At 41.1% G+C, this 62,915-nt stretch overlaps 2 protein-coding genes across 2 annotated transcripts; one reads left to right on the top strand and one right to left on the bottom strand.

Moving 5' to 3' along the window:
- The first annotated feature begins 3,852 nt into the window (after positions 1 to 3,852).
- KRBOX4 (KRAB box domain containing 4) lies at positions 3,853 to 7,288 on the top strand. Its single transcript, XM_060001795.2, has 4 exons — positions 3,853 to 3,942; positions 5,453 to 5,579; positions 5,897 to 5,995; positions 7,187 to 7,288. Exons 1-4 carry the CDS (start codon positions 3,853 to 3,855, stop codon positions 7,252 to 7,254), a joined length of 384 nt encoding a protein of 127 aa, XP_059857778.2. The 3' UTR covers positions 7,255 to 7,288.
- A 1,272-nt stretch (positions 7,289 to 8,560) lies between these two features.
- ZNF674 (zinc finger protein 674) lies at positions 8,561 to 43,030 on the bottom strand. Its single transcript, XM_060002980.1, has 4 exons — positions 42,950 to 43,030; positions 41,309 to 41,435; positions 40,878 to 40,991; positions 8,561 to 10,897 (listed from the first exon to the last, which is right to left on the bottom strand). Exons 1-4 carry the CDS (start codon positions 42,962 to 42,964, stop codon positions 9,405 to 9,407), a joined length of 1,749 nt encoding a protein of 582 aa, XP_059858963.1. The 5' UTR covers positions 42,965 to 43,030; the 3' UTR covers positions 8,561 to 9,404.
- Positions 43,031 to 62,915: the final 19,885 nt, after the last annotated feature.

Raw genomic sequence — 62,915 nt, 5'->3', positions numbered from 1 at the left:
ATTGCTGATAGGAAGCCACCGATTTGGGTTTTCCTGAGTCCAGTGTAACTCTCATAACTGGGCATGTCCTTTGCCAGGACCTTGGAAGATGTGCTCAGGGGCCTGTTACAAGAGATACTGGTACATGGAGCAGCTTCTGGCTTCCAAGCCAGATACTGCCTGCACTTGCCAGTGTGGCCCTGTTCCCGGGCGCCTCAGGTGGGCAGGGGCAGGTTGAGCTACTGGATTGTACTGAGAACTCCTCTTGCTGGCGTCACTGCCCTTTGGCCCACTGTTTCCTGTCTCCCTCTGCAAAGCTGAGTAAACTGGTGCCACATATGGCCCATGGGGTCCTTGTGGGTGCAAAATGTCTCCTTGAATTTAAGGCCACCAAGTGTGGGTGGGACAGGATGGAATCCAGAATGTAAATAGGTGGATTATTGCTCTCTGATAGGAATCCAGGCACTTAGAGAAGTAAATTCTTATTTGGTGGTGATAAGATCAAGTACAGACCTTTCCTTTTTTACCTCAATCTGCTGACCAGGCCAGATATAGTCCTGTTCTTTGACTCATGATTGATTGGATAATCAGCACTGTTGGTCATGATTGAGTAGCTGTGTTTCGAACTGTTTCTTCTAGATCTACATCCCCTTCAAAGCCTTCTCTGTCAGCCCTAAGCAGAACTGACTTCTTCCTCTTCTGGGTTCCCTGCCCTACCTCTGCCATTGCCTCCTTCCTTTCCTCCCACCCTTTCATGTATGAGTTTGTAAGTGTTGTTTTTCTCCCTCTACTAGACTGTATGTAGCTCCTTCAGTTCAGGAGGTGTTTGCTTTTATTAACCTTTACATCCTTAGAACTTACCAGCTTGCTCTCCAGTCAATAAATATGTGTTGGAAGAATGAATTTCCAGGGTAAAATATTTCTAACACTCGATCTCTTTCCCCATAGAGTTTAAAATAATTTTAGTTACATAAGCACCCTATATACTATACTGTGTCAAATTGTGGATGGTGAATAGCATAAGAACAATTACGTAGAGAAAGGCAATGCAGTGTCTAAAAAGTGCATGCGGAAACCAGACTGAATGGACTTTAATCCTTAATTCCTACCTGTGTGATCCTGAGCAGGTGACCTCACACTCTGTGAGCCTTCCTGTCCTCATCTGTCAGGGTTCTCCTGGGTGGTGGGGAGGACTGAAATCTTTCTACGTGTGAAGGACATAGGATGGGCACACAGTGGGCACTTGATGTAACATACTGTCTCCGTCTGCAAGCCCATCATTAGGCTAAAGAAGAGTGTGCTGTTGCAGGAAACGTTGACCTTCAGGGATGTGTTTGTGGACTTCACCCTGGAGGAGTGGCAGCAGCTGGACGCCACTCAGAAGAACCTCTGCAAGGATGTCATGCTGGAGAACTACAGCCACCTTGTCTCCGTGGGTGAGGGACCCTTCACAGGGTGACTGGAACGCACCCCCCGGGGCTCCCTCTCTGTCGGCTGCTGCAGCTCAGGGGCGTCTGGGCCCTGAATGAATCGGGCCTCAGGCTCAGGGTCAAGAATCCATAATGGCGTTTGCACCCTGCACGGGATGTCTGTGCTCTCACCTTCTCTGTGGATGGTCTTCACTGAGGGCCCACTAGCTGGGCTCACGGGGCAGTCACTGAGGCCAGACCATCTCTGCCCTGCAAGGATGGGCCTCGGTTCCGGAATGCCTCATGTGTCAATTAGAAAGTCCTCTGTCATTTCCCCTTAACAGGATTCCTCGTGGCCCAACCAGGTAGGACCTTCAGGTTGGGACAAGGAGAAGAGGAGGCCAGGATGGCAGCTGGAGAAAGCCCAACACAGAGGTGTCCAGGTGAGCCCGTGCCGGGCCAGTTGGGCCAGGGCAAGGGGACCTGGTGGGTCAGGGAGAGCTTGGCCTCGGGGGCGCGCCCAGGAGTTCTTCTCAGAAACCCCAGACTTGGGGACACAATTCGGGTCTGATGGAACGAGCTGCTGTGATAGCCACACGATGCCCCACCTGCTGCCCCTCTGCAGCCCCTTGTTCTTGGGGTTCAGACAGAGGCAGCCACTGCTGTTCTGTAGATCCCGTCTCCACCGTCCAGCATCTGGGTGGCTAGGGAGACGTGCCCAGCCTTGTCTCCTTCCTCCTCCCTCTCCTTTCTGGAAGCTGTTGGGACTTTCCCATCTCTTGGGCATTTGTGTGTTCATCAGAAGACAAGCAGATGGAGGGGTGATGTTTCCTCTTTACTTGGCATACTGTGGGCCCTCGAAGTCTGAAACGCAGAGTCTTTAACCTCAGGGAAATTATCCTACCTGGTTTACTGGAGTTGGGATGGAGAAAAAAAAAAGGCTTTGCTAGTGGCCTTCAGCTCCACCAGGCTAAGTACCACCATGCCCTTGTCTGCCCTCACTTTGTGGTTAAACAGTGTCCATTTCACACAGGTTTCTGTTTTCTTATTTCTCTGAGGCTCTTCCAAATCTGACTTTTTCCGCCTGTTGTTAGATTCCTCCTCTTGTCAATACTTCCCGCCCACTCAATTATTTTGTCTTTTGTGTTATCTCTATGTATTAAAAAAATAAATAAACTTCAGAGCATATTACTCGCACGATGGCATGTTCTGGATAGAGCTGCTTCTTTCCTTTTCTGTTGAATCTCCTCTACCCTGACTAGATGACCCAAGAGGTGTCTTTGGTTTCTGTGTGTCTGTGACCTTTCAGCGTGGTCTCTAGGTAGGCCATCACCTAGCTCTGCTGCCTCTCATTTTGATGCTAGTAACTGGGTCTGGGAAGTGACTCATTAAGCTGCATCTTGCTGAGCCCTGTTGTCCTGATCCTAAGGCAAGGATTGCTACAGTAGCAATGGTTAACAAAAGCTCCTTGCTGAAACTGTGTTTTGAACACCGCCAAATAAGGGAGAGCATGGCGATCAAATGGACATAATGGGAAATAAGGAAGTATTGGGGCGGGAACAGGGTGGCGGTGGCCCACTGTAGGTCCGAAGGAGCCTGGCGCAAGGTCAGTGGTTTCCAGCTCCATGTGGAAGTGACCAATGCCTGGCCCTTAACCTCCCTCTACCCCCCGCCTCTCCTCCCTCCTCGCCCCTCCCTTCTGCCCTGCGCTCAGCTCTGGTTTGTCTCCTTCCTCCAAACCACAGCAAGCTGTCCCTGTCCTCCAGACTTTGCTCAGGGTCTATCACCTCCAGGGCTCAGTGTGATAAGAGGTGATTTGTAATAATTTCTCCTTTCTATTTTACTAGTAAATGATATTGTGAAAAATGAAAAAATGCAAGTAAATAAAAGAGGAAAGGTGGAATTACCACTGGAATGTAAGCACTCTCAACGTTTTCATAAATGCTCTTCTGGACTGCTCTTCCTCAATAAATACATATTGCTTAACAAAGGGGATCGCACTACACTTGCTTTCTGGTAACCTACTTTTAAATATGTTAAGAAATGAGAACAGGATTGCATTGCATTTTTAAAGCCCATGCGGTATTTCCCATGTTGTGTGTCTAATTTTTGATCTGAGTCCCCTTTGCTGGAGGTTTAGTTGCTTCCAAATTGTTGAATGGTGGAAACACCTACAGTTAACATCCTTGTAGCCTGTGCTTATTTATGATTGCCTTTTTACGATAAATTTCCAGGCATAGAATTCCTGAGAGAAAGGAGATGTCAGGTTGTTAATGGCTTCCGAGGAGATGTCTTTAAACACAAGTCATAAATCTGTCCAGGAAGAGAAAATAAATTCACGTGGAAAACCCACAGGATCTTAGCCGTGTCCCAGGGGAACAGGCTGGAGCTACCAGGCCACGTGTCCAGATCATCCCCGCTATGGGGCAAGAGTGATTGTTATTAAGCTGGTGATGGTGGTCTCATGGCTGTATGCACTGATCTCGACCCTCCTAATTCTGCCTTCCTAGATCTCCATCCTTTGTCAGGGCAGAGCCAGATGGCCGTGTCCCAGGTGAGTTCCTAATTTACCCCCTACTTTGTTTCCAGTGAATTTGAGGCAGCAATTAGGAAATTATATTGCAGCCTTGAAAAATCTATTAGTCCTCTTAGCTCTGGCTGTTTTCTGTTCAACCTGTCATCCACCTCAGATTCTCCAATCCTTCCCCTCCCCAGCAAAAAAAAAAGAGAAAAAAAAAAAGGAACAAGATAGAAAGGAAAAGACTTTTAAAATCTACTTCTTACTCTTGGGACTGCTCTTCTTTTTTTTCTTTTCCTTCTCAGAGAAGATTGTTTAAATACATAGACTCATCTTGCTTTTTCTATTTCTTCACTTTCAGTTCACTTTTTGCTTTTTCATTATGTTTGAAATAATGAAAGTAAATCCATGTCTCATGTTCCAATATGCATAAAAACAGTATCCAAAAGATCCCTACTTCTCTCCCCAGTACCACATCTTCCTCGCAGATGCCCACTGTTAACAATTTGGTGATAAGGTGCTGTAGATGCATTTACGTCAATTTAACTAAAAATAGACATATGTGTAACATGTGTTTTTGCACAAGTGCCATCACACTCCCATACCCATCTTGCTTTTCCCACCTGATTATATTCTGGGTTTTGTCCCTCATCAGTACATAAAGATTATTTCAGTTCCTATTTCGTGGTATAGAAGTATCATTTAACTATTTCTCTACAAATGGACACTTAGATTTTTAATTTTCTTTTCTATTATATACAGTGCCTCATGAACAACTTTCTATGTATCTCTTGGCCCATTAGTACAGGTATTTATGGAGAATACACCTGGAAGTAGGATTTTTGAATCAAAGGTGTTCACACTTTAAATTTGCTCTTCCAAATCCTGGACTAATTGCTGCTTTCACAAAATTTTAAAGAGCAGATAATTTCTGTGTTCAACTTTTCCAGGCTGTTAAAAGGTGAAAAGGAATCCAGTACATGTTATGATGCCAGTTAACTTAAATTCAAGGAAGGTACTACAAGAAAGCAAAAAGTGAAAGACCACTTTCACTTAAGAATATGGATGCCAAAATTCTAAAAGCATGTTCTGAATAGAGCATTAATAAATTGAATTGAGTCTTTTAAAAAGTACTCTGTGCATATGGCAAAAAATTCAAACAAAACTTTGTTCATCAAAAGGTGAAAAATAATTTTCCCTCTCACCCTGTCTTTGTGTCTCCTTCATTTTTTCATGCATTCTTCCGAAAATCATGTGTGCCTATTTATCTATCTTGATATGAATCCCTTTTTCTTTTCTTCTTTTCGCATATTACAGCACATTCTAGTCCTTTTCATGATCATTCCATTTCATTGCTCAACCCCGGGTTTTCTCACCCCTGCCCTCTTGACCTTTGGGCAAGATAATGCTGTGTTGTGGAGGGCTGCCATGTGCATTGGAGGATATTTAGCAACATCGATGGCCTCTACCCTCTAGATGCCAGTGCCCCCCCCCCCACTGCCCACCTTGTTTTGACAGTGGGCTAAGGAGGAGTGTGCTGTTGCAGGAAATGTTGACCTTCAGGGATGTGTTTGTGGACTTCACCCTGGAGGAGTGGCAGCAGCTGGACGCCACTCAGAAGAACCTCTGCAAGGATGTCATGCTGGAGAACTACAGCCACCTTGTCTCCGTGGGTGAGGGACCCTTCACAGGGTGACTGGAACGCACCCCCCGGGGCTCCCTCTCTGTCGGCTGCTGCAGCTCAGGGGTGTCTGGGCCCTGAATGAATCGGGCCTCAGGCTCAGGGTCAAGAATCCATAATGGCGTTTGCACCCTGCACGGGATGTCTGTGCTCTCACCTTCTTTGTGGATGGTCTGCACTGAGGGCCCACTAGCTGGGCTCACGGGGCAGTCACCGAGGCAAGACCATCTCTGCCCTGCAAGGATGGGCCTCAGTTCCGGAATGCCTCATGTGTCAATTAGAAAGTCCTCTGTCATTTCCCCTTAACAGGATTCCTCGTGGCCCAACCAGGTAGGACCTTCAGGTTGGGACAAGGAGAAGAGGAGGCCAGGATGGCAGCTGGAGAAAGCCCAACACGGAGGTGTCCAGGTGAGCCCGTGCCGGGCCAGTTGGGCCAGGGCAAGGGGACCTGGTGGGTCAGGGAGAGCTTGGCCTCGGGGGCGCACCCAGGAGTTCTTCTCAGAAACCCCAGACTTGGGGACACAATTCGGGTCTGATGGAACGAGCTGCTGTGATAGCCACACGATGCCCCACCTGCTGCCCCTCTGCAGCCCCTTGTTCTTGGGGTTCAGACAGAGGCAGCCACTGCTGTTCTGTAGATCCCGTCTCCACCGTCCGGCATCTGGGTGGCTAGGGAGACGTGCCCAGCCTTGTCTCCTTCCTCCTCCCTCTCCTTTCTGGAAGCTGTTGGGACTTTCCCCATCTCTTGGGCATTTGTGTGTTCATCAGAAGACAAGCAGATGGAGGGGTGATGTTTCCTCTTTACTTGGCATACTGTGGGCCCTCGAAGTCTGAAACGCAGAGTCTTTAACCTCAGGGAAATTATCCTACCTGGTTTACTGGAGTTGGGATGGACAAAAAAAAAAGCTTTGCTAGTGGCCTGCAGCTCTACCAGGCAAGTGAGAATGGTCTCATGGAGATTGTCCTCCAATATTTATAATGATATAATATCAATCCTATACAAACCCTTTAGGAAAATAAGGAGGAAATAATTCCCAGCAAGTTTTTTAGACCAGCATTACCCTGACACCTGACCAAGAAATTAAAGGGAAAGAAAAGTACAGACCAATAAATCTCATGAATATTGATGTACAAACCCTTGACAAAATATTTAGCAAATGGAATCCAATAATATTTGAAAATGAATGCAAGGTTAACATTCAGAATTCAATTTAATTAAATATATTAACAGAATAAAGGCAAAAGCATATGATCATCTCAATGGTTACAGGAAAATAATATGGCAAAATTAATATATGTTCATGATTTTAAAAAATCCCTTAATAAACTAGGAATAGAAAGGAACTTCCTCAGTCTGTTAAAGGGCATTTATAAAACGCCAACACCATATTGAATGGTACAAGCCTAAACACTTTCTCTCAAGCTCATTAATTCTTTCCTTGGTTGTAATGAATCTATGATGAGCCTGGCATCCCTAGGAGTAAGACTGATGGGCACCAACAGAATTGCAGTTTAATATTACAATCAGAAAAGGGCAAGATTTGGGAATTCCCTGGCCTAACCAGGGACTAACCACTGGACTCCGCGTTTCCATTGCAGGGGGCTCGAGTTCGATCCCTGGTCAGAGAACTAAGATCCTGCAAGCCAGCTGGTACGGCGAAAAATAAAAAAAAAAAAAAGGCAAGATTCAAAGAGAGAAGTCTGAGGGCAAATGCTTCATTAAAAAGTGAGGGTCCCTTGCTGAGTTCCCAGACCTGAGCCAAATTTTAGATCTGGAACCAATTGTCTAGAGAGGTGCCCATGTCCCTTATAGGAAGAACCCTACAACATTGTAGCAAACATAAAATACTTACCTTAGTCCCTTTCCGAGGGAACCTATGGCCATTTATCTGGGTGACTATGGTCATTGGGGAAAAGGGAATATTTTTAGGACTATTGGACACAGCTTTCTGAGTTGACATTAATACCCAGATATGCAAAGCATCACCATGGCCCTCCTGTTAAGAGTGGGGGCTTACTGGGTACAGGTGTTACACTGAGTCCTCGCTTAAACCTGATTCACAGTGGCCCACTGCACATGCAGACCCATCCAGTGGTGATTTCCTCAGTCTTCTAGTGTATAATTGGAATTCATATACTTATCAGTTGGACCATTTACTACCTCTCTCCTCACCTGTAATGTTTGTTAGCTGATAATTTATGTAACAGTATTCAGTGGTTACAGTGTAAAGAACTATGGAGATAACTTATTTTTACCCAAAAAAATCACACACAGATATTACAATCACAGGATACCCATTTTTAAGATGCAAAACCTATACTCAAAACCATACACTCAGACAACCACATGGAAAAGGAATAGGGAATATATAGACATATGTGAAAATGGGGTCATTTTAAGAAGAGAATTGTGTCACATATTAAAGACAAAGCTGAATGGGAAAATGGATTGGAAAACAGAATCTACTATGCACAAGATCATTTTATGGGTAGTTTCTGCAGACGACATTTAAAAAATTAAAAACTCAATAATCCTACCACCCAAACGATAATCTGGATAATCTGCTTAATAATTTGTTGTATTTCCTTCCGAGCTTTTTGTTCTGTGTCTACCTATACACACACACCTACAACAGATACAAATATAAAACAAATATATTTGTATACATATATATGTGCAAATAATTTTACTCAGCATAAAACTGCTACTTTTCTGCCATCCAGAGTCACTGATATAATGGTGCATTATCCATCCTTGATGTATTTTTTTATAATGTAAACTATGTGGTACATTGTTTTATGTTTTTTCACTTAGCCAATTACCATGAACATTTCCCCAAATCCTCAAACATGAAAAAATTTTTCATTAGTGTATACTATTCTATCTTATTGATATGTCAGTTTTTAATCAATTGACTATTGGATATTCAATTTATTTTTTTTCTATTTTAAATAGTATTATGTTAAGGTAGATAAGCTGAAAATTAAAGAACTTTTACTGACTAATAAAATGAGGCATAAATGTAACCATAAAATGATTACCCTTAAATATTAAGTTATAAGCACTGTTCCTAAGTGAGGTGTGTCAAAGCTTAATATATGCCTTTTCTGTAAGGGGTTTGCATTTCTGCACTGAAAGTGTTGATGAATATGTGTGAGATCTCCTGTTTGAGCTCCTTTGTTTCAGGGATCATGATGACTCATCCTCCGTCACACCACTTAAGGAAGCAATTTTTCTATTTTGTTTAAGAAGTAAACTGGGAGTTTGCCCTAGCTAGGATTAACAATTTTTGCTTTATATTTTTCTTTCAAAAATGTCATCCTCTACTCCACAGTGAACATATCTTAATTATTGAGTGCTTGTTTGCAACCTCTGCACCTTTCACACAAAATGTGTGGTATAGACTATGGAACATATTTCTCTCATAATTTCTAACACAGTTTTCTAAACTCATTAAATTCTTTGTTTTTCCTCAGCATAAATACTCTGATAGGTCAGCATAAATACTCTGATAGGCAAGGATATTTAAATTCTTTCTAAAGTCTTTTCCACATCAATATATTCACAGTTTTGCCACTTTTGAATTCTCTGGTATACAGTTCTCCACTTGTGTAAGAATTCTGCATGAAAAATTGATCACATTTATTATATCCTTCTGGAATTATACTTTTGTGCCTTTTATTAAGTTAAATGAACATTAAATAATATATGAAGAGTTTTTGACATTTTTTGATATTTATAAGGTTACTCCCCAGGATGAATTGATATATAATATAATGAGGTGTAACTAGTGAAATTATCTCACAGTAAAGTATCTTAATAGGTTTTCTCTCCTGTATGACTTTTCTGATGTTTAATGAGTGTTGACTTCCCACTGAAGGCTTTGCCACATTCTCTGCATTCATAAGGTTTCTCTCCTGTATGAGTTCTGTGATGTACAATGAGAGTTGATTTCACACTGAAGGCTTTGCCACATTCACTACATTCATAGGGTTTTTCTCCTGTATGAATTCTCTGATATTTAATGAGAGTTGATTTCCTACTGAATGCTTTCCTACAGTCACTGCATTCATAGGGTCTCTCTCCTGTATGAATTCTCTGATGTTTAGTCAGTGGTGACTTTTCACTGAAGGCTTTCCCACATTCGTTGCATTTATAGGGTTTTTCTCCTGTATGAGTTCTCTGATGTACAATAAGGGTTGACTTCTCACCAAATGCTTTCCCACATCTTCTGCATTCATAAGGTTTCTCTCCTGTATGAGTTCTCTGATGGACAGAGAGGTGTGATTTTCCACTGAAAGTCTTCCCACATATGCTGCATTCATAGGGTTTCTCTCCTGTATGAACTCTCTGATGAACAGAAAGGTGTGACTTTCCCCTGAAGACTTTTCCGCATTTACTGCACTCATAAGGTTTCTCTTTTGTATGAGTTCCTTGATGTTTAATGGGGGTGGGCGTCTCATCAAAGGCTTTCCCATGTTTATTGCACTCAGGTTTCTCACCTGTATGAGTCCTTTGGTGTGTAAGGCTGGACTTCCCACATTTGATAGCTTCATAAAATGCTTGTCTAATGTGTGTTTTTTCATGTCTAATAAGGTGATATGAACTCTTAAAAGCTTTTGCACATTCACCACATACAAATGGTTTCTCTCCTGTATGAGTTCGCTGATGTTTAATCAGAGTTGACTTCTGGATAAATGTTTTCCCACATTCACTGCATTCATACGGCTTCTCCCCTGTATGAGTTCTCTGGTGTGCAATGAGGGTTGACTTTTGGCTGAAGGTTTTTGCACATTCACAGCATTCGTAAGGTTTCTCTCTGGTGTGAGTTCTCTGATGTACAACAAGGTTTGCTTTCTGGATAAATACTTTTCCACATTCAGAACATTTATAGAGTTTCTCCCCAGTTTGAATTCTTGGACTTTTATTAAGGGATTGCTTATGGTGGAAGGCTTTTCCATGTTCATTAAGCTCAAAGAATTTCTCTCCAGGTTGAGCTTTATCAAGATTAGAATGGAAGCATAATTTCCAATATGCCTTACATTCATCATCTTTCTTTCTTACATAGCTTCTACTTTGACTAAGAAAATTTAAATTATGTTTTGAACACTTTCCCCATGAATCATATTTAGGGAGTCTTTGTCTTATAGAAACAAAGTTTGTGCTTGGATAAATGATTTTTCTGTATGTTCTGAATTTTGGGCCACTTCCATCCTTCAGTGTTTCCTTATCAACGGATGCAGCTTGCCACAGAGGTTTGTCTTGGCTTTCCTTATGATTATCTGTTGGGTCACCAACTTGCCAGAATTCTAGGGAAAAAAATGCAATGAATCATCAAACTTGTAAATATTTCTTCTATAATGTTATGGCATAAAATTCATTCATAAATGCCCTGCTGTGAACTCCTATTAATGGACCTGAGCTGACGTGGATGAAACCTCCCTATGCTCCACCACCACCACCTCCCTCAACTGTAAATACAAACAAATGCTGGCCCACATTTAACAGAAAATAATTTAATACCCAGTCAAGCTCAAAACCAAGAAAAGAAAGTTTTTAGGTGTCAAAACTGAAGTGAGAGTTTAAAGGGATGGGGTGAACAGAAACTGAAGGTTGAAGATTTGCAGGGGAATCCAGACCACAGGGCACAAATGTTCAGGAAACTAGAATATAATTTGCACTAAAAGTAGGAGCCACAAAGGGCATCCATGTGTGTTAAACAGGAACTAGAAAGATTCCCCACTGGTCAAGGAAACTGGAAAGAAGGATGTTATATATAAGAAATCAAAAGCCTGATATGATACTATATATAGAAATCCCTAAAGACTCCACACAAAAACTACTAGAACTGATAAATTCAGCATGGTAGCAGGATACAAGATTAACATCCAGAAATCAGTTACATTTCTTTACACTAACAGTGAAATATCAGAAAGGGAAAGTAAATAAACAACCCCTCTTAAAATCACATCAAAGGGGAAGGCGGAAGATGGCGGAAGAGTAAGACGCGGAGATCACCTTCCTCCCCACAGATACACCAGAAATACATCTACACGTGGAACAACTCCTACAGAACACCTACTGAAGGCTGGCAGAAGACCTCAGACCTCCCAAAAGGCAAGAAACTCCCCACGTACCTGGGTAGGGCAAAAGTAAAAAAGAAAAAACAGAGACAAAAGAATAGGGACGGCACCTGCACCAGTGGGAGGGAGCTGTGAAGGAGGAAAAGTTTCCACACACTAGGAAGCCCCTTCGCGGGCGGAGACTGCGGGAGGCGGAGGGGGGAGCTTCGAAGCCGCGGAGGAGTGCACAGCAACGGGTGCGGAGGGCAAAGCGGGGAGATTCCCGCACAGAGGATCGGTGCCGACCGGCACTCACCAGCCCGAGAGGCTTGTCTGCTCACCCGCCGGCGTGGGCGGGGCTGCGAGCTGAGGCTCTGAGGCTCGGGTTCCGGTTTCGGACGGAGCGCAGGGAGAGGACTGGGGTTGGCGGCTTGAACATAGCCTGAAGGGGTTAGTGCACCACGGCTAGCCGGGAGGGAGTCCGGGGAAAAGTCTGCACCTGCCGAAGAGGCAGGAGACTTTTCCTTCCCTCTTTGTTTCCTGGGGCGTGAGGAGAGGGGTTTAAGAACGCTGCTTAAAGGAACTCCAGAGACGGGAGTGAGCCGCGGCTAAAAGCGCGAACCCCAGAGACGGGCGCGAGCCGCAGCTAAAAGCGCGGACCCCAGAGACGGGCGGGAGACGTTAAGGCTGCTGCTGCCGCCACCAAGGGGCCTGTGTGCGAGCACAGGTCACCCTCCACACCCCTCTTCTGCGGAGCCTGTGCAGCCCGCCACTGCCAGGTTCCCGGGATCCAGGGACAACTTCCCCGGGAGAACGCACAGCGCGCCTCAGGCTGGTGCAAAGTCACGCCGGCCTTTGCCACCGCAGGCCCGCCCCGCACTCCGTGCCCCTCCCTACCCGCCGGCCTGAGTGCGCCAGAGCCCCCGAATCAGCGGCTCTTTTAACCCCATCCTGTCTGAGCAAAAAACAGATGCCCTCCAGCGACCTACACGCAGTGGCAGGGCCAAATCCAAAGCTGAGCCCTGGGAGCTGTGAGAACAAAGAAGAGAAAGGGAAATCTCTCCCAGCAGCCTCAGAAGCAGCGGATTAAAGCTCCACAATCAACTTGATATACCCTGCATCTGTGGAATACCTGAATAGACAACCAAACATCCCAAATTAAGGAAGTGGACTTTAGGAGCAAGATCTATGATTTTTTCCCTTTTCCTCTTCTTGTGAATGTGTATGTGTATGCTTCTGTGTGAGATCTTGTCTGTATAGTCTTGCTTCCACCATTTGTCCTAGGGTTCTATCCGTCCATGTTTTTTTTTTAAATTTTTTTTCTTAATAATTAATTTTAATAACGTAATTATACTTTACCTTCGTTCTTTCTTTCTTTCTTTCTTTCTTTCCTTCCTTCCCTCCTTTAGACAACGAATCATCCCAAATTGAGGAGGTGGTCTCTGACAGCAAGATTTATGATTTTTCCCCATTTACCTCTTTTAGTGAGGGTGTATGTGTATGCTTCTGTGTAAGATTTTGTCTGTATAGCTTTGCTTACAACATTTGTCCTAAGGTTCTATCCGTCCCTTTTTTTTTTCTAAATAAGAATTTTTTAATTCAATAACTTTATTATACTTTATTTTATTTTCACTGTATCTTCTTTCTTTCTGTCTTTTTTCCTTCTTTCCCTCCTTCCTTCCTTCCTCCCTCCCTCCCTCCCTCCTTTCTTTCCTTCTTGCCTTCTTTGCTTCTTTGCTTCTTTCTTTCTTTCTTCCTTCCTTCCTACCCTCCTTTCCTTCTTTCTTTCCTCATACTTCTACTAATTCCCTCTACTTTTTCTCCCTTTTATCCTGAGCCGTGTGGATGAAAAGCTCTTGGTGCTCCAGCCAGGAGGCAGGGCTCTGCCTCTGAGGTAGGAGAGCCAACTTCAGGACACTGGTCCACAAGAGACCTCCCAGCTCCACATAATATCAAACGGCGAAAATCTCCCAGAGACCTCCATCTTAACACCAGCACCCAGCTTCACTCAATGACCAGCAAGCCACAGTGCTGGAAAACCTATGCCAAACAACTAGCAAAATAGGAACACAACCCCACCCATTAGCAGAGAGGCTGCCTAAAATCATAAGGCCACAGACACCCCAAAACACACCACCAGATGTGAACCTGCCCACTAGAGAGACAAGATCCAGCCTCATCCACCACAACACAGGCACTAGTCCCCTCCACCAGGAAGCCTACACAACCCACTGAACCAACCTTAGCCACTGGAGACAGACATCAAAAACAGGAGGAACTACAAACCTGCAGCCTGCAAAAAGGAGACCCCAAACACAGCAAGATAAGCAAAATGAGAAGACAGAAAAACACACAGCAAACAAAGGAGCAAGATAAAAATGCACCAGACCTAACAAATGAAGAGGAAATAGGCAGTCTACCTGAAAAAGAATTCAGAATAATGATAGTAAGCTTGATCCGAAATCTTGGAGATAGAATGGACAATAGAATGGACAAAATGCAAGAATCAGTTAACAAGGACCTAGAAGAACTAAAGATGAAACAAGCAACGATGAACAACACAATAGATGAAATTAAAAGTACTCTAGATGGGATCAATAGCAGAATAACTGAGGCAGAAGAACGGATAAGTGACCTGGAAGATAAAATAGTGGAAATAACTACTGCAGAGCAGAATAAAGAAAAAAGAATGAAAAGAACTGAGGACAGTCTCAGAGACCTCTGGGACAACATTAAATGCACCAACATTCGAATTATAGGGGTTCCAGAAGAAGAAGAGAAAAAGAAAGGGACTGAGAAAATATTTGAAGAGATTATAGTTGAAAACTTCCCTGATATGGGAAAGGAAATAGTTAATCAAGTCCAGGAAGCACGGAGAGTCCCATGCAGGATAAATACAAGGAGAAATACGCCAAGACACATATTAATCAAACTGTCAAAAATTAAATACAAAGAAAGCATATTAAAAGCAGCAAGGGAAAAACAACAAATAACACATAAGGGAATCCACATAAGGTTAACAGCTGATCTCTCAGCAGAAACCCTACAAGCCAGAAGGGAGTGGCAGGACATACTGAAAGTGATGAAGGATAAAAACCTGCAGCCAAGACTACTCTACCCAGCAAGGATCTCATTCAGATTTGATGGAGAAATTAAAACCTTTACAGACAAGCAAAAGCTGAGAGAGTTCAGCACCACCAAACCAGCTTTACAACAAATGCTAAAGGATCTTCTCTAGGCAAGAAACACAAGAGAAGGAAAAGGCCTATAATAACGAACCCAAAACAATTTAGAAAATGGGAATAGGAACATACACATTGATAATTACCTTAAATGTAAATGGACTAAATGCTCCCACCAAAAGACACAGATTAGCTGAATGGATACAAAAACAAGACCCTTATATATGCTGTCTACAAGACACCCACTTCAGACCTAGAGACACATACAGACTGAAAGTAAGGGGATGGAAAAAGATATTCCATGCAAACGGAATCCAAAAGAAAGCTGGAGTAGCAATTCTCATATGCGACAAAATAGACTTTAAAATAAAGAGTATTAGAAGAGACAAAGAAGGACACTACATAATGATCAAGGGATCAATCCAAGAAGAAGATATAACAATTGTAACTATTTATGCACCCAACATAGGAGCACCTCAATACATAAGGCAAATACTAACAGCCATAAAAGGGGAAATCGACAGTAACACATTCATAGTAGGGGACTTAAACACCCCACTTTCACCCATGGACAGATCATCCAAAATGAAAATAAATAAGGAAACACAAACTTTAAATGATACATTAAACAAGATGGACTTAATCGATATTTATAGGACACTCCATCCAAAAACAACAGAATACACATTTTTCTCAAGTGCTCATGGAACATTCTCCAGGATAGATCATATCTTAGGTCACAAATCAAGCCTTGGTAAATTTAAGAAAATTGAAATTGTATCAAGTATCTTTTCTGACCACAACGCCATGAGACTAGATATCAATTACAGGAAAAGATCTGTAAAAAATACAAACACATGGAGGCTAAACAATACACTACTTAATAATGAAGTGATCACTGAAGAAATCAAAGAGGAAATAAAAAAATACCTAGAAACAAATGACAATGGAGACACAACGACCCAAAACCTGTGGGATGCAGCAAAAGCAGTTCTAAGGGGGAAGTTTATAGCAACACAAGCCCACCTTAAGAAGCAGGAAACATCTCGAATAAACAACCTAACCTTGCACCTCAAGCAATTAGAGAAAGAAGAACAAAAAAACCCCAAAGCTAGCAGAAGGAAAGAAATCATAAAAATCATATCAGAAATAAATGAAAAAGAAATGAAGGAAACAATAGCAAAGATCAATAAAACTAAAAGCTGGTTCTTTGAGAAGATAAACAAAATAGATAAACCACTAGCCACACTCATCAAGAAAAAAAGGGAGAAGACTCAAATCAATAGAATTAGAAATGAAAAAGGAGAGGTAACAACTGACACTGCAGAAATAAAAGAGATCATGAGAGATTACTACAAGCAACTCTATGCCAATAAAATGGACAATCTGGAAGAAATGGACAAATGCTTAGAAATGCACAACGTGCCAAGACTGAATCAGGAAGAAATAGAAAATATGAACAGACCAATCACAAGCACTGAAATTGAAACTGTGATTAAAAATCTTCCAACAAACAAAAGCCCAGGACCAGATGGCTTCACAGGCGAATTCTATCAAACATTTAGAGAAGAGCTAACACCTATCCTTCTCAAACTCTTCCAAAATATAGCAGAGGGAGGAACCCTCCCAAACTCCTTCTACGAGGCCACCATCACCTTGATACCAAAACCAGACAAGGATGTCACAAAGAAAGAAAACTACAGGCCAATATCACTGATGAACATAGATGCAAAAATCCTCAACAAATTACTAGCAAACAGAATCCAACAGCACATTAAAAGGATCATACACCATGATCAAGTGGGGTTTATTCCAGGAATGCAAGGATTCTTCAATATACGCAAATCTATCAATGTGATAAACCATATTAACAAACTGAAGGAGAAAAACCATATGATCATCTCAATAGATGCAGAGAAAGCTTTTGACAAAATTCAACACCCATTTATGATAAAAACCCTGCAGAAAGTAGGCATAGAGGGAACTTTCCTCAACATAATAAAGGCCATATATGACAAGCCCACAGCCAACATCATCCTCAATGGTGAAAAACTGAAAGCATTTCCACTAAGATCAGGAACAAGACAAGGTTGCCCACTCTCACCACTCTTATTCAACATAGTTTTGGAAGTTTTAGCCACAGCAATCAGAGAAGAAAAGGAAATAAAAGGAATCCAAATCAGAAAAGAAGAAGTAAAGCTGTCACTTTTTGCAGATGACATGATCCTATACATAGAGAACCCTAAAGATGCTACCAGAAAACTACTAGAGCTAATCAATGAATTTGGTAAACTAGCAGGATACAAAATTAATGCACAGAAATCTCTGGCATTCCTATATACTAATGATGAAAAATCTGAAAGTGAAATCAAGAAAACACCCCCTTTTACCATTGCAACAAAAAGAATAAAATATCTAGGAATAAACCTACACAAGGAGACAAAAGACCTGTATGCAGAAAATTATAAGACACTGATGAAAGAAATTAAAGATGATACAAATAGATGGAGAGATATACCATGTTCTTGGATTGGAAGAATCAACATTGTGAAAATGACTCTACTACCCAAAGCAATCTATAGATTCAATGCAATCCCTATCAAACTACCACTCGCATTTTTACAGAACTAGAACAAAAAATTTTGCAATTTGTATGGAAACACAAAAGACCCCGAATAGCCAAAGCAATCTTGAGAACGAAAGAAGGAACTGGAGGAATCAGGCTCCCTGACTTCAGACTATACTACAAAGCTACAGTTATCAAGACAGTATGGTACTGGCACAAAAACAGAAAGATAGATCAATGGAACAGGATAGAAAGCCCAGAGATAAACCCATGCACATATGGACACCTTATCTTTGATAAAGGTGGCAGTAATGTACAGTGGAGAAAGGACAGCCTCTTCAATAAGTGGTGCTGGGAAAACTGGACAGGTACATGTAAAAGTATGAGATTAGATCACTCCCTAACACCATACACAAAAATAAGCTCAAAATGGATTAAAGACCTAAATGTAAGGCCAGAAACTATCAAACTCTTAGAGGAAAACATAGGCAGAACACTCTATGACATAAATCACAGCAAGATCCTTTCTGACCCACCTCCTAGAGTAATGGAAATAAAAACAAAAATAAACAAATGGGACCTAATGAAACTTCAAAGCTTTTGCACAGCAAAGGAAACCATAAACAAGACCAAAAGACAACCCTCAGAATGGGAGAAAATATTTGCAAATGAAGCAACCGACAAAGGATTAATCTCCAAAATTTACAAGCAGCTCATGCAGCTCAATAACAAGAAAACAAACAACCCAATCCAAAAATGAGCAGAAGACCTAAATAGACATTTCTCCAAAGAAGATATACAGACTGCCAACAAACACATGAAAGAATGCTCAACATCATTAATCATTAGAGAAATGCAAATCAAAACTACAATGAGATATCATCTCACACCAGTCAGAATGGCCATCATCAAAAAATCTAGAATCAATAAATGCTGGAGAGGGTGTGGAGAAAAGGGAACACTCTTCAACTGCTGGTGGGAATGTGAATTGGTTCAGCCACTATGGAGAACAGTATGGAGGTTCCTTAAAAAACTACAAATAGAACTACCATATGACCCAGCAATCCCACTACTGGGCATATACCCTGAGAAAACCAAAATTCAAAAAGAGTCATGTACCAAAATGTTCATTGCAGCTCTATTTACAATAGCCCGGAGATGGAAACAACCTAAGTGCCCATCATCGGATGAATGGATAAAGAAGATGTGGCACATATATACAATGGAATATTACTCAGCCATAAAAAGAAACGAAATTGACCTATTTGTAATGAGGTGGATAGACCCAGAGTCTGTCATACAGAGTGAAGTAAGTCAGAAAGAGAAAGACAAATACCGTATCCTAACACATATATATGGAATTTAAGAAAAAATGTCATGAAGAACCTAGGGGTAAGACAGGAATAAAGACACAGACCTACTGGAGAATGGACTTAAGGATATGGGGAGGGGGAAGGGTGAGCCATGACAAAGCGAGAGAGAGGCATGGACATATATACACTAACAAACGTAAGGTAGATAGCTAGTGGGAAGCAGCCGCATAGCACAGGGATATCAGCTCCGTGCTTTGTGACCGCCTGGAGGGGTGGGATAGGGAGGGTGGGAGGGAGGGAGACGCAAGAGGGAAGAGATATGGGAACATATGTATATGTATAACTGATTCACTTTGTTATAAAGCAGAAACTAACACACCATTGTAAAGCAATTATACCCCAATAAAGATGTTAAAAAAAAAAAGCATGATATTGGCACAAAAACAGATATATGAATCAATGGAACAGAATAGAGAGCCCAGAAATAAACCCACACACCTACAGTCAATTAATATTTGACAAAGCAGCCAAGAATATACAGTGGAGAAAAGACAGTCTCTTCAGCAAGGTGTTTTGGCAAAGTTGGGCAGCTGCATGTAAATCAATGAAGTTAGAACACACCCTCACACCACACACAAAAATAAACTCAAAATAGCTTGAAGACTTAAATATAAAACAGGACACCATAAAACTCCTAGAAGAGAACATTCTCTGACATAAATCCTACCAATGTTTTCTTAGGTCAGTCTACCAAGGCAATAGAAATGAAAGCAGAAATAAACAAATGGAACCTAATCAAACATTAGCTTTTGCACAGCAAAGGAAACCATAAACAAAATGAAAAGACAACCTATGAAATGGGAGAAAATATTTACAAGTGATGTGACCGACAAGGGCTTAATTTCCAAAATATACAAAGAGCTCATACAACTCAATAACAAAAAAACAAACGGCCTAATAAAAAAAATGGGCAGACCTAAATAGACATTTCTCCAAAGAAGACATACAGATGGCCAATAGGCACATGAAAAGATGCTCAACATCGCTAATTATTAGAGAAATGCAAATCAAAACTACAATGAGGTACCACCTCGCACCGGTCAGAATGGCCATCATTAAAAAGTCTACAAATAACAAAAGCTGCATTAGGATGTGGAAAAAAGGGAACCCTTCTATACTGTTGGTGGGAATGTAACTTGGTGCAGCCACTATGGAGAACAGTATGGAGGTTCCTCTAAAAACTAAAAATAGAGTTGCTATATGATCCAGCAATCCCACTCCTGGGCATATATCTGGACAAAACTATAATTCGAAAAGATATATGCACACCTATGTTCATAGCAGCACTATTAATAATAGCTAAGATATGGAAGCAACCTAAATGTCCATTGATAGATGAATGGATAAAGAAGATGTTGCATACACACACACACACACACACACACACACACACACACACACACACACACTGAAATATTACTCAGCCATAAAAAGAATGAAATAATGCCATTTGAAGCAACATGGATGGACCTAGAGATTATCATACTAAGTGAAGTCACAAAGAGAAAGACAAATGCCATATGATATCACTTATATGTGGAATCTAAAATATGACACAAATGAACCTATCTATGAAACAGAAACAGACTCACAGACATAGAGAACAGACTTGTGGTCTGTTCCAGGGTCTCTGTGCCAAGGTGGAGGGGGCACGGGGGAGGGATGGATTGGGAGTTTGGGACTAGCAGATGCAAACTATTATGTATAGAATGGATAAACAACAAGGTCCTACTGTATATCACAGGGAACTATATTCAATATGCTGTCATAAACCATAATGGAAAAGAATATATATGTATAACTGAGTTACTTTGCTGTACAGAAGAAATTAAACACAACATTGTAAATCACCTATACTTAAATAAAATTTAAAAAAATCAAAAGCCTAGTTCTATAACTCAATCCAAATGATTATAAGTGTAGTACAGAGCCCATAAGCTGAAAAATTAAACTAAAAATTGGTCCTGTATTAGTAGGTTCCTAGTAGTGGCAAGCTTTCCAAAAGGTATATTATGTTTTTATAGCTTAGGAATCACAGGATATCTATGGAATACCAATTTTCACTGAAGAGTTCACAGTAAAAAATTAACAACTTCACAAGGAAATGACCCGTCATGAAAGAGAATCAGCAGATACATTTAAAGATACTCACATTCCTAGAACTGTAGCTAGTAGAACCATGTGAACTTCAAAATAAATATATTTCAACTATTCAAAGAAATAAGGTAAGAACTAGACTATGGGGGAAAAAACTAGGAAAATTATATACAGGCATTATTTTAAAAACTCTAAATAAAGAGGTTGAACAGTAGATAGAAGTTGAACTTCTAACTACTACTTCTATCTAGTCACAGATAAAGACAGATTTAACAAATTAGATGACAGATCTTGAGAAATCACCCAAAATGCAGCATGAAGAGCTAACAATGGAAATATGGTAAGAGAAATAGAGAAATGATAAGTTCCAAAATAGGTTTAATACCAAATCCAAATGGAAGACTAGAGAAAAAGGGAGAGGGGGCAATATGCCAAGAAACGGGTTAACAGAGCAACCCTGAGACTGCTATACTTAGACAGGGAAGCTTGCAAGGTTGGCCCTTGGCTGCCATCTGGGAATCTGGAGTTCAGGAATGTCCCCACCACTGCCTAACGGATATGGCTGCTTGTACAAACAATGTGATTTAAGCAGAACATTTCCTTTCCTTCTGGGGGTCTGGAATTTTGGTATGTGCTAGGCAGTCTGTGATGTGAGGACGCTGACCGAGTCTCTAATGGGCTTCCCTGGGCATAAACATCACACACATGTTGCTGCACTTTCACTGCTGGGAGAAGTGTGCCCTGTGTGACCCTAGGTGGGAGGGATAGAGCATAAGGAACCCTGTACATGGAGTCCTCCAGATTCTGCTAATGTCTTTTTCCCTTATGCTCTAGTTGTATATCCTTACTATATCACTGTAATAAATTTTAGCTGTAAATACAACTAGATGCCAAGTCCTGGGAGTCCCTCTCGAGAATCTCTGAATGTGGTAGTGGTCTTGGGGGACCCCCAATCTAGGCAATATTTGAAGAAACAATGACTGGCAGTTTTCTGGTATGGAAGAAAGGCATGTATCCTACTCTTAAATGTCCAGAGTCCTGAGTGTGGTAAATAAAAGCAAATCTGTACCTAGACACAGTTCTGTGTAACTGTAAGACTTTAAGAAAGTACGTATTGAAAGCTACCATGAAGAAATTTTAAAAATCACCTATAAAGAAACAATTAGGTCAGCAATAGATTTCATCAGATAAAAAAGAAGCCAAAAGATTACATATTTTCAAAGTCCTAAGAGAAGATGTCACCTTAGAACTCTATCCCCAGATAAATTATTGCAATGAAAGATGACAAAATAAAGATGTTTTTGGACAAGAAAAGACAGAGAATTTGCCACAAACAAAGCCTGCTAAGAATAATGCTTAATATTGAATTATTCAGGAGGAAAATGACCAAAGGGGAAAAAGGCAGGGGGGAAGGTAAAGAAAATCCAGCAAAGGCAGGAAAAAAGAGGTAAAGGAAAAGCAGGATATCTAGAAAATACAATAAAATAAGAAATACAAATAAAGTAGTAGCACAATAAATATTAATCCCATTAATTATAGGCCAACCATATTAAATTGTACTTTTAAAAATCAGCTATAAGTTTTCAAAAGACAATTAGAGCAAAAAGAAAGAAATGTTGAAAATAAAATCATAGAAATATACTTGGCACTTAACCAAAGGAAAATTGGTAAAACAATGCTTATGTTATACAAAACAGAATGACCTGGATGCCAAAAGCAAGTAAGGACAGAATATGACAATATTATAAAGCAATTTCACTTACATAGATGCAAAACTCTTAAACATACAAGGCAAATTGATTCTATTTATGACAGAAAAAAAGGTTATACATCTAGTAATGTTGAAAATGTATATACCCTACTATGTATTCCACTTATAGTTATACCAGAGAGAAATTCTGCAAATATGTACATGTACAAGAATGGCAACAAGATATTAGAAACAACCAAATGTCCAGCAATAGAGGCTTGGATTGATGGACTGTGATACTCAGATGTTGGAATGCTATGCAGGAGTGAAAAATGAATGAACTAAATCTAACATATCAGCATAGCTAAACTCAAAGGGTAACACTGCATACCGAAAGAAAGCTGTAGAAAGACCCCTATGGTTCTAGAGCACTAATCTGGTAAATTTACAAAAAAGAATGCTATATTGATTACAGATGCAAATTTATGTAGTAAAAGTTTAAAAACATGGGTTAGAAAGATAATGCACCAAATTCACGATATTGTTTGCCTGGGGTGGGAATGAAGGGAGCAGGATTCAGGAGAGGAAAAGGGAGGCTTCACCTTTAACTGTAAACCTCTATTTCTTTTATAAACACAAAACCACCGCCACCAAATGACAAAATCTTAGCACTTGCTAATTCTGGGAGGTAACTACAAGGGTATTTGTTATGACTATGATTTTCTATACTTTTCTGCAGTTTTAAGAGAAATGCCTTAAGGCAGGGCTTCTGGAACAGTGGAGTGAGGACCTTAGTAAATCCTCTTCCCCATAAAAGCAATGAAAATACTGGCAAAATTATCAAAATCTGTCATTTCAGGACTTTGGAAATTAACCAAAGGCACACAACAGATTAAAAATCATTTATTCAAGAAGAACCAGTGAACCTCACTAAGAGCAGCCAAGTGTGTGGTTTTCCACTTGGTGCTACTTTCCCCCACCCCCACCTCCACCCCAAACCCCTGGCTCCTCAGCTCTGTGGTCCGGAAGCAGTGAAAACTGGCATTGTTACAGCAACTGAAGGGAGTTCCACCAAAAGCCTCATCTCCAGAGTGCTGTCATTACTTGACCTAACTTGGAGCTCAGCTCCAAGAAAGAAGGGAGAGTATATGGTAACACCAATCCCCATGAAGAAATAAACAGCACCAGTAAAGGTAATGTGCAGCAAAGTGTTAACAAGTCAGGCCTGGCTCCTGCCTGAAGTTTGGGAATGCAGATTGTGGAATGTTCCCTATGATGATAAGATGATTTTTTGCCTGCCTGGGGCACTGAACACCTGATTTTCTTCTGGGTAACTAGATGCCTGGCGGTGCCTATTTTTAGTGGGTCAATTTGGAATCTCCCACAGACAAAGTGAAAAGGGCTTTCTATAAAGCCTTACTTGCCGCTTGGACTTGAATTGCAGCTGTCTAGCCCTGTAGCATCTTGGCTTTGCACGAGAAAGGAGCAACTATCCCTGCGGGGATTTGTCTCCTCTACCAAGTGCCCAGCAATGCTGGTGAAAATGAACCCCTATTAGGACACATGAAGAAATGCCAGCAAGCATTGAAATAAAGGGGAAAAAATCTTACAAGCTTACAGATAGAAAAAAAATGATACCAAGTATCAATAATCAGAATAGGCTTCAGAGTTCTCAAAAGGAAAATTACAATCAGAAGACAATGGAACAATGCCTTCAAAAGTCTAAGGGAAAGAAATGTCCATCCTAGAACTCTACCCCAACCAAGCTCAACTCTCCATCTTGGATGAGGATTCAACACTTTCAGATATTCAAAAATCTCAAAAAATTTACCTCCCATGGACCTACATTCTTTCTTAGGAAAGTACTGGAAGAATGTGCTCCAGTGAAATGTGGAAAAAGGCATGGCATAAAGCAAACGAAGGAATCCAACAATGCAGAAAGTGGAGGGAATTACCAGAATGATGGTGAAGAGATGTCAGGATGGTAGCTGAGCAAACAGGAATGAGGATAATCCACCCAGAAGGAAGTGATCAGAGGCCTCCAGAGAAACTCAGGGGTATGACATTGATGGGACACTTGAAGCTCTGAAAGCATTCAGAATCACTCTAGACAACTGGTCATGTTTAAGTTAAACTGGTGATAAGTACATAGCGAAAGAAGCAAATGAAAGAAACAAGACAATTTTTAACCAAAGGAAACTAAAAGTTATGCAGAAAAGGTAAATTAATCATAGATGACTACATGGCTAAGCTGTCTATAGTGTTTATATGGTCATTATATTATAAACAGTAGTACTGATGTAAACCAAATTTATGGTATAATCATATTGGGAACATGGGAGAACAAGAAGTTTTTGTGTTCCAAAGAAGACATAGAGATGGCCAACAGGCACGTGAAAAGATATTCAACATCACTAATCATCAGGGAAATGCAAATCAAAATCACAATGAGATACCACCTCACACCTGTCAGAATGGCTACCATCAGAAAGAACACAAATAACAAATGTTGGTGAGGATGTGGAGAAAAGGGGACCCTTGTACACTGTTGGCAGGAATGCAAACTGGTGCAGCCACTATGGAAGACACTATGGAGGTTCCTCAAAAAGTCAAAAATAGAAACTACCATATGATCCAGTAATTCCACTCCTGGGTATACATCTGAAGAAAACGAAAACACTAATTTGAAAAGATACATGCATGTCAATGTTCATAACAGCATTATTTACAATAGCCAAGACATGGAAGCAACCTAAGTGTCCATCAAGAGATGAATGGATAAGGAAGATACACACACACACACATACATACATACACACACACATATACATGCAATGGAATATTACTTAGCTATAAAAAGGAATGAAATTTTGCCATCTGTAAGAACATGGATGGGCCTGGAGGGTATTATGCTTAGTGAAATAAGTCAGACAGGGAAAGACAAATACCGTGTTTTTGCTTAAATGTGGAATCTAAAAACTAAAACAAATGAATATAACAAAACAGAAACAGACTGACAGATACTGAGAACAATTTAGTTGTTACCAATTGGGAGAGGGAATGGGGAGGGGCCAGATAGGAGCAGGGGATTAAGAGATAAAAACTACAAGGTATAAAATAAATACGACACAAGGATGTAATGTACACACAGGGAATATAGTCAATATTTTATAATAACTTTAAATGGAGTATTCTATAAAAATATCAAATCACTGTGTTGTACACCTAAAACTAATATAATATTGTAAATCAACTATACTTCAATAAAAAAGAAAAAAAAACATTCAAAAAAGAAGTCTTTGTGTGTTTGTATGTGTATGAGTGGCAAAAACAATGAAGTGAGCTAAATCTTCATCTTCCATAGCAGAAAATTTTAAATAATTTTTGTAAGATATATGTAAATTATAAAGAACAGAGATACCAAAAAGTATCTGCACATCCACCACTCATTAAAAAACAAATTATTTTTACCTTTGAAGTTCTTCATATGCCCATTTCATTCTCTTCTCAGATAATCACTATTCTGAATTTTTATGTTTGTCATGCCCTGACTGCTTCTCAGCCTTTTGGCTAAGACCAAGTACACTATCATGCCCTTGACATTCATTATAGTTTTAGCACATTTATTTTATTCTTTAAACCTCGGGCATGATTTAATTTGATAAAAATTAAACTTTTTTTTAATCAAAAGAGACTACTGCCTTGGGTCAGTAAATTTGAAATCTCAGATGAAACATAATTGTCTAAAAAAATGACCAGAATTGACAGAAGATACAGAAAACATGAATAAATCAGTAATTATTTTAAATAACTATACAATTCACTAGGTAATCAAAAGTCTTGCCCTAAAATGGGGCCTCTTATCCAGATGTTGTTGTAGATGACTGCTATCAAACTCTTAAGAACAGGTATACTTCAGTCAGTGCAGTTTCAGAAACTAGGAAAAAAAAAAAGGGAAGATTACGCAGTCTCTTTTATGCAGCTAGGATAACCATAGACCAGAGTAAGAGCAGAGTACAAGAAAAGAAAATCTAAGATCTGTCTCACTTCTGAACATTAACGGAAAACTCTGAAATTAAATATGAGTAAACTGAATTCAATTTATTAAAAAAATGTTTTACAACTAAGTAGAGTTTAGTGCAGGAATGCAAGAACAGTTCAACATGAGAAAATCTATTAATATAATCCACCACATTAATAGATTAAAGGACAAAAAAATTATCTTCCCAATAGATGCAGAAAATAAGCATTTGAGAAAATATAACACACACTCATGATTTTTTTCTTATTTATTTTTAATTGTGGTAAAATAAATATAACATTTATCATTTTAATCATTTTTAAGTGTATATAGTTCAGTGGCATTAAATACACTTACATTGTTGTGCAACAATCACCACTATCCATCACCATAGCTTTTTTTATCTTATAAAACCAAAACTCTGTACCCATTAAACAACAACTCTTCATTCCTTGCTTCCCCTAACCCCTGGAAACCACCATTCTACTTTCTGTCTCTATTAACTACTCCAGGTACCTCATATAAGTGGAATCATATAGCATTTACCCTCTCATGACTGTCTTATTTCACTTAGCATAATGTTTTCAAGGTTCACCCATGTTGTAGCTTGTGTCAGAATGTCCTTCCTTTTTAAAGCAGAAACATATTCCACTGTGCATATATGCCACATTTTGTTTATTCATCTGTTGACAAATACATGGTTGTATATCAATTATATCTCAATAAAGCTGAAAAAAAATTAAATAACCAGAAATAAGACAAAATAATTTAGACTTAATATAATTTTCATCTTCTAGATCTTTGGCAAAAACTTTGTGTATATTCATAGACATTCTTTCTCAGGAAAATCAATATTATATTACTCCTTATTTTAAGGTAATAAAATGAAACTCTGAATGAAAACTATTTTCTTACAGGAACTAATGTTTTTGTTTTTTGTTTTTTTACATCTTTATTGGAGTATAATTGCTTTACAATGGTGTGTTAGTTTCTGCTTTATTTTTTTTGTTTGTTTGTTTGTTTTTTTTTTTTATTAACATCTTTATTGGGGTATAATTACTTTACAATGGTGTGTTAGTTTCTGCTTTATAACAAAGTGAATCAGTTATACATATACATATGTTCCCACATCTCTTCCCTCTTGCATCTCCCTCCCTCCCACCCTCCCTATCCCACCCCTCCAGGTGGTCACAAAACACCGAGCTGATCTCCCTGTGCTATGCGGCTGCTTCCCACTAGCTATCTACCTTACGTTTGGTAGTGTATATATGTTCATGCCTCTCTCTTGCTTTGTCACAGCTTACCCTTCCCCCTCCCCACATCCTCAAGTCCATGCTCTAGTAGGTCTGTGTCTTTATTCCCGTCTTACCCCTAGGTACTTTATGACATTTTCTTTTTTCTTAGATTCCATATATATGTGTTAGCATATGGTATTTGTTTTTCTCTTTCTGACTTACTTCACTCTGTATGACAGACTCTAGGTCCATCTACCTCACTACAAATAACTCAATTTCATTTCTTTTTATGGCTGAGTAATATTCCATTGTCTACCAAATGTAAAATAGATAGCTAGTGGGAAGCAGCCGCATAGCACAGGTATATCAGCTCGGTGCTTTGTGACCACCTGGAGGGGTGGGATAGGGAGGGTGGGAGGGAGGGAGACGCAAGAGGGAAGAGATATGGGAACATATGTATATGTATAACTGATTCACTTTGTTATAAAGCAGAAACTAACACACCATTGTAAAGCAATTATACTCCAATAAAGATGTTAAAAAAAAAAGTCTTAGTCAACTAGGGATATAAAAGGAGCTTTTGATGAAAGGTATCTTTCAAAAAACCACAGCAAATATACTTAATGGTGAAAGTTTTAGAAGTTACATTTTCTCTCTGTGCCTCAGTTTCTCATCTATAAAATAAGGATAACAACCAGTCTCCTTTACAGGGTCATTTGGAGGATTAAACTCTGTAATGTGTACAAAGCACACAGAATGCTGCACTTGTGGCACACAGCAAGTGCTCACACATTGACTATCATTACATTTCTAGCATTGTCCTCATCATTATTTCCATTAGAATCAGAAACAAACAAGGAATTCGCTATCACCGTATCTAAAACACTGTAATACAGGCCCTGACTAATAGAATGGGAGAAGAAAAAGAAAATGTATAATTGGACAGGAAAATACAAAATTTTTTTTATGAAGATAATTGTTTACACAGAAGACCCAAGAGAATCTAAAAACTATTAGTATTAATAAAAGCATTCAGAGAGGTTTCTGTACACAAGTTGAATATATAAATATCACTGCATTGTCATACATTAGTATTAACTAATTAGGAACCATAATAGGAAAAAAGATCCCAAACACAATTGCAATCATACCTAAGAGGTATCTAGGAATAAATTTAAGAAAACATGTGCAAGCACTTCCTGAAGACAAGTTCAAACCATTACTAAATGGCAGAAAACACAGGCTGAATAAGAGTTCACTGATGGTAAAATTCAATAGAGTAAAGATACCAAACCCCAACGTACTTCCAACTCATCTCCAAACACAGTGCAATTGCAATTGAAATTCCTACTAGTTTTCCATGGAACTTCACAAACGAATCCTATGATTCCTATTTGAAGACCAAAGAGTCCAAAGAGATAAGGAGAATCATCCTACCAACTATTTACAACATCAGTAACAGTAAGAATGGTGTGTGTAACAGTTGACATTTATATAGCATTCACTCAGTATCAGGCACTTGTAAGTGCTTTACATACTTTAACTCATTAGAATAAAGTTATAAAAACATGCAAATGGAAAAGGGACAAACAGATCAATGGAACAACATAGCCTGGGAACAGACCCACATGGATATGGAATTTGACCTGTAGCTGAAGGGGCATCGCAACTCACTGTTGAAAGGGTTCAGTATGCAGCATGATACAAGTGTATGTCCACGTGGGGAAATAAGGTGATGTAATAGTTTCCTTCCTCACGAGTTATATAAAAATAAATTCCAGGCAGATTTTAAGAAAATAAAAAGCAAAATTTGAAACTTTTAGAAGAAAATTATATGACATCTTTATGAGCTCAGTCAGAAAAAAGTTACATAAAATTATACAAAAAGCACAGAGTAAAAAGTTGATCGATCTAATTACAATGAAAACTTCTATTAAAAAGACACCAGCAAAAAAAAAAAAAGACACCAGCACACCAGCAATAACCAAGATAAAGAAAAGATATTGACTACACACGAACACTCTATGACATAAATCACAGCAAGATCCTTTTTGACCCACCTCCTAGAGAAATGGAAATAAAAATAAACAAATGGGACCTAATGAAACTTCAAAGCTTTTGCACAGCAAAGGAAACCATAAACAAGACCAAAAGACAACCCTCAGAATGAGAGAAAATATTTGCAAATGAAGCAACTGACAAAGGATTACTCTCCAAAATTTGCAAGCAGCTCATGCAGCTCAATAACAAAAGAACAAACAACCCAATCCAAAAATGGGCAGAAGACCTAAATAGACATTTCTCCAAAGAAGATATATAGATTGCCAACAAACACATGAAAGAATGCTCAACATCATTAATCATTAGAGAAATGCAAATCAAAACTACAATGAGATATCATCTCACACCGGTCAGAATGGCCATCATCAAAAAATCTAGAAACAATAAATGCTGGAGAGGGTGTGGAGAAAAGGGAACCCTCTTGCACTGTTGGTGGGAATGTAAATTGATACAGCCACTATGGAGAACAGTATGGAGGTTTCTTAAAAAACTACGAATAGAACTACCATATGACCCAGCAATCCCACTACTGGGCATATACCCTGAGAAAACCATAATTCAAAAAGAGTCATATACCCAAAATGTTCATTGCAGCTCTATTTACCATAGCCAGGACATGGAAGCAACCTAAGTGTCCATCGACAGATGAATGGATAAAGAAGATGTGGCACATATATACAATGGAATATTACTTAGCCATAAAAAGAAACGAAATTGAGTTATTTGTGGTGAGGTGGATGGACCTAGAGTCTGTCATACAGAGCGAAGTAAGTCAGAAAGAGAAAAACAAATACCGTATGCTAACACATATATATGGAATCTAAGAAAGAAAGAATAAAAAAGGTCATGAAGAACCTAGGGGTAAGACGGGAATGAAGACACAGACCTACTAGAGCATGGACTTGAGGATATGGGGAGGGGGAGGGGGAGGCTATGACGAGGTGAGAGAGTGGCATGGACATATATACACTACCAAGCGTGAAGTGGATAGCTGGTGGGAAACAGCCGCGTAGCACAGGGAGATCAGCTAGGTGGTTTGTGACCGCCTAGAGACGTGGGATAGGGAGGGTGGGAGGGAGGGAGATGCAGGAGGGAAGAGATATGGGAACATGTGTTATGTATAACTGATTCACTTTGTTATAAAGCAGAAACTAACACACCATTGTAAAGCAATTATACTCTAATAAAGATGTTAAAAAAAAGAATCTATATAAATCCAAAAAGACAAACACCCCAAGAAAAACACAAATATAGGGTATGCACAGGTTAAGTCACAGAAGAGGAAATCCAAACAGTCAACACCAAATATGAAATGACAAATACTTTTACTCATAATCAGGGAAACGAAAATTATAATAAGATACCAACTCATACTTAGCAGATTACCAAAATGTAAAGAGTGTGCCCATACTACAATTCTAGAGAGAAAGAACAGTGCCATCACTGCAGAATGTTCTATTGGGTAGCACTGGTCTGAGTCATACATTGTCTGTATCATCAGTATGGCTGCATAAGGTTACAGAGCTTTGCATTTTTACATTGACACTTCCTGTTCAAAAGCTGAAGTTTCAGATATTTGAGAAGCTACATCTGCCAACCCAGCTGCAATCCATGCTCTTAGGGAATTGGTTTAACATGATATTTATTAAAACCCATATAACATCACGGTGACTATAGTTAATAATACTGTATTGCATACTTGAAAGTTGCTAAGACAGTGAATCTCAAAAGTTCTCATCACATGGATAAAGAAGTATGTATATTGTACGTACATACAATGGAATACTACTCAGCCATAAAAAAGAATGAAATAATGCCATTTGCAGCAACATGGATGGACCCAGAGATTATCATACTAAGTGAAGTAGGTTCAGAAAGAGAAAGACAAATACCATATGGTACCACATATATGTGGAATCTCAAATATGACACAAATGAACCTATCTACGAAACAGAAGCAGACTCACAGACATAGAGGACAGACCTGTGGTTGCCAAGGGGGAAGCGGGGTGAGGGAGGGATGGAGTGGGAGTTTGGGGTTAGCGGATGCAAACCATTATATATAGAATGGATAAACAACAAGGTCCTACTGTATAGCACAGGGAACTATATTCAATATCCTGTGATAAACCATAATGGAAAAGAATATAAAAGAGGATGCGTATATGTATGTATATATGTACCTCTGAATCACAACATCGTAAATCAACTATACCTCAATTAAAAAATCTATTATGAAATTGTTTTATAAATAATTTTTTAAATGTTCTCATCACAAGAAAATAAAAACATTTTTAAAACCCCACTCTTTTTGTTTCAAAGGCTGGTAATAAAATACTACCAAGTGCTTCCCCAGTCCAGAGGCCTTTGCAGGACTTAAAATGAGTAGGCCAAAACCACTTAATGTCCCTCAGCAGTAACAGACACCTTAAAACTATGAGTATTAAGGTTGAAGAAGCTGAGGAAGAAACTTTCTTCAGAGAGAGCTGTTGGAAAGCTGTGGCGTTTTCTCTAACAATAGGGGCAGGAGGAGTACATTCGCCTCAGCCCTAATCTAGTAAGAAAAACTTCAAGGAGACAACCTGCTTGATATACGCCCAGTAGAGTTTTGGGGATGCAGGGGACTTGGCACCCGATTTGCACCTAGAAAACCTCTACAGGTGACAGGCAGGGTTAGGCAGTCTGTGACCGCAGAAGAGGTTGCATGGGGGGTGAAGAGATCAAGGTGCAGATCCCACCACACACACATACTCCACAAGCCAGATGTGGACCCTCTGGATAGGAACAGGATTGGGTTACTTTGGAGAGAGAGCTTTCTGCTAGTATCAAGGTGACCTCAGCAAAAAGAGATTGGAAGTATACAATGGTGCTGCAGGGTGAGGGTGGGGAGGAGATATATTAAATAACTTGCTGGAAAAGAGGCACTGTCTATATTGAGGAAACTGCAGTCAAGGTTCCTAGCTGGGACGTCTCCAAGGAAACCATAAACATTCCAGGGACAGGAAGAATCAGTCTTTGGAAATCTGCCACATGCAGAGGGCATCGATATCAGATGACATCTGTATCAGTTAGGGCAAACTGTTTTTGTCCTTTGTATGTCCTTCCTTCCTCACTTGCTTCACCCAAGGAGCCAGAGATGGCCTAGTTGTTGCATAGGGGAGTGAGGGGGAGTAAAGAAAGAAAAAGCTGAGCATGCTTCCTTTGCTACTAAAAACTCCAGCTTGAAGCACTGAAGCAGGCATTAGCTGGGGGAGAGATTTCCCTTTCAATGAAGTTCATAGTTTTCACTTCTACATGTGATTAGACTTTTTTTTTAACTAAAATGAGACTACCACACACCCTCAGAAATTAAAAGGATAATAAGGAGATATTGTAAACAAATTTATGCCAATAAATTTGACAACTTAGGTGAAATGGACAAACTCCTTGAAAGACAAGTTACCAAAGTTTTTGTTCATGAAGAAATAATCTGAATAACCCAATATCTATTAAAGAAATTGACCTTGTAGTTTAATGCTTTCCCACAAAGAAAACTCCAGGCCCAGATGAGTTCACTGGGGAATTCTATCAAACTTTTAAGGAAGAAATAACACCAATTCCATACAAATTCTTCCAAAGAACTAAAGAGGGGATGGAATACTTCCTAGCTCACTCTATGACTTCACTGTCTTGATTGTAGTGATGGATTCTTGGGTGTGTGCATGTCAAAACTTATCCAATTATGCACTTTAAATATATGCAGTTTGTTGTATGTCAGTTATACCACAAATACAGAGGCTAAAACAGCTAAATCAGTACTTAGGCAGTCATAGCATTCACAATGCTTACATTAGAAAGGGAAGCTATCAAATCAGTGATCTAAGCTTCTACCTTATGAAACTAGGAAAAGAGAAAATTAAATTCAAACTAGCAGAAGAACAGAAATAATAAAGATAAAAGCAAGAACGAATGAAATCAAGGTTTCCATTTCTAGCCACAGTGGAGTATGTCTACTACAGCCCCTGTCTCCTGCTGATTATTGCAGCTAAAAACTCTGGACAAAATATATAAAGCAGCTACTTAGGACTCTTGACAAGTTAAAAAAAAAAAAGCAGGTAGACTCTGAAGGTGAGTCAAAAAGTGGAGAAGCAGCCCATACACCAGTGAGTTTCTTTTTTGTCCCTGCTCTTTTTTCACAAGACTCTGTCCCAATGGCATACAAAACTCCAGAAGTCCTGAGCTCATCCAAGAGCTGTGTGTACAAGGGAAAGCCAAGCCTCACACCAAAGCTTTAAGAACTGAACAAAACTAAGATTTCAACCACAGCTCAAGTCTAACACCTGAGTGAGAAATGCATGGAGACAACCGTAAAACAGGAGAGCAAAGGCTCTGAAAACTGCACAAAGACTTAAACCACCACACAAGACTAAAGTCTCAAATTAACCCCCAAATGGTGCATACACAACACAGATGCAAACAAGCACAACAAAGGCTTTGAACACCGAACCAACCGGAATCAACACCCACAGAAGGCAAGACAAAACTAGTGGTTTGAATCTAACTAGGTTTATTACATGATAAACAAAGATTAAAAGGAACAAAACAATCACCCCTATCTAAGATAGAATCCAAAATCATTCAACATAACAAACAACTAGCAAAATGTGACCAATTCTCAAGGGAAAAGATAATCAACAGATGCCAGATGCTGGAAATACCAAAGACATTTAAGCAGCTGTTGAAACTAAGCTCTATGAGGCAAACACACTTGAAATGAATGGATAAACAGAAGTTCTCAACAGAGATACAGAAACTGTAAAAAAAAATAAAGAAATGGAAACTTTAGAACTAAAAAAGACAATATCTGAAATTAAAAACAAACAAACAAAAACAACACATGGGATGAACTGAGCAGAACAGAGATGACAGGGGCAAGAGTCAATGAACGTGGAGTTAAACTGACAGAAATGATCCAACCTGCCAAGGTGAGGAGTAGAGACAAAAAAATTGGGAAAAATAAAAGAAAGAACTACAGCATCAAGTATTCCTAGGACAATATCAAAAGGTCCAACATTCATGTCATTGGAGTCCTCAAAGGAAAAGAGACTAGTGCAGAAAAAAATGTCTGAAGAAATAATGGCCAAAAAACTTCCCAAATTTGGAGAAAGACGTAAATTGACAGATTCAAGAAGCTCAGCATACCAGAAACAACGTAAACTCAAAGAAACACCCAGAAATATGACAATCAAATATCTGGAATGCAAAGTTAAAGAAAACATCTTGAATATAGCCAGGAAATAAAAAAAGCACACTGCATATGAGGAAACAATGATTCAAATGACTGTGAGGTTCTCATGAGAAACAATGGAGGCCAGAAGATAATGGAACACCTTAAAAATACTAAAGGAAAAGAAATGTCAACCCAGAATTCTACACTGATGCAAAAATATTCTTCAAGAACGAAGACAAAATTTTAAAATTCTCAGGAGAACAAAAAGTAAGAGATCTTGTCACCAGCAGACCTGTTCTAAGAGAAATGATACAGGATCTTCTTCAGGGTGAAGGGAAATCATATCAGAAGGAAACGTGGAACTTCAGGAATAAATAAAGATCAACAGAAATGGTAAAATATCTGGTAAATATAGAGACTATTTTTCTCCTTTTGAATTCTTTAAGGTATGTATGACAGTTGAAAGCAAACATTATAACATCGTCTGAGGGGTTTAAAATATGAAAACCTATAACATAAAGGAGGGAAGGTAAGAGACCTATATTACTGTAAACCTTCTACATATGACTTGAAAAGTTAAAATATAACTACAGGTGGTGAAAGGGTTAAGTATGTATATCTTAATCCCCAGAGCAACCACTAAAGTAAAAAAAAAAAAAAGGAGATATTGACAAAAAGCAAATAGATACGTTTAAAATGAAATATTTAAATTGCAGTTGCATTCCCTATGCAAGACCTATGCATTCAAAACTACCAAATATTACTGAGATGAATTTTTATAGACCTAAATAAATTGAGAGATACACTATGTTTGTGAATCGGAACACTCAATATTGTTAGTATTTCAATGACCCACAGATTCAAAGTAATCCCAAACAAAATTCCTGTAGGCGTTTGTGCAGAAATTGGCAAGCTGATTCTAAAATTTATATGAAAATATCAAGGACCAAAACATTATGAAAAGGAAGAACAAAGTTGGAAGTCACAGTACCTGATGTGAACACTTAATGTAGGCTACAGTAATTAAGACACTGCGGTATTGGCAGGTAGACCAACGCTTATGTGCTCAACTGTTTTTGACAAGGGTGCCCAGGTAAATCAGTGGAGAAGAGACAGTCTTTCCAAAAATGCTGCTTGAACAATTAAATATGCATATGCCAAAAAAAGAAGAAAAACAATGACCCTTGCCTCATACCAGGTAAAAATATCCATCTCATTATTGGCCATAGGCCTAAATATAAGAGCTAAAATTATAAATCCTCTGAAATAAAACATATGAGAAAATCTTTGTTACCTTGGGTTACAGAATTATTATATAGGGCACAAAAAGCATGAACCATAAAAGAAAAACTTGATAAACTGGACTTTATCAAAATTAAAAATGTCTTTTTATGGAAAGACACTGTTAAGATAAAATCAAGCCACAGCATGGGGGTAAAAACCTGGAAAACACATAGCTGATAGAGGGCTTGCATCCGGAATATATAAAGAACTCTCACAACTTAATAATAACAAAAATGGCAACAGATTACAAGAAACAGTTCACCAAAGATGTAGAGATGGCAAATAAACACATGAAAAGATGCCGAACATCAGTTACTGGAGAAATGCAAATTAATATCACAATGAGATACTCTTATACAGCTACTAGAAAGAAAGACTAACAATATTAATAATACCAAGTGCCGGCAAAGTAGCAAAACACCAGAACTCTCATATGCTGCTGCTGGGCATCCAAAATGGTACAGTTACACTGGAAAGCAGTTTGGTAGCGTCTTGTGAAGTTGAACATACACTTACCACATGACCAAGCAATCCCACTCTAGATATTTACCTAAGAAATAAGAAAATATATGTCCACACAAAGACCTGAACATGAATGTTCATACCAGCTTCTTTCATAATAACCAAAAGTTGGAAAAAATTCAAAAGTGCATACCCTGGTCTATGGATAAGCAAATGGAGTATCGTTCAGCTACAAATAGGAACAAACTGCTGATACATGTCACAACATGGATGAACCTAAAAAGCATTAAGGTAAATGAAAGAAGCAAGTTACATAAGGCTGCATACTATAAGATTCATTTATATGACATTCTAGAAGAAACAAAACTAGAAGAAGAAACAAGATCAGGTGTGGGAGTAGGGGAGAAGTTTAATTGTAAAGGGGAACAAGGGAGTGTTTTAGGGGGAATGAAAATGTCCAATATCTTGATTGTGATGGTGTTTAAATGACTATATATTTGTTAAACCTATAGAACTATACACTTGAGAGGTGAGCTTCATGGTATATAAATTATACCTCAATAAACCTCATTTTAAAGAAAAGAATGCAGTTACATCAGAATAAATATATCATGACAATACATGGAAAATGCATATGGAAATTACGTTAAAACATTACCATATAGGGGCTTCCCTGGTGGCGCAGTGGTTGAGAGTCCACCTGCCGATGCAGGGGACATGGGTTCGTGCCCCAGTCCGGGAAGATCCCACATGCCGCGGAGTGGCTAGGCCCGTGAGCCAGGGACGCTGAGCCTGCGCGTCCGGAGCCTGTGCTCCGCAATGGGAGAGGCCACAGCAGTGAGAGGCCTGCGTACCACAAAAAAAAAAAAATTACCATATACAACCCACTATCATATTGTGCTATTTATGCATTTCCTTTTATTAAACTACATGTTAAGTATTAAGGATAGAAAAAATACTAACAAATATTTAATTCTAGTTAATGATATGCCTGTGGGAATATTTAGGTGTGAAGTGTACTGATCTCCACAACTTACTTTGAAATGCATCCCACACAAAAAATAAGGGAGACTGATGGAACAACAGAGGAATTAGTACACAAATAGGAGATAAAGAAAATATGGCAAAACATTCATTGTAGAATCTAGGTGGTATTATATGGATGTTCAAACCATAATTCTTTTGCTTGTTTTGTCTGAAAATTTTCATAATAAAATGTTGGGGGAAAAAGGAGCTGATAAAGAACAGCAAAGTAAGCTCAAAGAAGTAGAAGTAGAAATAAAAGTAAAAGGAAAATGGAAAACACACAATAGAGAAAATTAACAAAGGTAAAAGTTCTTTCTGTGAAAAGCTCAACAAACTTAAAATAATAAATACGACAGTGAGGCTACTCTTGATACTTGGATCTTGATAGAAGATTTTTATTATCTCAGAATGACCAGAGAATTTATGAGACCTGTCAGAGATTTCATCCAGGGGCCAGAGGAGAATACAGGCCCTGAAGTAGCTTAAAGAATGGAGGAATGGGGGAAGAGAACCAAGCTGTTGCGCTCCTGTTTTCCATCCCACCTGACCTGTGCTCCTAGGTGATGGCCTTGCTAAGTCTCCCAGTCCTTTGAACCCTTTGCAGCGGACATTTAAAGCAATGAATCTGAACTAGACATGGGCTTCACAACTATCTGGGGTGTTATTCACAACGTGCATAACTAGGCCTACCCCAGATTTCTGAAACAATTTCTAGAGGGTGGGGCCTACTCATGAGTATCCCAAGGGTTCCACAGGTCACTATGTGATACACCTCCAGTTGACGACCACTACGTTTAAAAAAATATTCCGTATGGCTAATAACAATAATAAAAAGCGTGATAATATATACTGAGAACTTCCCTTATTCCAAGCACCCTTTTTGGTGCTTTACATTCATCAACTCATTAAATTCCGACAATCCTGTAAATTCTAGCATTAGCCCCATTCTACAAACAGGCAGAGAAAGGCTAAGCCATGCGTGCAAAGCGACAGCTTGTGAGTGAAGAAGCCAGAATCTGAATCCAGGCTGTGAGCTCCAAAGCCCAAGCTCTTCACCACTGGGCTGTAGAAGAATAACAAACCTCCTTCCTCTGCTCCGGTCCAAAACAATGAAAGCAATATTTATCCAGTGCTTCTACCAGCCCCCCGCCTGGATGAATGAGAATAAGATGCAGGCTCTCGCCTCTAGGGGTTTGTGTTCCAGGCAGAGAAAAAAGCCACAGGCACTTGGCTAGGTTTTAAAAAAGTTACCAAATGGAATGCAAACCTAGAAGTTTAGCTATGTTATTTAAAGTTACAAATGTAGCTAACAAAACAACAAAAAATAAAAATTTAATAAACATTGAGAAGAACGGGAGCAGAAGGCCGTGTAATTGAGGTAAATCCTTATTTTTTCATAGAGGGGAGAGAAAACTGAGAGCTCCAGAAATGCAGGTGTGTAGGTATACGCTGGACCTACGGAGATGCACATGAGAGGAATTAAAAACAAAAACCTTGAAAACAAGCTGTGCTTGGAGGTGTGACTGGGAATGCACCGCCGAGATTACTTTGTACTCCATAATGTTCTGCAGACTTAGACTGAACATGCGCATGTGACACTTCTAATATAATACAGCTTGTAATATAAGTGAAATGTGACTCAAAGGGTGGAAGGTGCCTCTGAGTTTGCTTCCTCCTTCCTGTAAACACTGGAAGCATGTTAAGGCATGCCATTACCAGACAAGAAACCCTGATGAATCTCTACAGGGCAGCAGATATGGGATTGACGGAGCAATAAAGAGGGAATTGTAGCCCAAAAAGTCCCTGGGAGAAGGTACAGGGAGGTGGGTGCACACGCCAGCAAAACTGTGGAGGCTCTGAGCGAGAGGGTGCATCTGCCAGGCAGGAGTGGGCTCTGGGAAAGACAGCTGGGGAGTCACCTGGGATCAGCTGGGCCCGCGTCTGACTATAGCTGCAGCTGTGAAACTAAACTCTAAACAGCTGTTGAAAAGCAGATTCAGATTCAGTCAATCTGAGGTGGCTCCCAAGAGTCTTCACTTCTACTCTGAGGCCGGGCCATGCCCAGGCTGCTGGTCCACGAACCACAGTGAATAGTTACAGCGCTCCAGACAGACTTCTTCGGGAGGGGCCACTGAGTGGCCACTGTGAGTGGGAGAGAAAAGGAGGAAGACCAATGTCTGAAGACTTTCTGGATAAGGGGCCCTGAGAAAAAAAACAAAGAAACAACAGACAAGGAAAGAAGCAGCTCTGTCCAGAACTGAGACACTGCTCACTGAAGCATGCCATCGTGGGAGTAATATGCTCTCAAGTTTATTTATTTTTTAATAAATAGAGATAACACAAAAGACAAAATAATTGAGTGGGAGGGAAGTATTGACAAGAGGAGGAATCTAACAACAGGCGGAATCAAGTCAGATTTGGAAGAGCCTCAGAGAAATAAGAAAACAGAAACCTGTGTGAACTGGACAGTTTAACCACAAAGTGAGGGCAGACAAGGGCATGGTGGTACTTGGCCTGGTGGAGCTGAAGGTCACTAGCAAAGCTTTTTTGTCCATCCCAACACCAGTAAACCAGGTAGGATAATTTCCCTGAGGTTAAAGACTCTGCGTTTCAGACTTCGAGGGCCCACAGTATGCCAAGTAAAGAGGAAACATCACCCCTCCATCTGCTTGTCTTCTGATGAACACACAAATGCCCAAGAGATGGGGAAAGTCCCAACAGCTTCCAGAAAGGAGAGGGAGGAGGAAGGAGACAAGGCTGGGCACGTCTCCCTAGCCACCCAGATGCTGGACGGTGGAGACGGGATCTACAGAGCAGCAGTGGCTGCCTCTGTCTAAACCCCAAGGACAAGGGGCTGCAGAGGGGCAGCAGGTGGGGCATCGTGTGGCTATCACAGCAGCTCGTTCCATCAGACCCGAATTGTGTCCCCAAGTCTGGGGTTTCTGAGAAGAACTCCTGGGCGTGCCCCCGAGGCCAAGCTCTCCCTGACCCACCAGGTCCCCTTGCCCTGGCCCAACTGGCCCGGCACGGGCTCACCTGGACACCTCCGTGTTGGGCTTTCTCCAGCTGCCATCCTGGCCTCCTCTTCTCCTTGTCCCAACCTGAAGGTCCTACCTGGTTGGGCCACGAGGAATCCTGTTAAGGGGAAATGACAGAGGACTTTCTAATTGACACATGAGGCATTCCGGAACCGAGGCCCATCCTTGCAGGGCAGAGATGGTCTTGCCTCGGTGACTGCCCCGTGAGCCCAGCTAGTGGGCCCTCAGTGCAGACCATCCACAGAGAAGGTGAGAGCACAGACATCCCGTGCAGGGTGCAAACGCCATTATGGATTCTTGACCCTGAGCCTGAGGCCCGATTCATTCAGGGCCCAGACGCCCCTGAGCTGCAGCAGCTGACAGAGAGGGAGCCCCGGGGGGTGCGTTCCAGTCACCCTGTGAAGGGTCCCTCACCCACGGAGACAAGGTGGCTGTAGTTCTCCAGCATGACATCCTTGCAGAGGTTCTTCTGAGTGGCGTCCAGCTGCTGCCACTCCTCCAGGGTGAAGTCCACAAACACATCCCTGAAGGTCAACATTTCCTGCAACAGCACACTCCTCCTTAGCCCACTGTCAAAACAAGGTGGGCAGTGGGGGGGGGCACTGGCATCTAGAGGGTAGAGGCCATCGATGTTGCTAAATATCCTCCAATGCACATGGCAGCCCTCCACAACACAGCATTATCTTGCCCAAAGGTCAAGAGGGCAGAGGTGAGAAAACCTGGGGTTGAGCAGTGAAATGGAATGATCATGAAAAGGACTAGAATGTGCTGTAATATGCGAAAAGAAGAACATAAAAATAAAAAGGGATTCATATCAAGATAGATAAATAGGCACACATGATTTTCGGAAGAATGCATGAAAAAATGGAGACACAAAGACAGGGTGAGAGGGAAAATTATTTTTCACCTTTTGATGAACAAAGTTTTGTTTGAATTTTTTGCCATATGCACAGAGTACTTTTTAAAAGACTCAATTCAATTTATTAATGCTCTATTCAGAACATGCTTTTAGAATTTTGGCATCCATATTCTTAAGTGAAAGTGGTCTTTCACTTTTTGCTTTCTTGTAGTACCTTCCTTGAATTTAAGTTAACTGGCATCATAACATGTACTGGATCCCTTTTCATCTTTTAACAGCCTGGAAAAGTTGAACACAGAAATTATCTGCTCTTTAAAATTTTGTGAAAGCAGCAATTAGTCCAGGATTTGGAAGAGCAAATTTAAAGTGTGAACACCTTTGATTCAAAAATCCTACTTCCAGGTGTATTCTCCATAAATACCTGTACTAATGGGCCAAGAGATACATAGAAAGTTGTTCATGAGGCACTGTATATAATAGAAAAGAAAATTAAAAATCTAAGTGTCCATTTGTAGAGAAATAGTTAAATGATACTTCTATACCACGAAATAGGAACTGAAATAATCTTTATGTACTGATGAGGGACAAAACCCAGAATATAATCAGGTGGGAAAAGCAAGATGGGTATGGGAGTGTGATGGCACTTGTGCAAAAACACATGTTACACATATGTCTATTTTTAGTTAAATTGACGTAAATGCATCTACAGCACCTTATCACCAAATTGTTAACAGTGGGCATCTGCGAGGAAGATGTGGTACTGGGGAGAGAAGAAGTAGGGATCTTTTGGATACTGTTTTTATGCATATTGGAACATGAGACATGGATTTACTTTCATTATTTCAAACATAATGAAAAAGCAAAAAGTGAACTGAAAGTGAAGAAATAGAAAAAGCAAGATGAGTCTATGTATTTAAACAATCTTCTCTGAGAAGGAAAAGAAAAAAAAGAAGAGCAGTCCCAAGAGTAAGAAGTAGATTTTAAAAGTCTTTTCCTTTCTATCTTGTTCCTTTTTTTTTTTCTCTTTTTTTTTTGCTGGGGAGGGGAAGGATTGGAGAATCTGAGGTGGATGACAGGTTGAACAGAAAACAGCCAGAGCTAAGAGGACTAATAGATTTTTCAAGGCTGCAATATAATTTCCTAATTGCTGCCTCAAATTCACTGGAAACAAAGTAGGGGGTAAATTAGGAACTCACCTGGGACACGGCCATCTGGCTCTGCCCTGACAAAGGATGGAGATCTAGGAAGGCAGAATTAGGAGGGTCGAGATCAGTGCATACAGCCATGAGACCACCATCACCAGCTTAATAACAATCACTCTTGCCGCACACAGGGGATGATCTGGACACGTGGCCTGGTAGCTCCAGCCTGTTCCCCTGGGACACGGCTAAGATCCTGTGGGTTTTCCACGTGAATTTATTTTCTCTTCCTGGACACATTTATGACTTGTGTTTAAAGACATCTCCTCGGAAGCCATTAACAACCTGACATCTCCTTTCTCTCAGGAATTCTATGCCTGGAAATTTATCGTAAAAAGGCAATCATAAATAAGCACAGGCTACAAGGATGTTAACTGTAGGTGTTTCCACCATTCAACAATTTGGAAGCAACTAAACCTCCAGCAAAGGGGACTCAGATCAAAAATTAGACACACAACATGGGAAATACCGCATGGGCTTTAAAAATGCAATGCAATCCTGTTCTCATTTCTTAACATATTTAAAAGTAGGTTACCAGAAAGCAAGTGTAGTGCGATCCCCTTTGTTAAGCAATATGTATTTATTGAGGAAGAGCAGTCCAGAAGAGCATTTATGAAAACGTTGAGAGTGCTTACATTCCAGTGGTAATTCCACCTTTCCTCTTTTATTTACTTGCATTTTTTCATTTTTCACAATATCATTTACTAGTAAAATAGAAAGGAGAAATTATTACAAATCACCTCTTATCACACTGAGCCCTGGAGGTGATAGACCCTGAGCAAAGTCTGGAGGACAGGGACAGCTTGCTGTGGTTTGGAGGAAGGAGACAAACCAGAGCTGAGCGCAGGGCAGAAGGGAGGGGCGAGGAGGGAGGAGAGGCGGGGGGTAGAGGGAGGTTAAGGGCCAGGCATTGGTCACTTCCACATGGAGCTGGAAACCACTGACCTTGCGCCAGGCTCCTTCGGACCTACAGTGGGCCACCGCCACCCTGTTCCCGCCCCAATACTTCCTTATTTCCCATTATGTCCATTTGATCGCCATGCTCTCCCTTATTTGGCGGTGTTCAAAACACAGTTTCAGCAAGGAGCTTTTGTTAACCATTGCTACTGTAGCAATCCCTGCCTTAGGATCAGGACAACAGGGCTCAGCAAGATGCAGCTTAATGAGTCACTTCCCAGACCCAGTTACTAGCATCAAAATGAGAGGCAGCAGAGCTAGGTGATGGCCTACCTAGAGACCACGCTGAAAGGTCACAGACACACAGAAACCAAAGACACCTCTTTGGTCATCTAGTCAGGGTAGAGGAGATTCAACATTTCTGCTACAGGTAAGTGGGTTGTGTATACTACGGGACTGACTCAAATCCAAAAATAGCCCAGGGGACTTCCCTGGCCGAACAGTGGGTAAGACTCTGTGCTTCCACCGCAGGGGGCGCGGGTTCCATCCCTGGTTGGGGAACTAAGATCCCGCATGCCGCGCGGGGCGGTCAAAAACAAAAAACAAACAAACAGGGGGCTTCCCTGGTGGCGCAGTGGTTGAGAGTCCGCCTGCCGAGGCAGAGGACACGGGTTCGTGCCCCGGTCCGGGAAGATCCCATATGCCGCGGAGCGGCTGCGCCCGTGAGCCATGGCCGCTGAGCCTGCGCGTCCGGAGCCTGTGCTCCGCAACGGGAGAGGCCACAACAGTGAGAGGCCCGCGTACCGCAAAAAAACAAACAAACAAAACAAAAATAGCCCATGGCACAAGAGGGAAATATAATGATGTGTGCACAAATGTGTCAGGAGTGGAGAAAGTCCCGTGAGGCAGGTGGTCAATCTTTCCAGCCTGATCCTGCCTTTGCAGGCACTACCGCAGGGCAGCGTCCCTCCATCCGTCTGTAACTTTCATCCCTCTCCTCCAATAGGGGTTCAACTGACCACCATCACACAGCTCTTGATGGTGGCTAGAAGTTGAGTCACCGAGTCAGCCTTGCTCTCTCTCAGCTGAAGGAAGGGACAGAGGGCACTGCAGGTCCAGTTCTTCTAGGACCTGCTATCTTGTGAGCCCCCTCCCTCTAACCAGAGCATCTGGGTCTGTCCTGTGAGCCTTCCCCCTCTGCCCCTGGGGTCTGGGCTGGCGCTCCTCTTCCAACTCCCCTCAGAGGAGCTATTTTATTTCTAAGGAGGCAGGACCCAAGGATTCAAAAAAGGTACCTTTGCTGGGACCATCACTTCAGGACTATGTCTCTGCCTCTGACCCGAGGAGCTCACCTCCTTCTGAGGCCTCAGACTGGGTCTTCTGTAGTCTAACTAAGGAAGCCCATGGCAGATCAGCTGGTGTCTGAAGCTGCTGAGCCGTGGGCTCACTTATGAACCCTGACCCTGGAAAGGCAATGACCACACAGGCGATGCAATTAGCAACCTCCATGATGGAGCGAAGTTGAGGAAAACCCCAAAGTTTTCCTTGCCATCAGAAGGCACAGTGCCTCACTGTAGTTTTAAGAATTGACATTCAGTAAGAGCTCAATTACCGCCCGAAAAGGTCTGGGCTCTGGAACGAAACTGACTGCCTGCTCTGCCGCTTTTATTCGTTTCATAAGAGGTCAGGGCCTACTGTGTGCCTGTTCTACGGGTTCTACTGTTCTACGTGAACAAAACTTCAGAGTTCCGCCATCTTGCGGAGCCATACTCTTAGCAGGGGAGATACAGACAGTGAGCCAGCAAAGTGATAAATTTAGGGTGCGTTTGTCGGAAAGGCATAAGCGTTATGCCGAAAAAACGAAAAAAGAAAAAGGATCCCTCCACTTTACTGTGTGACTTTGGTTAGGTTTCCCAGCCTTTCTGTTCTTGCTTTCTCTCTGTAAAACAAAGAGCATCGTAGTACATACTCACAGGGCTATTGTGAACAGACTACTGTGAAACACAGGGGTGCCCGGCATTTACTAGGCACTGAGGAAATGGTCGCTGAATGAATCAAGAAATGAACCAACCACTCGCTGACCCCCGTAGCCCCCCCCCTCCCCTCACCACCGCGGCCCTGTCACTCAACCCCCCAGGGGCGCGACCTCATTGCCCAAGGCTCCTCCGACCTCCCCATCCAGCCCATCCCCAACTCCGCCTCCCCTTACTCCACCGCCAGGAACCCGAGGTCTCAGGGCAGGAAACAACCGGAAGCGTCAACTGGCACCGCCCTCGGGGTCAGCAGGGCACTTCCGCTCGCCGTCGCCCCGGGAGCCCGAGCGCTGTGCAGGCGCAGGAGCGGGCTTTGGGGGCGGGGGGAGGCAACACAGCCAATGGGCAACACGGCGCCTTTCGGGGACAAAGGATTCTGACGTGGTTCCCTCTGAGGTTAGATGGAGCGACGAGAGCGTGCGAGCATTTTCCGCGACGAGTCGTATGAGAGGCTGGGGAGGCGAGCGGGCTCCGCGCGGACTGTCGTGGCGATCCGAGTCCGCCGCCTCCGAGGCCGAGGCCCGCTCTCCCAGTCCGTTCTCCCGCGCGGCCGGGCCTCCTTGTTGCTGTGCTCCCTGGGGAGTTCCCGCCCCTCCATCTTCCAAAGCCACGCTCTCCTCTTTCTTTAGATCCTCAGAATAAAAAACCGGTAGTCGTGCCTGCTGCCTCCACTGCGGCACATGGGCGCGGCCATCTTGGGCGCGGGGTGGAACCGTCGGAGCCAGGCCCTGGTCTCAGGCCAGGGGTCGGGGAGTAGGGTTCAAGCTCAGTCGGGGAAGCAGCATGCAGGAGGGGCTGGGAGTTGTGCTGCAGGGCAGGCAGCATGCACAAATGAGGAAACCATGATGCCTGATTCTCCTGAAATAAATCGAGGAACTCCGATTTCTGGGACCTTGGGGATCCTTGGAGAATCTGGGCTTTGCCGGTTGGAAAGCACAGCATAAAGTGGAGGGAGAGCTGTTTCTCTGACGATGTCAGCCAGTGGCAACGTGGCCTGCTAAAAGTCCTGTAGTGCCCTTGAGGAAAGTTTTCTGTTCCCTGTCGGGGTCTGGGGAAAGAGACCAAGGGTGTGCCGTGTGCTTGTGGTACCTGCCTGGTCACCAAGCAGAACTCCTTGGGCTGGTCAAGGCAGGATCTGGGCTCAGTACACCCAATTCCTTCTGTGCTACAGCCAACAGGTGCCAGGCACTGTTGAGAGAAGCAAGTGACGAAAGCAGTCATGGAAGCCAACATACATTTATTTACTCTTCCATCTGAACATACTGCTTTCTCCCTGTCTTTCCCTTTCGCCTCTGAGGAGGTGGTGGCATGTGTGATATTCCCAGGTTGGTTGGATGAATCATTGCCCAGATCTACAACCTGGAGTTCTCCTGGGAAGTGACTCTGTCCCAGTCTTGTGTAGAAGTCCCGGGAGAAGAGTGTGTTTTCTGTCAGGCACGTGACTGGGGACTTGCCCCCCACTGTGATTCTTTGTACCTTTTTAAATGTTGGCCAGGTTTAGGGATGCTAACCTATTTATTTCCAGAAGAGAGGTGACCTGATAAGTTTTTCTGACACCACTGTCAGGAGGCAGGAGAAAGTTAATAGAATTAGTATGACAGTGTCCTGAGGACAGTAGAGAAACCCCCAGCTTCAGAAAGACCTGGTCATTGGCCCTGGTCAGACGCTCCCCATATCCTGACTCTGCAGGAATGAGTGCTTTCTCAGAAAGAGAAGGGGCTGGCGAAGGGCGTGCAGTTGTTGCTCATGCCGTGCCAGCATGTCCTAGTGTGACTTGGGCATCCAGGAACCAAGAAACATGCCAAGGTGTTCTTCCAGCCCACACTCTGCCCAGCTGTTGGGATCTACCGATCCGTAGAAGTGAAGGCTTGCCTCCACCACCTACCGGCCCTTTGGGCCTCTTGTACATCATAGCTAAAGACCGCACATCCCAACGGGCTGTCAGGATTGTTTAAAGGAACATCTCTAGCGCCCCCAGCCCTGAATGTGTCCTAAGGCAGGCACCTGGTAAGTGGTGGTATTACCAAAGCAAGCTTGGGTCCACTCACCCACACCCCATAAAACTTATGTACTGACAGCAGGTCGTGGTGAAGGAAAGTACAGCGTGTACTGCAGGGCACCAAGCAAGGAGTCCAGGCAACTAGTGCTCAAAAGGCCTGAACTCCTTGATGGCTTTCAGGGAAGGGTTTTTAAAGACAGAGTGAGGCAGGAGGTTGTGGGATGTGTGATCAGCTGATGGCCATTCTTCTGATTGGTTGCTGGTGAGGTAATCGGGGAGTCAACCTCATCAACCTTCTGCTTCCAACCAGTCTGGGGTCTAAGTGCTTGTGGTCAGCATGCAGTTAAGGTCTTCCACCTGATGGGGATTTCAGTATCTGCAAAACAGCTCACAGGGTATGGCTCCGGATATTATCTATAGCCCTTGGGGAGGAACTAAAGGTCCTTGACTTTGTTTAATGGCTAAACTATTATTTTGTCTTGCTTGACTGTTTTCCTTTGTTTCTGCATTTTCTCACTTCTCTGATTAAATTATTCTTTGAAACTTGGGGAAGACCAAGGAGGCTAGAGTTTTTCTACAGATGAGAAGCAGGTGGAGGACATGGGAGGGGTCTGTCCCGGGAAGGCCTCTAGGGTCCTGCTTGGTTACCGTGGCAGTTTCTGCTGTCCTCTCCCCAACACTAGGGGGCGTGCTGGTGCCAATGCTGCTCCTTCCTGCACTGTGTGCTTCCCTCCCCTTCGCCACCAACCTTGCCCAGGGTCACCACTGAAAACGTCTTTTTGTTTTTTTGTTTTTTTTTTTTGCCCATGGCCCAGGAGTGAACCCGGGCCCTTGGCGGTGAGAGCACAGAGTCCTAACCACTGGACCGCCAGGAATTCCCTGAAAACATGTTTTTAAATGGCAATTAGGCCTCTAAGTTAAAATTCATTGTAAAGTGTAACCCCAGCAGGCCCAGGTTACTCAAGCCCTTACGTTCCAGGAAAAGCCTGTCTCGGGAAGACTGGTCCTTGCCCCACTCCTGGGAGAGCACCACAAAGAGCCTGGCGTGTTCTGCCTAGTAGGGTATTTCTGTAATCCAGGCACCTCTGTTCCATCTGACCAGGTGCTTCATGCTAATGGTGTGACGTATGGTGAGGGTCTGTTTTGTATGTCTGAGGCCCTCGGCTGTGCTGTATTAGTTTGACATCTGGGGGCTGTAGACCGAGTAGCTAAAGTGAGTGACGTGGAAGCTGCATGCCTGCACGACTGACCTCCAGTCAAATCTCTGGACCCCTAGGCATGGGTGAGCTTCCCTGACTGGCAACACTTTGCATGTGTTGTCACACATCATTTCTGGGAGAATTAAGCATTGTCCATGTGACTCCTTTGGGAGAGGACAACTGGATCTCACCACTGGTTTCCACTGGACTTCACCCCTGCACCTTTTGCCTTTGCTGATTTTACTTTCACTGTCATAAATCCTAACTATGTGTATGGGACTTCCCTGGTGGTCCAGTGGTTAAGACTCCATGCTCCGAATGCAGGGGGCCTGGGTTCGATCCCTGGTCAGGGAACTAGAGCCCGCATGCCACAACTAAAGAGCCCGCATGCCACAACTAAAGAGCCCGCATGCCACAACTAAAGAGCCCGCATGCCGCAACTGAGACCTGGTGCAGCCAAATAAATAAATTTCTTTTAAAAATAATAATAATTCTGTATATAACAGCTCAGCTGGACTCACAGACTCTGAAAAGAACTAACAGCTTTTCTGAGTTCCGAGTCCTTCTAGGGAATCTTTAAGCCTGAGGGTGGTCCTGGGGAACCCGAACATACTGTTCCTGTAGATTCTGAGGTTGGTTTGTTTCAACCATCCCAGTGGGTGGACCTCATGAACACAGTGTGACTCCGCCCCCAGCAGTACACTTGCTTGGTGTTTGTGCGGAGGTTGCAGACCTGAGGAGCAGCAGCCGGAGGGCACTGCTGTGATTTTCCCGCCTCCGAGGAGCAGAGGTCCTGAGCACTTGCAGTGGGCGGCAGCTGAGGGAGCTTGCTGTCTTGCTGTGGTGCAGGGTTCTGCTGAGGGTCCCTGGTACCTGCCTCTTCCTGGAATTCTTCCCTGCAGTGACTGAGGTGACAGGTCCATCAAGCAATGTCTTGATGACGTTCTGCTCTTTGAACTGCGTGAGTTCCTGTAGGAAAGGGAAGGCCAGTTGCAAGTGTCCATCTCCTGCTGCACTGCATCGCTGTGTGTGCCACTGCCTCTGCAGATTTCCCACAGGCAGGGGAGTGTGCAGAGTGAATGGGGCTGGAATAGACAAAATGGGAATCCACCCCAGGGAACTGGTTGATGGCTTCAATATGTTGGCATGAAGCCAATCACATGACTGTCAGGTGGCACAGAGTTTAGAGCATTAGTCTTTGGATGACTGTGTCTGTTAGTTGAGAAGTGTGTGTACCACAATAAACCCCAAAGGAGGAAGACTTCAGCTAGCTGATGACGATTCTACTTTCAAGGTCTCTTTCTGTTATTGAAAGATGTTGTAATAAGCCAGTGTGTAATAATATGTACTGTGGGAAACAGGCAGGAGAGTATGTAGAATGAGTAGAGCTGCTGTTTTCAGAAGTGAAGGCCCTTTCCTCTTGTGCCCCTCTCTTCAGTCATTTTGCTGTACTCGTCATGTCCTATGTTGATGTCACTATCTCATCTGAATTTAACAGTGGTTTTTGCCAGATGTCTTACCACTGGTTAATATATTAAAATTATTGCCTGTAGCCAAATGTATTTTTATACTTCTGCTTGCTTCAGTTATTTTTGTACGAGTTTCCTGTTGATCTGTAATGTAGTAGCACAAAACTAATTCTTAATGTCCATCTCCAGTGTGAATTTCACATGCTAAACCAAGAAAAACCTATAGGGCTTCCCTGGTAGTGCAGTGGTTAAGAATCCCCCTGCCAATGCAGGGGACATGAGTTCGAGCCCTGGTACGGGAAGATCCCACATGCCGCGGAGCAACTAAGCCTGTGCTCTAGAGCCTGCGAGTCACAACTACTGAGTCCGTGGGCCACAACTACTGAAGCCTGCACGCCTAGAGCCCGTGCTCCACAACAGGAGAAGTCACCGCAATGAGAAGCCTGTGCACCGCAACGAAGAGTAGCCCCCACTCACTGCAACTAGAGAAAGCCTGTGTGCAACAACAACAGCCCAACGCAGCCAAAATTAAAATAATTTTTTAAAATAATAATAATAAGATGGGGGAGTTCCCTTAAAAATGCTTGATTCTTTAAGAAAAAAAAGGACAACCTATGAATTACAATTATTTAGATTTTATTAAATTATCTGTTGGTGAATAAAGTATGAGGTATGCTTAAAAGAGTATAGAGGAGATTCATATTTTATTTTATATGCGTTTTCTAAGAACACATCCCTCCCATCCACGTTCACTATATTCACAGGGTTTCTGAAGTATGAATTCTCTCATGCTTGGTAATGGCAACAGTGCAGCCACATCTAAAGGATTTCCCAGATTTAATACATTTGTAGGATTCTCTCCTGCAAGAATTCTCATATCTCAGCAACACAGAGGTCATATCTGTAGGCCTTCCCTCATTCATGTCATTTAGAGTTTCACTTCAGTATGAATGCTACGATGTTGAGTAAGATATGAGGATTGGCTAATTCAACACATTTGCAGGATTTCTCTCTGATATGAATTCTCTAATGTTGAGTAAGAAGTGAGTATTGGCTAAGGTCTTTCCATGTTCCTTACTTTAATAAGTTTTCTATTCAGTAGAAAGTTTATAATGCTGAATAAGTTGTGATCCAGAACTAAATGCATCTGCAAATTGCTTTGAATCGTACGTTTTCTCTACACCATGTTTTCTCTGATGTTTACGCTGAGCATTAACTAAAAGTCTTTGCCATTTCTCAAGCTTATAGGATTTTACTCAAAATAAATCTTTGTCCTTGAGCACAAGAGTAGAATTCTCTCTTTTTTTAAAACATGCTGGGTTCTTTTTTAAAATTATTCATTTATTTATTTTTGGCCACACCATGTGGGCATGTGAGATCTTAGTTCCCTGACTGGAGATGGAAGCCAGGCCCATAGCTGTGGAAATGCAGAGCCCTAACCATTGGACTGCCAGGGAATTCCCAAGAGTAGAATTCTCTTCACGCTCATTATATTTCAAGGGTTTTTCTTTAGCATAAGCAACTTTGTTTTATTGGGAGTAAATTTATTTGGGTATAAATTAATACAGTGTTAATATATAATACTGATATATATCATATATATCACATATATAATATTGTTTAATTGGGAGTAAATTTATATGGGAATTTTTTATCATATATATAATACTGAGTTTCTCTAATTCCTTTTGTGAAAATGCTCTTGAACCACTGGCTTCAAATGGAAACCTTTACCAGGTTTGTTACATTTGCCTCTTTTTTCCCCAGTTTTTTCTTTAGCATAGATAACTTTTACCTGAAATGCCTCCCATTTCCCCTCTGCATCTCAAATTAACCTTTGCATTGTCACTTTTTTCTGAAATGAAAATTGTATCATTGTTAATATGCACAGATATCCTAGCTAGATGCCAACTAGGGACTCTGTAGAATCAAGATTAGCCATCATGTACATGTCAATGATAACTAGTAAAATATATATACTAGGAAGAATAATGCACATCAAAAAGCAAGAATTCAACTATAAATAAACCTAAGAAGATTGTATGTCATCTATATAAAAGAGAATAAATAAACTGTATTCATGAATGAAGACTCAATACTGTAAAACCCCAGTTGTCCATAAACCTAATCCATGAATTTCAGGCAATTTGAATCAATATTCTAAATAGGATCAGGGGCCTTTGGTACAATTCTTCATTTTAATTGGCAGGAAAAAACATATATGAAAACAGCCAAGGGTATTTTGAGGATAGTTATAATAAGGGAAGACATATAAGATATTATATTCCATTATAAACTACAGTAAATAAAACACGTGGCATAGAGCAGAATTAAAGAAATCACTGAAACAGAATAAAAAATCCAGAATCAGTGTCAAGTATACGAAATACTAAATGAAGTTTAGCTAACAATAGTGTGAAAAAACTAAGAAATTGAGAGGGGAATTTGCCTTACTGTATATAAAGTTATAAATCTACTTAAACTAGGTTATGATGGTTGATGAAAAAGTCAGTGGAAGGCAGAGGTCCAATGCATAGCCATGCATATATGGAAAATAACATGACAAATGTGTTGTTCCAAGTTTGTGGAAACTGATAGTGCTGATATGATGTAAATCTTTTTGTAAGGGAAAAAAATTCTGGACCTCTAAATCATATCGTATACAATGACAAACTCCATATGGATTAAAATTAAATATGACAAAATAATAAAATGTCATAATGAAATATAGGAAAATATCATATAACATTGTGATGGAGGATAAATAAGAACAACTCAGAAGCCATAAAGTAAATCCTAGACCTCATTAAAACATCTTTAAAATAAAAACAAAATCAAAAGGTAAGATGTACATTGGGGGGACTTCCCTCATGGCGCAGTGGTTAAGAATCTGCCTACCAATGCAGGGGACACGGCCCTGGCCTGGGAAGATCCTACATGCCGCAGGGCAACTAAGCCCGTGTGGCGCAACTACTGAGCCTGCGCTCTAAAGCCAGTGAGCCACAACTACTGAAGCCCACACGCCTAAAGCCTGTGCTCTGCAACAAGAGAAGCCACCACAATGAGAAGCCCCCGCTTGCCACAACTAGAGAAACCCCAGGTGCAGCAACGAACACCCAATGCACCCAAAAATAATAAATAAATAAATAAATAATAAATTTAAAAAAAAGATGTACATTGGGGAAAATATTTGCAACACTTACAACAGAGCTACTATTCCTAATAAAAATATCCCCACAAACTGTTGTAAGAGAGAATAGAAAAATGGACAAAGAATATGAAGAAGCTAGTCACAGAATAAGAAAAAGTTGTAACTATTTTGAACTGGTTTTTCTTTTGGATGGTATACCATGTGGATATAGTCTTCAAAGGAATAAAGGAAGTTCATATTTATGAGGGGGAGGTGTGCTCAATCTCATATTTGCATCTCTGACTCTGAATTTTTTCTAAACTATAATCTTACATTTCCATACACTACCAAACGTAAAATAGATAGCTAGTGGGAAGCAGCCGCATAACACAGGGAGATCAGCTCGGTGCTTTGTGACCACCTAGAGGGGTGGGATAGGGAGGGTGGGAGGGAGGGAGACGCAAGAGGGAAGACATATGGGAACATATGTATATGTATAACTGATTCACTTTGTTATAAAGCAGAAACTAACACACCATTGTAAAGCAATTATACTCCAATAAAGATGTAAAAAAAAATCTTACATTTCCTACTGCACATAATGCTTGGGAATCTAATTCACACCTCAAACCTATTAAAAGCCAAACAAACTCGTCATATTTTTAACCAGAGTAACATGCAATCATTGTATTAAAATTAATGAGAAGAAACTGGAACTCTCCTACTTTTCTGGTGGGAATGTATTGAATAAAAAGATACAGCCACTTGGGAAGACAGTTTGGCAGTCCCTCAAAAGATTAAACAGTTACCATATGGCCCAGCAATTTCACTCCTAGGTGTATACCCAAGGAAATTGAAAAACATGTTCACCAAAAAAACTTGTTGTACATAAATGTTCAGAGCAACATCATTCCTAATAACTAAAAAGTGGAAACAAACCAAATGTCAATCAACTGATAAATGGATAAAAAAATGTGTATCTATACAATGAAATATTACTTAACCATAAAAAGGAATGAAGTACTGATACAATGTGCAATGTGTATGAACCATTATAAGTTAAAGAAGTCAAAATACTACTCAGCCATGAAAAAGAATGAAATTTTGCCATTTGCAACAACATGGATGGACTTGGAGGGTATTATGCTAAGTGCAATAAATCAGAGAAAGATAAATACTATATGAAATCACTTATATGTGGATTCTAAAAAATTAATGACTATAACAAAACAGAAACAGATATAGACAACAAAATACCAGTGGGGAAAGGGAATGGGGTAGGGGCAAGATAAGGGTAGAGGATTAAGAGGTACAAGCTACTATGTATAAAATCAATAAGCTACAAGGATGTATGGTACATCACAGGAAATATAGCCAACATTTTATAATAACTATACATGAAATATAACCTTTAAAACTCGAATCACTATGTTGTATACCTGAAACATATACTATTGTACATCAACTATACCTCAGTTAAAAAAAGAAAGAAGCCAGACACAAAAAGCCACCTATTCTATGATTCCATTGATATGAAATATCCAGAATAGACAAATACCTAGAAACAAAAGTAGATTAGTTTCCAGTGGCTGAGGGGAGGGGGAAGTGGAGAGTGGCTATTAATGGTTTATTAATTTACTAGGGCTGCCATAACAAAGTACCACAACTGGGTGGCTTAAACAACAGAAATTCATTGTCTCATAATTCTGGAAACTAAAGGTCTGAGATCAAGGTGTTAGCAGTGCCCATGTTCCCCCTGGAGGCACTAGAGAAGTGTCTGCCCCAGGCCTTTCTCCCAGCTTCTGGTAGTTCCTTGGCTTGTGGCAGCATAATACTAATCTTCACATGGTGTTCTCCCTGTGTGTGTGTGTCTGTTTTTGTGTCCAAATTTCCCCTTTTTATAAGGACATCAGTCACATTGGATTAGGGACCCACCCTACTCCAGTATGATTTCATATTAACTAATTCCATCTGCAATTACCCTATTTCCAAATAAGGACACTTTCTGAAGTAGGGCTTCAACATGAAATTTGGGGAACAAACACAATTCAACCTGTAACAAATGGGTATGGAGTTTCTTTTGGGGGTGATGGAACTGTTCTGGGAATTAGTGAGTGGTGGTGGGTGCACAACATTGTGAATATACTATAAACCACTGAATTGAACATTGTAATGGTGAATTTTGTGTTATGTGAATTAAATTTCAATTAAAAATTACCCCCCCAAAAAACCTTAACCCTCTGGCAAGGTTGTCTTTTTCAAGCCTGGGTGCAATGTTATTCCTCACAATTTACATAGAATAGAAGCTCCCATGAGGACAAGGATTTTTGTGTAATCTGTATCTTAGTGCCTAGTATACTGCTGGAAACATCATAGATGATGAATAAATATTTGTTGAATTAATAGATAAATAAATGAGAGTTTTATACCATGTCTTAAAATTGTGCATCCGAGAGGTAAAATATCTTAAATATGTAACCTTTAAAATTAATCTGGTTTTAAATACTACAGTCAAACAGTGCCTTAATAGTCTTCTCATTGCAGAAATCTTGTTGCAGCCTTAGTAGAGAGGGATGGCAAAGTCTAATTCAGGGTCATCACTGCTCAAAGAGCTCTTTAGCTGAAAATAGAGAAAAGTAGCAAAACTCATCATCTCTAAAAAATTTCTCTCAAATGGATCATCTCCCATGTTCCTACTCTGTTAATACTTGCTTTGTGGGACTTCCCTGGTGGTGCAGTGGATAAGACTCCACGCTCCCAGTGCAGAGGGCTCAGGTTCAATCCCTGGTCAGGGAACTAGACCCCACATGCATGCCGCAACTAAGAGTTCACATGCCACTACTAAGGAGCCCACATACTGCAACTAAGGAGCCCACAAGCCACAACTAAGGAGCCCGCCTGCCGCAACTAAGACCCTAGATAAAATATTTTTTAAAAAGACTTGCTTTGTGATTCCCATTTTCTCAGCTAGAAGCCAGAAGGCTAGGGAGCCTGGTGGATGCAGAGGAGAGGCTCCTAAGACACACAAAGCAGGGTAGAGAAGGTTGGTGAGTGAAACTGTAGAAGAAAAGGGGATTATTCAGCACAGACATGATTTGGTAGAGTTGTTAACATTTGGAACCCTATGTTGATTGGTGAATTGTAATAAGTCTTCATGGAGTTGGAAAGGCCCTTCAGTGTTATCCCTAATTGAAGCAAAGGTGCCAGGCATTGAAACAGTTGTTGGATGTGGAGATGGGGCATGACTTTCCATTAGATGACTTTCTTGAGCCAAGGGCAAGTCCTGAGAGAGACTCAGCTGAGAGTTATTGGCTGCCGGATCTCTAAGCAGCTGAGAGAATGAATAACTTAGTCCTAAAGGGGGAGACATCTGAGAGGCACACTACTGCATACACTACAGTTTATTACATTTCCTATCAAGGCCATGTGATTCTTCTGAAATGGAGGGAGTAAATGATGGTTGGAAGTAATGAAACTGGAGCCCGAATGAGAGCCAAGGAATGATAGAAAGGGAAGGCAAGGATAATTAAAGACTGAAGAACAAGTGATTGGTTCTTTAGATTTTCAGTGATTGATGAGATCTTTCCCTTACAGTGGCCTCCTATGAGTGAAAATGGGTGACTTCGTATCCTCCATCGGAGTTCTGCTGTGAGCCCAGATAGGCAGACAAGAAGAAAAGCCTGTCAAAAGAATCTGGAGGAGGAAAATTTTCCTAAGGCAGATTTTGTTTGGTTTGGTTTTGTTCTCATCAGTCCCTATTATGCCATTGTCAAATGCCTACTTCGTCTAACACAAGTCAAACCCTGGTCAAAAGGATGAATTCCTAGTTTGCTAAGGATTTTTATTGTGAATGGGTGTCAAATATTTTTCAAATTGTTTTTCTTCAATTGATCTTATCAGGTCATCTTTTTGTTTAAATTGTTAATATGACACATTACATTGATTTTCAAATGTCAAACCTTCCTTGCATACCTGGAATAAACCCATACAGTCATGGTAATTATTTTTTTTTATATATTGCTGGATTCAATTTGTTAGTATTATGTTGGGGATTTTTGCATCCCTTGCTCATGAGAGGTATTGGTATATACTTTATTGATAATTGATTCAGTTGCCTGGGTTAGAGCACTCAAGTCCTATATTTCCTTTCCAGGAGCTTCCAACATCTTTGCGGTCTAACCTTAAAGTGACTGCGTATCTCTTGCCCTATTCCAAAGCTCTTACATCAACACACTGTACCTATCACTAGATTTACATAGCAGCTAGACTCTTGAAAAGGGAATACTAATCAAATGCTTTACTCAAAATGAATTTTTTTCAAAACCAATACATAAGAAGTAATAAACACTTTCGACTGTATAAAAAAGGGCTAAGTGACCTACACCCTGTTTTCTCCCCATCACATTTATATAATCAGTAAATAAAGCATTTATAAGGAAATGTGAACATATTAACAATGCTTAGTCATGACACTGACAATGCCTAGTCCAACTATCAGCCTCACAGGCATATAGCCTATGGTTGTATTCATCTTCTTCTCCTTGGCATCACAATCTCTGTATTTCTCAGACCCAGGGCCATTCTTCCATCTTGGTGACCTGGTCCTGTCTTGGTCAGACTGCAGTGAGTCCCTTGTCTTCCCAAGAGTCACCATGGAACAGTGATTGAAAGCATGTTCTGTGGAGCCAAACTGCCTGAGTTTGAAGCCTGGCTCGGCCACTTACTAGCAGCATGGTCTTAGGCAGGTTACTTAAACTCTCTGTGCCTCAGTTTTCTCATCTATATTATTATGACAATAATAAGTGTACCTACTTCTTAGGGCTATTGTGGAAACTAAATGGAGTTAATATCCATAAAGTATTTAGAACAGTGTCTGATATACAGCAAACACCATTATAAGTGTTAGCTATTAATGTCATTATTTCAGTGTATCTGAGATCCTCTTGAATTCAGTGTTGATGGCCCTTGCCAGCCTCTTCACATGCCTGTGATGTTTGCTGACATTTTCTAGTCCTGGTTTCTCTTCATAGTAAACCTTTCTTCTGCCTTCCCAGGCCCTATCAAAAACAAAAGTTTGGGGGACAGGCAATATTATCAGGCAGTCTTTTGACCCCCATTTGGCCATATAAGAATGGGCCTTGGGCTTGGAACACTTCCTGACCAAGAGATAAAGAGCCCACACAACCTCTGCTTGAGTGAATATCTTTCCCTGTTGCCAGCTCAATGTATGCTCCTTTGTACCACTTAAGCATGTGTGTCATATGGCACCTGGCCAACCCCACTGCTGTATCTGTCCAATGAGGGGAGGGGACAGGGCCTTTTACTAAGGTACAAGAGAGGTGTGCAAAGGCAAACTGCCCTGAGTCAGCTGTGGAGAGAGACCCAGTGGCCACGGGGGACCAACACACACTACTGAAGCTGATCTTGCTGTCTCTTCTCTATGTAAGTAAAGTACTGTTGCATTCAGTACTTGACTGCATTGTATTTTCCTTGGTGACTCCAATATCAAGATGCAATGGGCAGAAGTGTTTGGAATCCTCACCTAGGACTGGCAACCAGTACACAGTGTTCCGCTCGACAAAAACAAAACAAAACAAAAAATTCTACTCAGGGGAATTCCCTGGTGATCCAATGGTTAGGTCTCTGTGCTTTCACTGCCGAGGGTGTGGGTTCAATCCCTGGTCAGGGAACTAAGATCCCACAAGCCAGGGCGGCCAAAAAAAAATTTCCACTCAGGAAGTCCATTTGCAAGAATGACAGGTAAGCCTGGGAGGCTCTAGTGTCATGAACTCCTGGCTTCAGTTCTAGCTCAAGCCAGTAAGAACTAAGTCACCCTGACTCGGCCACTGACTCCTCATAAGGTGTCTCCCTTATGAGGGAGAACCCATGGCACGCCTCGGGCTGTTGCAATGTCATGCTAGCCTCTGCTGCTGCACGCTTGCCCTGCATTCAAATTATGACTACCATACCCCTTCCTCTCCCTGGCCTGAGAGAGCAACAGAGCCCTAATCAGCCACTGCTTTAACCCCGTCCTGTCTGGGCAGGGAACAGACACCTGAGGGCACCTACACAGAGAGGCAGGGCCAAAACCAAAGCTGAACCCCAGGAGGCGTGCAAACAAAAAAGAGAAAGAGCAAGTTCTCCATGAAGCCTCAGGAGCAGTGGATGAAATCCCCAAAATCAAGTTGATGAACCCGGCATCTGTGGAATACCTGATTAGACAACAAATGTTCCCAAAACTGAGGCAGTGGAGTTTGGGAGCAACTGTAGATTTGGGGTTTGTTATCTGTGACTGATTTGTTTCTGATTTTTATGTTTCTCTTAGTTTAGTTTTTAGTGCTTGTTATCAATGATGGATTTGTTTGGTTGCTCTCTTCCTTTTTTATTTTATTTCTTTATTTTTATTTTATTATTATTTTTATTTTATTAATTAAACATTTTTATAAATTTAATTTTAGTTTATTTTTCTTTTGAGCTGTGTGGCTAATGGGGTCTTGGTGCTCCAGCCAGGTGTCAGGCCTGAGCATCCAAGGTGGGAGAGCCGAGTCCAGAACATGCGACAAACAGAGACCTCCCAGCCCCATGTAATATCAATCAGCAAGAGCTCTCCCAGAGATCTCCGTCTCAACACTAAGACCCAGGTCCACCCAATGGCCAGCAAGTTCCAGTGCTGGACGCCCCATACCAAACAACTAGCAATACAGGAACATGACACCACCATTAGCAGAGAGGCTGCCTAAAATCATAATAAGGTCACAGACACCCCAAAACACACCACCAGAGAAGGTCCTGCTCACCAGAAAGACAAGATCCGGTCCCAATCACCAGAACACCGGCACCTGTCCCCTCCATCAGGAAGCTTACACAAGCCACTAAACCAACCTCACCCACTGGGGGCAGACACAAAACAACGGGAACTACGAACCTGCAGCCTGTGAAAAGGAGACCCCAAACACAGTAAGATAAGCAAAATGAGAACAGAAAAACACAGCAGATGAAGGAGCAAGATAAAAACCCACCAGACCAAACAAATGAAGAGGAAATAGGCAGTCTACCTGAAAAAGAATTCAAAATAATGATAGTAAAGATGATCCAAAATCTTGGAAATAGAATAGACAAAATGCAAGAAACATTTAACAAGGACCTAGAAGAACTAAAGATGAAACAAGCAACAATGAACAATGCAATAAATGAAATTAAAAATTCTCTAGAAGGAATCAAGAGGGGAATAACTGAGGCAGAGAAATGGATAAGTGACCTGGAAGATAAAAGAGTGGAAATAACTACTGCAGAGCAGAATAAAGAAAAAACAATAAAAAGAATTGAGGACAGTCTCAGAGACCTCTGGGACAACATTAAACACACCAACATTCGAATTATAGGGGTCCCAGAAGAAGAAGAGAAAAAGAAAGGCACTGAAAAAATATTTGAAGAGATTATAGTTGAAAACTTCCCTAATATGGGAAAGGAAATAGTCACTCAAGTCCAGGAAGCACAGAGAGTCCCATACAGGATAAATCCAAGGAGAAACACACCAAGACACATATTAATCAAACTATCAAAAATTAAATACAAAGAAAAAACATTAAAAGCAGCAAGAGAAAAGCAACAAATAACATACAAGGGAATCCCCATAATGTTAACAGCTGATCTTACAGCAGAAACTCTGCAAGCCAGAAGGGAGTGACAGGACATATTTAAAATGATGAAAGGGAAAAACCTACAACCAAGATTACTCTACCCAGCAAGGATCTCATTCAGATTCGATGGAGAAATTAAAACCTTTACAGACAACCAAAGCTAAGAGAATTCAGCACCACCAAACCAGCTTTACAACAAATGCTAAAGGAACTTCTCTAGGCAGGAAACACGAGAGAAGGAAAACACCTACAATAACAAACCCACAACAATTAAGAAAATGGTAATAGGAACATACATATTGATAATTACCTTAAATGTAAATGGATTAAATATTCCAACCAAAAGAAACAGACTGGCTGAATGGATACAAAAACAAGACCCGTATATATGCTGTCTACAAGAGACCGACCTCAGACCTAGGGACACATACAGACTGAAAGTGAGGGGATGGAAAAAGATATTTCATGCAAATGGAAATCAAAAGAAAGCTGGAGTAGCAATTCTCATATCAGACAAAATACATCTTAAAATAAAGACTAGTACAAGAGACAAAGAAGGACACTACATAATGATCAAGGGATCAATCCAAGAAGATATAACAATTGTAAATATTTATGCACCCAATATACAAGCACCTTGATACATAAAGTAAATGCTAACGGCCATAAAAAGGGAAATCAACAGTAACACAATCATAGTAGAGGCCTTTAACACCCCATTTTCAGCAATGGACAGATCATCCAAGATGAAAATAAATATGGCAAGAGAAGCTTTAAATGATACATTAAACAACATGGACTTAATTGATATTTATAGGACATTCCATCCAAAAACAACAGAATACACTTTCATGTCAAGTGCTCATGGAACACTCTCCAGGATAGATCATATCTTGGGTCACAAACCAAGCCTTGGTAAATTTAAGAAAATTGAAATCATGTCAAGTACCTTCTCCAACCACAACATTATGAGATTAGATATCAATTACAGGAAAAATTCTGTAAAAAATACAAAAACATGGAGGCTAAACAATACACTACTCAATAACCAAGAGATCACTGAAGAAATCAAAGCGGACATCACAAAATATCTAGAAACAAATGACAATGAAAACTTGATGACCCAAAATCTATGGGATGCAGCAAAAGCAGTTCTAACAGGGAAGTTTATAGCAATACAATCCTACCTCAAGAAACAAGAAATATCTCAAATAAACAACCTAACCTTACACCTAAAACAATTAGAGAAATAAGAACAAAAAAAAAACCCCTACGTTAGCAGAAGGAAAGAAATCATAAAGATCAGATCAGAAATAAATGAAAAAGAAATGAAGAAAACAATAGCAAAGATCAATAAAACTAAAAGCTGGTTCTTTGAGAAGATAAACAAAATTGAGAAAACATTAGCCAGACTCATCAAGAAAAAAAGGGAGAAGACTCAAATCAATAGAATTAGATATGAAAAAGGAGAAGTAACAACTGACACTGCAGAAATACAAAGGATCATGAGCGATTACTACAAGCAACTATATGCCAATAAAATGGAAACCTGGAAGAAATGGAAAAATTCTTTAAAAGCACAACATTCCAAGACTG

The sequence above is a fragment of the Delphinus delphis genome, chromosome X (genome assembly GCF_949987515.2).
Source record: "Delphinus delphis chromosome X, mDelDel1.2, whole genome shotgun sequence".
Lineage (NCBI taxonomy): Eukaryota > Metazoa > Chordata > Mammalia > Artiodactyla > Delphinidae > Delphinus > Delphinus delphis.
This window is presented reverse-complemented; position numbering and strand designations above follow the sequence as displayed.

Excerpts from the sequence above, each read along its gene's own strand:
- KRBOX4 (XM_060001795.2), top strand. The coding sequence starts at position 3,853 with ATGGCTGTATGCACTGATCTCGACCCTCCTAATTCTGCCTTCCTAGAT. Across the intron at positions 5,580-5,896 it reads CAGCCACCTTGTCTCCGTGG|GATTCCTCGTGGCCCAACCA; the intron begins GTGAGGGACCCT and ends TCCCCTTAACAG. Across the intron at positions 5,996-7,186 it reads CCCAACACGGAGGTGTCCAG|GGGGCTCGAGTTCGATCCCT; the intron begins GTGAGCCCGTGC and ends TTTCCATTGCAG.
- ZNF674 (XM_060002980.1), bottom strand. Across the intron at positions 40,992-41,308 it reads CAGCCACCTTGTCTCCGTGG|GATTCCTCGTGGCCCAACCA; the intron begins GTGAGGGACCCT and ends TCCCCTTAACAG. Across the intron at positions 10,898-40,877 it reads TCCAGGTGAGCCCGTGCCGG|AATTCTGGCAAGTTGGTGAC; the intron begins GCCAGTTGGGCC and ends TTTTTTCCCTAG.